The following is a 72089-nucleotide window of genomic DNA, read 5'->3' as shown; positions in this document are numbered from 1 at the left end:
CAAAAGTGGATAAGAAAGGTCAGAAACACGAAAAACAACTCTCTGCCTTTTTTGTTCCCCAAGAGAGTCAAGAGACAATGGAGCAGTCCACTATAGAACCCTTCCAATCTAGTTCCTCAGTATCCCCTACAGAGTCCAGAGATAAAGATGCAGTCACGCTCTCGCTTCTAAAGTTGTGTCTGGCAAATGTATCACACGATATGACCTGAGCGAAAAATTTCTGGATATAAAAAAGGAATTATCAACTTTAAGTGGAAGGCTGCAAAGAATAGAGGATAGAGAAGAAGCTATGAATTTCCAGTTCCAGGAGATGAAGGAAACTCAAACTAGGTTGTCTTCCAAAGTTGAACTATTGGAAGATGAACTGTGTGATTTGGAGGACAGATCTAGAAAACTGAACTTAAGGTTTAGAAATATCCCGGAAGAGGTTATAGATGGCCAACTACAGGGTTATTTAAATGATTATTTCAACTGTCTGGGAATCCCAATGGAACAATATGATACAGCGATGCCCCGCTTCCACTGGATATACCAAAGAAAGGCAGATCAGAAATATCCCAGAGATGTCATTGTAGCGTTTGCCTCATGCAGGTGGAGGATGCAGGTCCTACAGACTGCAAGGAAAACAAATATAATGGAGGATAAATTTAAAGAAATTAGAGTATTAATAGATGTCTCCATGCTTACAAGACAAAGAAGACATTTATTTTCAAATGTTTTTCCTTGCTTAAAGAAAAATAATTTAAAATGTAAATGGTCCTATCAATCAGCCTTACAGATTTGGTATAATGACAGCTGGAAGACTTTCAAATCAGCTGATTTAGTTCATGTATGGCTGAAGGATAACAATTTGTAGCCCGAGGGGTATGCTTTGATTATAACAAATCATGTTTTTTGGGTATTTTTTGTACCCAAAAAGGCAATTGGTTGTAGAATATGAGTCAGTACACAATTTCACAACCTGTTGATGGGGATTGATAAATCCCTAGGGGTGTTGTTTTATGATTATATTTATATTAAGCTCTATATGAGTCAGTACACAATCAAACAACTTCTTGATGGTGATTGATAAAGCCCTGGGGGTGTTGTTTTATGATGTATTATAATGCATTTTAAAGGGGAAAAAGGGAAAAAAAAGGGGTAAGGGGGGGGGGGGGGAATAGAGGAATAACATACATGTATGTTATATTAATAGATACATAGGGGTCATACTTTTATTTTTTGTTTCCCCTATATGACGACTTAAAACATAGAGATAGGTATACAGATTAATATTATTAGTGGATTGAGAATTTTTAGATATTTAGGGAGTATGTATATTTATATTAAGCTCTCTACCACTTAAAATGGTAGATTATAGTTAGGTATAGGCTATATGCACTTAATTTGTGCACACGCAGGGTTTTGTTTAACAAATTTGGATGCAGTCATTAGCCACTAAAATTGTTCTTATTCATTTTTTATTTTCTAAAAACATACTTGTATACTGAGTTTATATATTCTGTAATAAATTCCTTATTTTATACAATCCACTGTATCCAGCACCAGTGATTCCAGGGAAGGGGCAGTGTCACCCCACAAATTGACACTAGGCCTACATACTTAGAGCCAGTTACCAAAAGGCTCTAAACAAGGTGAGCACTTTAACCTATTATCTGAATATATGGAGATATTACAAAGGATGCTACAATTAGTTTGATAATTATGTGTCTTTTATATATGCTGTGGAGAGGAAAATACACACTTTACCTTGGAGAGAGGGGTCGTGTGGTCTACCTTTAAAGACACAGACGTGCGGAAGTTTAGAGCCTAATTTACTTGAAAAGGCTCTAAAAAATGTGAGTCTAGATATATCTGTTACTCACTAAAGTCTTCACTACAATATCTAATATACTACACAATTATCTGTATATATTTCTGTTTTCTTTTATATGTACACTACATTGGAGAATACAAAGGATAATTGTTTTTGAATCACAGGTAATCCACTGTGTTCTCACATTCAATACAGCGCTGCACTCTTAAAGATAGAAGACCCAAGGAGTGGCAACACCCATTGGGCCTGAAGTCTTTTTTCTGTGTCTTGGTGATTATCTTTGTATGGTGGGTTGTGAGGAGTACCCATAGAGTGTATACAGCAGCTACAACTTATTGTTCACAATTATTATTCAGTGCCACTTATTCCACACCTATTGTAAATATACTTACATATATGGTTGAACATATTCAGGCATAAGCTTTAGGCAATTAATAGTTGCCCTCAAAGGGTTATGTACATTATAATATGGCTGTAGTTGCTAGCTCTTCAATCCCATGAATTGAGAAGAAGTCAATACGTTATAATGGGGTATGTTTTCCCATTTCCCTTCCAAAGGTTGCCTCAATGTCTAAGACCCTCCCTGTGGGTTGCCAAATGGGTACTCACTACTTGGATTATGTATTGTGATCCAAGCAAACTGTCACGACTACTAGTGTGGTCCAGCATGCAGAAACTATGTAAACATATACATAAGACAGAAAAGGAAAATAAAAGGACAGAGCGTAAACCGGACCTTAGAATGGCCGGAATACGCTAGAGACAGAGAATTGTCAAAGGGAAAGCCGAGGTCAAGGAAGCCAGAAAATACACAATACCGTTTACACAAGCCAATTCAGGGAAACCAGAATTCATAATAACCAGGGAAAAGCCAAGATCAGGATTCCAGGAAATCAGATTCACAAGGATAAAGCACTCTCAGGAAACCAGGAACAGGAAACCACGACAGGGCAAGGTACTGGGGTGAGTCAGGGATTTAAATATCCCTCTCTATGGCGACCTCTGACCCCAAAACGTGCGTGTGCGTTGACGTCGTGAGGTCACGTGCACGTTAGTATAAACTTCAGGGCGGAGCTAGGGATGGGCGTGACTACGCGGTCAGCGCCATCTTGGATTTGGGCACGACGCCCGGAATACCTGGGGGAGCAGTTGTCAGCTCGACGATGAGCAGGTAAGCTCGTGTAATCGGCGAGGACGTGCCGGTCGGGCACGGCCATGCCTCGTGGCGCGCCGGCGACCACTACAGTACCCCCCACTCGAAGACCACTCACCGGGCGGGAAGGACCCGGCTTAAGAGGGAAGCGGTTGTGAAACGACCGGATGAGACAGGGCTCATGAACCCGGTCAGAAGGAACCCAACAACGTTCCTCAGGGCCATACCCCTTCCAGTCAACAAGATAGGACAAGACACCTCTGGAAATTTTGGAGTCCAATATAGAATGAACCTCGTATTCCTCCTGGTCACCCACTACCAATGGTGGAGGAGGAGCAGATACTCTAGTGTATCGATTGCAAGTAAGAGGCTTGAGCAAAGATACATGAAACGAGTTGGCAATCCTCATTTGGGCTGGAAGTGCAAAGGAATAGGTCACCGGATTGATACGTCGGATGACTCGAAAAGGACCTATGTACCGAGGGGCAAATTTCATGGAAGGAACCTTAAGCTTGATATGGCGTGTGGATAACCACACCTTGTCACCCGGTTGATAGACAGGATTGGCACCCCGTCTCTTGTTAGCTTGGACCTTCGCACGTATTCAAGCCTTTTGCAGAGCTGAATGAACGGAATTCCAAGTATCATGAATAGATTCCAAACGGGTGTTTAAGGCAGGAATATCTGTGTCTGTAAACTCAGAAGGGAAAACCGTGGGGTGATAACCCTGGTTTACAAAAAATGGACTATGATTAGAAGATTCATGAGTCGCATTATTCCTGGTGAACTCCATGCGTAAGAGCTCATACCAGTTAGACTGATTAGCATTGACAAAACAACGTAAATAGGATTCTAAAGCCTGATTGGCTCTCTCTGCTGCGCCATTTGTTTGAGGGTGATATGCTGAAGAGAATGAGAGCTCGATACCCAATTGTTTACAAAAGGAACGCCAAAACCTAGAAATAAATTGGGTACCTCCGTCAGATACTCCGTGCAACCAAAAGATCTCTCTCAAGAATATCTGTACGAGATCTTGAGCAGATGGTAATTTCTTAAGAGGTATAAAATGTGCCATCTTTGAGAATCTATCGATGACGATAAGGACTGTATTAAACCCGTTTGAACTGGGTAGGTCCACAATGAAATCCATGGCTAAATGGATCCATGGAGCATTAAGTATGGGCAGTGGTTGTAATAGTCCAGGAGGTGACCTAGGAGGGACTTCAGAAACAGCACATATTTGACATGCCCCCACATAATCTTTGATATCGTTCCTAAGTGTAGGCCACCAAAACTTCCTGGAGATAGCAGAGAGAGTTTTATGGACTCCAGGATGACCTGCTGTGAGATTATCATGGAATAAATCAAGTACCTTTTTTCTGAGAATGTCATCTAGATACACTAAAACGAACATGTGGAGGTACTCTCTTAGGACATCGTTAATAAAATCCTGGAATACCGCTGGAGCGTTGCATAATCCAAACAGCATAACCAGGTATTCGTAATGTCCCATTCTAGTATTTAATGCGGTCATCCACTCATGACCGTCCTTAATCCGGACTAGGTTGTACGCACTTCTGAGATCGAGCTTATTGAAGACTCGAGCTCCTTTCAACCTGTTGAATAACTCAGAAATAAGGGGAATGGGATAGGCGTTTTTTATCGTAATCCTATTCAAACCCCTATAGTTTAGAAACGAAGAAGAATCCAGCCCCGGCGGGTGAGGAGGATCTACGGATGTGACCCTTTCTGAGAGCATCCTTTATATACTCCTCTAAACAAAGGTTTTCTTGGGGGGATAGAGCATATCCTCCTCCCTTAGGAGGCATAGTACCTTGTAATAAATTTATGGCACAGTCATAGGGTCTATGTGGTGGTAACCCCTCCTTGTTGAGCACCTCCTTTAAGTCCAAATACTGCGGTGGGATTTCTGTGGTCAGGGGAGGTGCAATGGGAACATTGATGGTACCAATTGGTTGTGGCACCTGCTTTAAGCAAAAACCTCTGCATCCCTCACCCCAACTCACAATCTCTCCTTCAACCCAATCTAAACGTGGATTGTGTTTCTGGAGCCAAGGGAAACCGAGTATTATCGGATATGTAGGTGAAGATATAATTTGAAAAACCATCTCTTCAGAGTGTAGAAAACCCACTGAGACAGTGATTGGCAGAGTTTCATGTGTGATGAGAGGCTGGGTAAGAGTCCTCCCATCAATAGCCTCTACTGCTATGGATCTCTCTTTCTGTCTTAAGGGCAGGAGAAACTTTGCAGAGAATTCTTTGTCTAGGAAATTCTCCGCTGCCCCAGAGTCAATCATAGCCTCACACTGTACAGCGGTTTTCTTATAAGACAAGGTAACTCTTACAAGGAAATGGTTCTTAGTCAATTTAGGGGACATATACATCACACCTAAGGTCAGTCCCCGAACGTGCTTTAGGTGCGCAAGTTTTCCGTCCGGACTGGACATGAAAATCTTTGATGTCCCTTCTTGCCTCAATACATACACAACCCCTCATTGCATCTGTGTTGTCTCTCTGCCTCAGTGAGTTTAGCAATGCCCAATTGCATGGGTTCAGGTTCTGGAGGTGGAGCTTGGCTAATCACCACTGGGTTAGAGAAACAAGGGGCTATGGACAGGTTAGGACGTCTATTACGTTGTTTGTTTTTCTCTCTTTCTCTGAGCCTGTTATCGATATCTATAATATAAGCAATAAAGTCATTAAGGTTAACCGGAAGGTCTCTGGCTGCGGTCTCATCCTGTATATTCTCAGCTAAACCTTCTGAGAAGGCAGCCACCAAACCACTATTGGTCCAGTCAACCTCAGACGCCAATGTTCTGAACTCTATGGCGTAATCAGCTACAGAGCGACTGCCTTGCTTTATTCTCATTAGGGCTTTGGCAGCGTTCTTTTCTCTCCCTTTAGGCTCAAACATAGCCTTAAATTATGTTAGGAAGACACTGTAATCACGGGCTACGGAATTACCACTCTCCCATAGGGGGTTAGCCCAGGTTAAAGCCTTTCCTGTTAATTGGTTCATTAGATAGCCAATGTTCGATCTATCTGTAAGGAATGAACCGGGGGAGGCTTCAAAGTGGTATTCAATTTGGTTTAAAAAACCTCTAAATTCTTTAGAATCACCTTTAAAACGAGGGGGAGGTGAAAGGCTTATGTACGGTGGTTTATGTGCCACAGGAGCCACTACAGGTGGCGGAACCACAGGTGGTACAGGAGGTGCCTCCAAATAGGCAGTTCTCTGGAGCAAGGTCTGAAATGCCTGGGCAAATTGATCTAACCTGTGGTCCATATCCTCCACCCTATTCGCACAGGCAATCATATGTTTGCATAGTTCCGCAGGATCCATGGCCCTGTCGTAATGTCACCACTACTAGTGTGGTCCAGCACGCAGAAACTATGTAAACATATACATTAGACAGAAAAGGAAAATAAAAGGACAGAGCGTAAACCGGACCTTAGAATGGCCAGACTAATACGCTAGAGACAGAGAATGGTCAAAGGGAAAGCCGAGATCAAGGAAGCCAGAAAATACACAATACCGTTTACACAAGCCAAGTCAGGGTAACCAAGATCAGGATACCAGGAAATCAGATTCACAAGGATAAAGCACTCTCAGGAAACCAGGAACAGGAAACCACGACAGGGCAAGGTACTGGGGTGAGTCAGGGATTTAAATATCCCTCTCTATGCGACCTCTGACCCCAAAACGTGCGTGTGCGTTGACGTCGTGACGTCACGCGCACGTTAGTATAAACTTTGGGGGCAGAGCCAGGGATGGACGTGACCACGCGGTCAGCGCCATCTTGGATGTGGGCACGACGCCCGGAAGACCTGGGGGAGCGGTTGTCGGCTCGCCGACGAGCAGGTAAGCTCGTGTAGTTGGCGAGGCCGTGCTGGTCGGGCACGGCCGTGCCTCGCGGCGGGCCGGCGACCGCAACACAAACAATGGGTTATGAATGTTTTTATGATGTTTTCTGTTCTGTATAGTCTGTATATTTTGTGATATTGGTCTTATAATTGGAAAATGTGGTCAGAAAGCGTAAAAAAAGGCAACTAAAGCTGGCTATGGTTAGGATGGTATCGATTAATGCTCGGGGCCTTAATACTTACACTAAAAGAGGATTCTTGTATGAGACCTTAATCAGGCAAAATATTCAGTGGGCTTCATTCAGGAAACCCACTGGATTAGGGAGTCAAAATCTTTGTGGCATTATAAAAAATATCCACTATTATATTCGGCAACTGTCCAGGGAAAGAAAAAATGTGGGGTATCAATAGTTTTTGCTAAAACGACCAAATTTGATTGTTATTATAAGTACCTGGACCCGGAAGGCAGGTTTATTATATTAGTAGGACAATTAAATGGGATAGATTATACAATGGTTAATACCGACTTACCAAATAAAGACCCAATTAAGACCTTGGTTAGGGTTCTCAAATTGGTAGAGCAAGTTAAAAAGGGAAGAATTATTATTGCAGACGATTTTAACTGTATTATGGATATATTAATGGACAAGCAATTTGCTCAGCACCAACAAATAGACAAAGCTTTAAAGAAACAGGCAGCAGCTTTTAATAGAGTGATTAAAAAAACAGAATTGTATGATTGCTGGAGAGTAGCTCCTCCTAATGAAAATAACTTCACACATAGATCAATCCCTCACAATTCATCTGCCAGAATTGATATGATATTTGGGAATTTGATTTTATCTAAGGCAATATCTACAATTTATATAGTAGAAAATACATGGTCAGACCAAGATATGATAATAGTAGAAGCGCTGGACAGGCAGAATAGATATGGAGATTGGCTGAATACCTACTAAATAATAAGACAATATTGAACATGTAGAGAGATTAATGGAGCTTTTTGTTAAGGAAAACTCATTCTGAAGATATATCCAATGGTAATCAGAGGATACTGGATTAAACTTGCTAGTCAGCAGAAAATAAATATTGAGAGTAGTGATGTACCGAACTGTCCGCCGGCGAACAGTTCCCGGCGAAATTAGCGTGTTCGCGTTCGCCGCGGCGGGCGGACACATGCGCAGTTCGATCCGCCCCCTATTCGTCATCATTGGGCAAACTTTGACCCTGTGCCTCTCGGTCAGCAGACACATTACAGCCAATCAGCAGCACTCCCTCCCTTCCACACCCTCCAACCTCCCTCCCAGCATCCATTTTCGATTCATTCGGAAGATGCATGCTTAGTGAGAGGAGGGAAAGTTTAGCTGCTGCTGATTACATAGGGAAATTGATAGCTAGGCTAGGGTATTCAGTGTCCACTACAATCCTGAAGGACTCATCTGATCTCTGCTGTAAGGACAGCACCCCAAAAAGCCCTTTTTAGGGCTATAACATCAGGCTGCTTTTTTTTTTTTTTTTTTTTCCTGTGTAATGTAATTGCAGGTGCCTGCCTGCCAGCTTCTGTGTGAGGTTCACATTGGATACTGTGCCTATTTGCCCAGTGCCACCACTCATATCTGTTTTAACAATAGGTTAAGCTTTACATTTAAAATAAATATTTTTTTTCACTGTAATAGAAGAGCAGTTGCCTGCCTGCCAGCTTCTGTGTGAGGTTCACATTGGATACTGTGCCTATTTGCCCAGTGCCACAACTCATATCTGTTTTAACAATAGGTTAAGCTTTACATTTAAAATAAATATATTTTTTTCACTGTAATAGAAGAGCAGTTGCCTGCCTGCCTGCCAGCTTCTGTGTGAGGTTCACATTGGATACTGTGCCTATTTGCCCAGTGCCACCACTCATATCTATGCTAACAATAGGTTAAGCTTTACATTTAAAATAAATATTTTTTTTCACTGTAATAGAAGAGCAGTTGCCTGCCTGCCAGCTTCTGTGTGAGGTTCACATTGGATACTGTGCCTATTTGCCCAGTGCCACCATTCATATCTGTTTTAACAATTGGTTAAGCTTTAGATTTAAAAGAAATAATTTTTTTTCACTGTAATAGAAGAGCAGTTAGTTGTCTGCAAGCGTCTGTGTTTCAGGCCTACTTCAGCGTGTGCTCTGCAGACCTGTGCCAGCGTGCTTTGACAGTTGCCAATCATATCTGGTGTCTCTTTAGCGTGCTTTTACAACCAAAATGTTGTTTCCACTGTAATAGAAGAGGTGTTGCCTGCCTGCCAGCTTCTGTGTGAGGTTCACATTGGATACTGTGCCTATTTGCCCAGTGCCACCACTCATATCTGTTTTAACAATAGGTTAAGCTTTACATTTAAAATACATTTTTTTTTCACTGTAATAGAAGAGCAGTTGCCTGCCTGCCAGCTTCTGTGTGAGGTTCACATTGGATACTGTGCCTATTTGCCCAGTGCCACCACTCATATCTGTTTTAACAATAGGTTAAGCTTTACATTTAAAATAAATATTTTTTTTTCACTGTAATAGAAGAGCAGTTGCCTGCCTGCCAGCTTCTGTGTGAGGTTCACATTGGATACTGTGCCTATTTGCCCAGTGCCACCACTCATATCTGTTTTAACAATAGGTTAAGCTTTCGATTTAAAATAAATATTTTTTTTTCACTGTAATAGAAGAGCAGTTAGTTGTCTGCAAGCGTCTGTTTTTCAGGCCTACTTCAGCGTGTGCTCTGCAGACCTGTGCCAGCGTGCTTTGACAGTTGCCAATCATATCTGGTGTCTCTTTAGCGTGCTTTTACAACCAAAATTTTGTTTCCACTGTAATAGAAGAGCAGTTGCCTGCCTGCCAGCTTCTGTGTGAGGTTCACATTGGATACTGTGCCTATTTGCCCAGTGCCACCACTCATATCTGTTTTACCAATTGGTTAAGCTTTCGATTTAAAATAAATACTTTTTTTTCACTGTAATAGAAGAGCAGTTAGTTGTCTGCAAGCGTCTGTGTTTCAGGCCTACTTCAGCGTGTGCTCTGCAGACCTGTGCCAGCGTGCTTTGACAGTTGCCAATCTTATCTGGTGTCTCTTTAGCGTGCTTTTACAACCAAAATTTTGTTTCCACTGTAATAGAAGAGCAGTTGCCTGCCTGCCAGCTTCTGTGTGAGGTTCACATTGGATACTGTGCCTATTTGCCCAGTGCCACCACTCATATCTGTTTTAACAATTGGTTAAGCTTTCGATTTAAAATAAATAATTTTTTTTCACTGTAATAGAAGAGCAGTTAGTTGTCTGCAAGCGTCTGTGTTTCAGGCCTACTTCAGCGTGTGCTCTGCAGACCTGTGCCAGCGTGCTTTGACAGTTGCCAATCATATCTGGTGTCTCTTTAGCGTGCTTTTACAACCAAAATTTTGTTTCCACTGTAATAGAAGAGCAGTTGCCTGCCTTCCAGCTTCTGTGTGAGGTTCACATTGGATACTGTGCCTATTTGCCCAGTGCCACCACTCATATCTGTTTTAACAATTGGTTAAGCTTTACATTTAAAATAAATATTTTATTTTCACTGTAATAGAAGATCAGTTAGTTGTCTGCAAGCATCTTGGTGTCAGGCCTACTTCAGCGTGTGCTCTGCAGACCTGTGCCAGCGTGCTTTGACAGTTGCCACTCATATCTTGTTTCTCTATAGCGTGCTTTTACAACCAAAATTTGTTTTTCACTGTTATAGATTGAATAGCAGTTACTTGTCTTCAAGCGGGTGTCTCAGGCCTACAGTGTGTGCTCTGCAGAACTGTTCCAGTGCACATTGCCAATCATATCTGGTCTCACAGTAGCTTGCACGCATAGTACCACAAATCCCCAAAAAAATGACAGGCAGAGGCAGGCCACCCCGCAGGGGCCGTCGTGGTCGTGGTGCTGTGATTCCCTTTTGCCCTAGAATAATGCCCAGTTTTCAGAAGCCACGTACCCTGAACTTGAAAAGTTCTGAGGACTTAGTTGACTGGCTAACACAGGACACCCAATCTTGTACAGCCTCCGCTCGGAACCTTGACGCACCATCCTCCTCCAGCTTAGCTTCAGGCACCTCTCAAGATAGCACTCACCCGCCTGCCGCCACCACCAAAACTAGCACCACAGCCGCTTTACTTGGTATGTCAGAGGAGTTATTCACACACCCGTTTGAAGAAATGAGTGATGCGCAACCATTATTGCTAGAGGATGTAGATAACAGGGCTATGTCTCAGGCAGGCAGCATTAAACACATGGAGGTACGGTGTGATGATGATGATGTTGTACCCGCTGCTGCTTCCTTTTCTGAGTTGTCAGATACAAGCGAAGCGGTTGATGATGACGATGCGTCCATGGATGTCACGTGGGTGCCCGCTAGAAGAGAAGAAGAACAGGGCGAAAGTTCAGATAGGGAGACAGAGAGGAGGAGACCAGTTGGAAGCAGGGGGGGGTCGTCGCAAGGAGCTAGTGGCACAGTCAGACAGCATGCATCGGCACCCGGGGTCAGCCCGACAGCACGCCAATCAACGCATGCTGTGTCCACCACCAGAATGCCGTCATTGCAGAGCTCAGCAGTGTGGCATTTTTTTTGTGTGTCTGCCTCTGACAACAGCGATGCCATTTGCAACCTGTGCCAAAGGAAACTGAGTCGTGGGAGGTCCAACACCCACCTAGGTACAACTGCTTTGCGTAGGCACATGATCTCACATCACAAACGCCTATGGGATCAACACATGAGTACAAGCAGCACGCCTACTCTAAGCCGCCATCCTCCTCCTGGTCCAGCATCTTCAGCCACGTCAACCACTGCTGTCCTTCTTGCCCCCTCTCAACCATCCGCCACTCCGTCTCCCGCCTTGAGCAGTTCCCGCTCATCTGCCCACAGTCATGTGTCTGTCAAGGACATGTTTGAGCGTAAGAAGCCAATGTCACCAAGTCACCCCCTTGCCCAGCGTCTGACAGCTGGCTTGTCCGAACTATTAGCCCGCCAGCTTTTACCATACAATCTGGTTGAGTCTGAGGCGTTCAAAAAATTTGTAGCTATTGGGACACCGCAGTGGAAGGTACCCGGCCGGAATTTCTTTTCACAAAAGGCAATCCCCAACTTGTACTCGATTGTGCAAAAGGAAGTCATGGCATGTCTGGCACACAGTGTTGGGGCAAAGGTCCATCTGACCACTGATACCTGGTCTGCAAAGCATGGTCAGGGCAGGTATATCACCTACACTGCGCATTGGGTAAACCTGCTGACGGCTGACAAGCAAGGAATGCGTGGCATTGCAGAGGAGTTGGTGACACCGCCACGAATTGCAGGCAGTCCTGCTGCCATCTCCTCTACTCCTCCTACTCCATCCTCTTCCATAACCTCCTCGGCTGAGTCCTCTTGTGCCGCTGCTTCTTGCTCCACATCAACGGCACCCCCCCAGCTCCCCAGGTACTATTCCACATCCCGGATACGGCAGTGTCACGCCGTCTTGGGTTTGACTTGCTTGAAAGCAGAGAGTCACACCGGACAAGCACTCCTGTCTGCCCTGAACGCACAGGTGGAAAAGTGGCTGACTCCGCAGCAACTGGATATCGGCAAAGTGGTGTGTGACAACGGAAAAAATTTGATAGCGGCATTGAAGTTGGGCAAGTTGACACATGTGCCGTGCATGGCACATGTGTGTAATCTGATCGTACAACACTTTGTGCATAAGTACACAGGCTTACAGGACGTCCTGAAGCAGGCCAGGAAGGTGTGTCACTTTGCCGATATCCAGCTGCGAAACAACATGCCAGTGAGGCGCTTGATTTGCGACAGCCCTACACGTTGGAATTCAACACTTCTAATGTTCGACCGCCTGCTCCAACAAGAAAAAGCTGTTAATGAATATTTGTATGACCGGGGTGCTAGGACAGCCTCTGGGGAGCTGGGAATTTTTTTGCCACGTTACTGGACGCTCATGCGCAATGCCTGTAGGCTCATGCGTCCTTTTGAGGAGGTGACAAACCTAGTCAGTCGCAACGAAGGCACCATCAGCGACATCATACCATTTGTTTTCTTCATGGAGCGTGCCCTGCGAAGAGTGCTGGATCAGGCTGTAGATGAGCGTGAAGAGGAAGAGGAAGAGTTGTGGTCACCATCACCACCAGAAACAGCCTTATCAGCATCGCTTGCTGGACCTGCGGCAACGCTGGAAGAGGATTGTGAGGAAGAGGAGTCAGAGGAGGATTGTAGATTTGAGGAGGAGGAGGAGGAGCAAGACCAAACACAACAGGCATCCCAGGGTGCTCGTTGTCACCTATCTGGTACCCGTGGTGTTGTACGTGGCTGGGGGGAAGAACATACCTTCAATGACATCAGTGAGGAGGAGGAACGGGAAATGAGAAGCTCGGCATCCAACCTTGTGCAAATGGGGTCTTTCATGCTGTCCTGCCTGTTGAGGGACCCTCGTATAAAAAGGCTGAAGGAGAACGACCTGTACTGGGTGTCCACGCTACTAGACCCCCGGTATAAGCAGAAAGTGGCGGAAATGTTACCCAATTACAACAAGTCGGAAAGGATGCAGCATTTGCAAAATAAATTAAAAAGTATGCTTTACACAGCGTATAAGGGTGATGTCACAGCACAACGGGAATCTAACAGGGGGAGAGGTGGAAGTCATCCTCCTCCTCCTCCCACGACCACGCCGGCAAGGACAGGACGCTTTAAAGACGTGTTGTTGATGGAGGACATGCGGACCTTTTTAAGTCCTATGCATCACCACAGCCCTTCGGGATCCACCCTCAGAGAGCGACTCGACCGACAGGTAGCAGACTACCTCGCCTTAACTGCAGATATCGACACTCTGAGGAGCGATGAACCCCTTGACTACTGGGTGTGCAGGCTTGACCTGTGGCCTGAGCTATCCCAATTTGCTATAGAACTTCTGGCCTGCCCCGCTTCAAGTGTCCTGTCAGAAAGGACCTTCAGTGCAGCAGGAGGTATTGTCACTGAGAAGAGAAGTCGCCTAGGTCAAAAAAGTCTAGATTACCTTACCTTTATTAAGATGAATGAGGGATGGATCTCGAAGGGACTGATACTGGGCGATACATTCGCTTAAAAAAGGCCTGATGAGATGAGCTGCCTTGGGCTAAAAATGGTCCACTGCTGTATTTTAGCTCTGAATGACGTTTGACTTGCGTGACTTATCCGCCACCAACTAGGGTTCAAGCCGCCATGTTTTAGGGCACTTTCTGCCTGTGAAACAAACATCAATTTTTCTGTAGCAGCGGCTGCAACAATACCAAATTTTTCAGGCATGTGTACATGCCTAATTTTTAGCCCCACTGGTGCAAGTGGACTGATTACAATTACAGGGCCTCTAAAGAGTCCTGTATTGTTATTTGTCGTCACTACCTTCCCGCGTCGGGAGTGGGTCATTTGCGCCCCTGCTGCCTTCCTTGCATGTGGTAGCTGTTTGTCAGGGATTTGTCAATCCATATCTGCCAAGTGACCCTATGTAGGGGTAACAGTCCCTATTCTGCTCTGTGTCAGTGTGTATCATGGTCTCTGTGGACAGGGAACAGTCTCTATTCTGCTCTGTGTCAGTGTGTATCAGGGGTTTTGAGGACAGGTGTCAATCCATATCTGCCAAGTGACCCTATGTATATCTGCTGTCAGTACACAGGAAAAGTTTAAATATTTCTTGTTCTACGTTCTCTGCAACTCCACGCACCGACTCATCCAATACGTGAAGATCTGGGGTTTCTCTGACTCAGTAGTGTATCAAACAGAGTCTGCACTGTGGTAACACGGACATCTTCAGGACATAACTCAACTATTTGCAGATAGGCAGTCTGCAGCTTCTCTTTTTCACCTGTTCTCTTCTTTCTCTTATGCGTATTCTTGTCTATATGCAGGTGGTCTCTTGCCTTTCTTTTAACCAATTCGTTCCTTCCATATGGTTTCAAAAGATCTCTGGCATCATTACTTTCAACGCAAATAACGTCATCATAGTTAGTCTCCTCATTATTCACCGGGAAGAGAGTGTTTGCACTGACTACCCACAGCATGCTCTTGCCATTGCCTACTCCACCTTCAACGACAGGGTGCAAGTCCCAAGGAGAAGGATCATTCACTTTATTATCTGTCTTTATTTCACAAGTAGTGCCTGGAACATCCTCATGGGTCACAAGATGTAAATCGGGACTAATGTCAACCCCAGGGTCTGGAAAATCTAAAGAGTCCTGTATTGTTATTTGTCGTCACTACCTTCCCGCGTCGGGAGTGGGTCATCTGCGCCCCTGCTGCCTTCCTTGTATGTGGTAGCTGTTTGTCAGGGATTTGTCAATCCATATCTGCCAAGTGACCCTATGTAGGGGTAACAGTCCCTATTCTGCTCTGTGTCAGTGTGTATCATGGTCTCTGTGGACAGGGAACAGTCTCTATTCTGCTCTGTGTCAGTGTGTATCAGGGGTTTTGAGGACAGGTGTCAATCCATATCTGCCAAGTGACCCTATGTATATCTGCTGTCAGTACACAGGAAAAGTTTAAATATTTCTTGTTCTACGTTCTCTGCAACTCCACGCACCGACTCATCCAATACGTGAAGATCTGGGGTTTCCTTGTATGTGGTAGCTGTTTGTCAGGGATTTGTCAATCCATATCTGCCAAGTGACCCTATGTAGGGGGAACAGTCTCTATTCTGCTCTTTGTCAGTGTGTATCAGGGATCATTAGGATAGGTGTCAATCCATATCTGCCAAGTGGCCCTATGTAGGGGGAACAGTCTCTATTCTGCTCTGTGTCAGTGTGTATCAGGGATCATTAGGATAGGTGTCAATCCATATCTGCCAAGTGACCCTATGTAGGGGGAACAGTCTCTATTCTGCTCTGTGTCAGTGTGTATCAGGGGTTTTGAGGACAGGTGTCAATCCATATCTGCCAAGTGACCCTATGTAGGGGGAACAGTCTCTATTCTGCTCTGTGTCAGTGTGTATCAGGGATCATTAGGATAGGTGTCAATCCATATCTGCCAAGTGACCCTATGTAGGGGGAACAGTCTCTATTCTGCTCTGTGTCAGTGTGTATCATGGTCTCTGTGGACAGGGAACAGTCTCTATTCTGCTCTGTGTCAGTGTGTATCAGGGGTTTTGAGGACAGGTGTCAATCCATATCTGCCAAGTGACCCTATGTAGGGGGGACAGTCTCTATTCTGCTCTGTGTCAGTGTGTATCATGGTCTCTGTGGACAGTGAACAGTCTCTATTCTGCTCTGTGTCAGTGTATATCATGGTCTCTGTGGACAGGGAACAGTCTCTATTCTGCTCTGTGTCAGTGTGTATCAGGGGTTTTGACGACAGGTGTCAATCCATATCTGCCAAGTGACCCTATGTAGGGGGAACAGTCTCTATTCTGCTCTGTGTCAGTGTGTATCATGGTCTCTGTGGACAGGGAACAGTCTCTATTCTGCTCTGTGTCAGTGTGTATCAGGGGTTTTGAGGACAGGTGTCAATCCATATCTGCCAAGTGACCCTATGTAGGGGGGACAGTCTCTATTCTGCTCTGTGTCAGTGTGTATCATGGTCTCTGTGGACAGTGAACAGTCTCTATTCTGCTCTGTGTCAGTGTGTATCATGGTCTCTGTGGACAGGGAACAGTCTCTATTCTGCTCTGTGTCAGTGTGTATCAGGGGTTTTGACGACAGGTGTCAATCCATATCTGCCAAGTGACCCTATGTAGGGGGAACAGTCTCTATTCTGCTCTGTGTCAGTGTGTATCAGGGATCATTAGGATAGGTGTCAATCCATATCTGCCAAGTGACCCTATGTAGGGGGGACAGTCCCTATTCAGCTCTGTGTCAGTGTGTATCAGGGGTTTTGAGGACAGGTGTCAATCCATATCTGCCAAGTGACCCTATGTAGGGGGAACAGTCCCTATTCTGCTCTGTGTCAGTGTGTATCAGGGGCAGGGCCGTCTTTAATATGGATTGGACCCTGGGCAAACATTTGCTTGGGCCCCCTGAACCCTGTCGTCCCCTCCCTGGCATGCAATCATGCCCCCCACCCCAACGCAGAGGCGGACGTAAAGTAGAGAGGGCTCTGGTGCATGAATTATTTTGGGCAAGAGGGGGCAAAAGGTAGATCCCCATCTGTCATGCAACTCCAACAATGCTTTGACAGCTGGGGCGCTACCATTTTCCCATGCATGCAGGGTTGTATTTAGCACTGAGCAGTATTTGTGTGTTTGAGTGTAAGCATGTTTTTGTATGGAGTATGTTTGTGTGAATGTAGGGGTGTGTTTGTATGTGGAGATGGCATTTAAATGCAAGTATGCATTTATGTGTAGTGTTGGTTTATGAATACACTGGTGTGTTTATATATAATTTTGTTGTTTAAAAAAAGAGGTGTGTTTATATGTAGTGTTGAAATTTGAATGCAGGTGTGTATTTGCGTGTAGTGTTGAATGCTGAGATGTATGCACAAATACACATGCACTGTCACAAACACACACACACACTGTGATACACATACACACACAGAAACACTTGCAGATACACATATATACACAATCATACAGATGCAGCTATACAGACACATTTACACACACTGACACACACACATACAGACACACAACCTGGCACACATGCACACAGATGCACACACTGACACATACGCAGATACACTGACAACATACAGATACACAGACACACACAATGACAACATACAGACACACAGATACATAACATGACAAATGCAGATACAAACACTGACACACCTGCAGATACACACATTGGCTACATACAGATACATGCACAGGTATACACACTGGCACACACACAGATGCATACATACTGACAACATACAGATACACACTGACACACACACACACAGACACTGTGACAGACATACTGACACTGTGACAGACATACATACTGACACATACACAGACATACTGACTGGCACACCGACATACATACAGACACACAAACTGACACACACAGACATTCTGACATACACACAGACATACATACTGACACACACAGAGACATACAAACTGACACAAAGACATATACTGACTGACACATACATACTGACACACTCACAGACATACTGACACACACACAGACATATACTGACTGACACATACATACTGACACACACACAGACATACATACATACATACTGACACACACACATCCTGGCTTGGTAATTCCGTGTTTCTCATCTGATTGTCAGAAAAACAAACCATTTATAACACAGCAAAGAATGCATTAACATGGAAAGCCTCCAACTCCCCTTATATTTTACTTTATGTGAAACTGTGGCAGTGTGGGGTGACAGTGGCGGTGTGGGGTGACAGTGATATTGTGGGGTGACAGTGGCGGTGAGTTGTGACAGTGGTAGTGTGGGGTAGCGGTGTTGCATTCAACACACACAGACATATTGACACACAGACATACATACTGACACACACACATACATACTGACACACAGACAGACATACTGACACACAGACAGACATACTGAAAGACACACATAAATACTGATACACAGACAGACATACTGACACACACAGACAGACATACTGACACACACACACAGACAAACTGACACACACACACAGACATACTGACACACACACACAGACACACACAGACAGACACTCTTCAGTTTCCTACCTTTGAAAGAGGCTTCCTTCCCTGGGGTCCAGTGTGCTGGCTGGGGTAGTTGGGAGTTGGGGATCTGCTCCCCCTCCTCACTGGATGCTGGCTCAGCAGCCTCCTGCGCGGCCCGATGTCTGTGAGGTGGGAGGAAGTGATTTGCGGACGTCACTTCCTCCCATGCAGCCGTTAAGCAAGGGCCCGGTCGCGCTGTTAAAGGGCCACAGCGCCAACCGGACCCCTGCTGGAACATGCTCACTGGGTGGCCCTAAGGGTATGGGCCACCCGGTGGGCCCCCTTAGTGTGCGGGCCCCGGTGCAGCCGCAATACTAGCACCGCGGGCCCATTAGGTAGGGATATATTTAAAAAAACAACAAATTTTATTGCAGGCAGCGGGGCCCACGGGGCAGCTGCTTTGGGCCCCCCATGAGTAACTGGGCCCAGGGCAGCTGCCCCGTTTGCCCCTCCTTAAAGACAGCCCTGATCAGGGGTTTTGAAGACAGGTGTCAATCCATATCTGCCAAGTGACCCTATGTAGGGGGAACAGTCTCTATTCTGCTCTGTGTCAGTGTGTATCAGGGCTGGGCTTTGAGGACAGGTGTCAATGTTAGGTGATTTCTGCCCTTTATGGATTAAAAGCAGACTCTGCATCAACTGTGCAATTTTCCATGGGAGTTTTGCCATGGATCCCCCTCTGGCATGCCACAGTCCAGGTGTTAGTCCCCTTGAAACAACTTTTCCATCACTATTGTGGCCAGAAAGAGTCCCTGTTGTTTTTAAAATTTGCCTGCCCATTGAAGTCAATGGCGGTTCGCGCGGTTCGCCGGTTCGCGAACATTTGCGGAAGTTCGCGTTCGCCGTTCGCGAACAGAAAATTCCGGGTTCGCGACAACACTAATTGAGAGTAACCTGGTAGATCTTTATATTGAATTTTATAATTTGTCTAAGGCCAATAAAAGCAATTATTCGGAGGAAAGAGCTTTATCTATAAAGGCATGCCAGGAAAAGATAAATAAACAGATTAGCATGAGAATTGAAAGGAATCTAAAGAAACTCAACACTAGATTCTATTATAAGGGGAATAGAGTGGATGCAATGCTAACGCAGAATGCTAAGTTTGAATGTTAGTTAGTCCCAGAGTGAATATCTGTCATGGATCTCTGCATGTCCGAATCTGAAAGCCCAAACTCTTTTTCAACTCCGACTGACTCTTCTCTGACTCACTTGCTCCTCTCTGACTCCTTTTGCTTACTTCCCCCCTTAGCCTGTGATCCTGAATTTTAAAGGGCCAGACTTTCTGTTTGTCATTACATGATAAGCTGATAGAAAATTGAAGGTGTGTTTAACCTGCAGATTACAGTTTAGGTATTTGGTACATATAGGGTAGTATCATCTCACTAAACTTTCCTATCCAGGAAACAGTTAACTTTTCCTGATGACGATTTTGACGTTATTTGGCTTATCTATATGGCTGCCATAACTTAAGTTTACTTGTCAGTTCAAAGAGTTTCTTTGGGTTTTCTCCAGACAGTGTGTTGGCAATCCCTGCTGTAATTTCTAAAATGACAGTTGTAAACTCAGTCTCACCTTTCACTTACAATGGGAATCTTGTAAAATTTAGAAAATAAAATTAATTACTAAGTCTTCTCTGTCACTAATGTCTGGGTTTAGAATTATTTCAATTCCATTAACATCTAGGCAGAGCATCCATCCCCCTATTTTACTGCTTATCACTTGGTTTGTTTATATAATGCATTCCTTAGTTCAGGCTAGTTTTTAGTTACAAAAAGACAATTATGTGTCTCTTTGTTAGCCTGTAGAAAGCAAAATGGAGTCTGCTCTGTTCTGAGGGACTCTGGCAATATACACTTTTAATTTCTATCATAGCACAAAATGTCTGCCGATATAAATATCCTGACAAGAAGGCTGTCAAAATAATGCAAAACTTTATCTATCAATAACATTTGCCCTACAGCTGCTGAAGATGTGGCTGGATTATCATTGGTGGCAGTGGAAGCTGTGAAACTCTAGCCTCTAGAGTAGCACTTAGCTGACTAATGCTAGTGGAAAGGGGTGGTGGTGGTAAAAGTGACTGTGGATGATGTATGTGGCGGACCACCGCCACTAAGTACCATGCCCACTGCTTATTTGGGTGTATTGGTATTGTGTGGTCCCTCTGTGTTTCCCCATGTATTTGTATGCATTTCGTGTATTTTGCCTGTTCCCATTCGAGAGAGCTCATACGAAAGAAACCCATTCATCTCCCAAATGAGGACCACCCGGAGTTCCCATTTAGAACGCTCATTAGAACGTTCTAAAACTGCAAGGGAAATCATTAACGAATTCTCCCCTGAGTTGCCACTGGTTTGTCTAACTGAATGCCAACCAGGGGAGGCATTCGTATACTGAACGGGTCTGCCCGCACTGTCTCAGGTCCCTGTGTTGCCCTACCTGCTCCTAACAGAGCTATAATCACTTCTTCCCCTACCAGTGAGCTGCAAGGCCAGGTTCCTAGCTGCTCGAGGACATTCTCCCCGGGGCTGCCCAAGTGGAGGTAGCCCTGGAGTGAGGTGCGAGCCCCAGCGGAATCCGCAGAGGTCCTGCTGGCCACCTGCAAGTCCATTCCGACCAATAGGAGAAGGAGCACCAATTCAAACTGCGTTTGCCCCATTCTCCTTATGGGTCAGCACGTGGAGCACTGATTGGTCGTTGTGGGGCACAGGCGACCAATCGGAGAGGACTCTCCCAGAGTGTTGATTGGTGCACAGGGGTTTTGCGCCCTTTCTCCTGATTGGGCAGCGAAACCACTCTCCTCCCTGAGCGCTGATTGGCGCAAATTGGTTTTGAGCCTTTCAGCTGATTGGTTGTTTTGGTTTAGGCGTGAAGTTTGAATTTGCCTGACTAAATCAAGAAACCGCCTGGAGCTACTTTCAAGGATCTACAGAGACTTGAGCCCAGACTTTGTATGATGGATTCCTGGGCTCTGTACATCCGATAGTCCTGCTATTTCTTGGGATCCGGGGCTATCTAGTGATGTATGTTTTGTGTGTGTGACCCCTTCCCTTCCCGGGGCTCGGAGCTCCTAAGTTTTTCCCCCCTGTATGTAAAATGTTTTAAAGTGTGTAACTGTATGTGCTGTTGGTATTTCCCAGGGCGAGAGATGGCTATCTGTAGCCAAGCCACCTCCTGTCTGGGACTAAGGGAAGTGTATTGAACTGAATGGAGACCCCGGCAGTGGTCTGTGCATAAAAGCTGTGTGTTTCAATAAAGTTTGGCAGAGTTGTACCTCCAGAACTAGGTGTTGTCCAGTTCCTGGGGGAGAAAGGGTAAATCCCTGGGTCAGCTTGCCGCAGTTGGTTGAAGATGCAGCGGGGAAAGTCCTTGTAAGGACCAATAGGAGCTAGTTCCCCTATCGGTTCCCCTTTTCCAGCTAGGAAGCAGTCCCTGTAATGGAGGTAACCGGTCGGGTTGCCATTACAATGTACTTGTGGCAGTGGTAGCAGATGCACTTTGAAGTAGATTGAGGTAAACTTAGGTAAGGTGTAGAACATTCAGGAGGATACTAGGGATACTGGCACCCTACAGACACGGAGAGACACCAGGGACACTGGGAGGCATGGGGACACTGAGATACTAGGGACACTGTTTCCAATGTTTCCCAGTGTCCCAATGTTTCCCAGTGTCCCAATGTCTCTCTCAGTGTCCCTTAGTGTCTGTGTCCCCATGTCGCCCAGTGTCCCCAGGTCACTAGGACATGAGGGGACACTTCGAGACATTGGGACACTGAGACACTAGGGGACACAAACACTTGGGGACACTGGAAAACATTGGGACACTGGGAAACATCGGGACACTAAGAAGCATGGGGACACTGAGATATATGGGGATTCTGGGAGACTAGGGGACTCTGGGGTACTAGGGGATTCTGGGAGACTAGGGGACTCTGGGATACTAGGGGATTCTGGGAGACTAGGGACACTGAGACACTAGGGACACCGAGACACCAGGGGCACTGGGAGACATAGGGACACTGTAGTGCTGAGAGACTAGGGGACACTTGGAGACATGGGGCCACTGTGTCTCAGTGTCCCCAAGTCTCTCACCGGCCCCATGTCTCAGTGTCCACAGGTCTCCAAGTGCCCCCTAGTGTCCCCAAGTGACCCTATGTCTCCCAGTGTCCCTATGTCTCCCAGTGTCCCCTAGTGTCTCAGAGTCCCCATGTCACCCAGTGTTCCCTAGTGTCCCAATGTTTATCAGTGTACCCATCTCTCTCAGTGTCCCTTAGTGTCTGTGTCCCCATGTCTTCCAGTGTCCCCAAGTCACTAGGACACTTTGAGACATTGGGACACGGCGACACTAGGGGACACTGGGAGACCTGGAGACAAAAACACTTGGGGACACTGGGAGACATGGGGACACTGGAAAACATTGGGACACTATGAAACATGGGGACACTGAGATACATGAGGACACTAAGATACATGGGGATTCTGGGACACTAGGGGACTCTGGGAGACTAGGGGACTCTGGGAGTCTAGGGATACTGAGACACTAGGGACACTCGAGACACCAGGGACACTGAGACACTAGGGACACTGGCTGGGAGACATGGGGACACTGAGAGATATGGGGCCACTGTGTCCCTAGTTTCTCAGTGTCCCCAGGTCTCCCAGTACCCCCTAGTGTCTCATTGTCCCCAAGTGTCCCTATGTCTCCCTGTGTCCCTATGTCTCCCAGTGTCCCCTGGTGTCTCAGTGTACCCTAGTGTCTCAGTGTCCACATGTCTCCCAGTGTCCCCTAGTGTCCCAGTGTCCGCAGGTCTCCCAGTACCCCCTAGTGTCTCATTGCCCCCAAGTGTCCCTATGTCTCCCAGTGTCCCTATGTCTCCCAGTGTCCCCTAGTGTCTCAGTGTCCCCTAGTGTCTCAGTGTCCCCATGTCTCACCGTGCCCCCTAATGTCTCAGTGTCCCCCAGTGTCCCTATGTCTCCCAGTGTCCCTATGTCCCCCAGTACCCCTATGTCTCCCAGTGTCCCCTAGTGCCTCAGTGTCCCCATGTCTTACAGTGTCCCCTAGTGTCTGTGTCCCCCAGTGCCCCCTAGTGTCTCAGTGTCCCTCAGTGTCCCCATATCTCCCAGTGCCCCCTAGTGTCTCAGTTTCCCCAGGTCTCCCAGTACCCCTCGTTTCTCTGTTTCTCCAAGTGTCTCTATGTCTCCCAGTGTCCCCTAGTGTCTCAGTGTCCCCATGTCTCCCAGTGCCCCCTAGTGTCTCAGTGTCCCCCAGAGTCCCCATGTATCACAGTGGCCCCAAGTGTCCCTATGTCTCCCAGTGTCCCCAGGTCTCACAGTGTCCCCTAGTGTCTGCCAGTGTTTCCTAACGTCTGTGTCCCCATGTCTCACTGCAGCCTTTCCCCATCCCTCACTTACCTGAGCTGTAGGCTGTCTCTGCAGGCTCGGAGCTGCTGTCTGGACTCTCTGTGTAGAGCTGCTCTTCCCCCCCAGATCAGTGACTAGAGAGAGGCAGGGAGAGGCATGCTGTAACTTCCTATCCCTGCCTCTCTCCACACACATAGCGACCCCTATTGGCCGGCACTGGTATTGCAGAATAATCTCTGTTTATACTGAGACTGACATTTGTATTGCTGGTATTACTGCAATACCGACACTGGCTAGGCAGCCTAAAATATCTGAGAAATACCGGCCATGTGGCAACCCTAAGAGTAGTGTGTAAAAAATAAAAATTAAATCAATGGTCCTATACCATGGACATGGGCCTGGAGCTGCAGCTCCATCAGCCCCTATGTTAATCTGGCCCTGTCCACTGGCTGCCAATCAAACAACTGGTCCTGTTACTGCTTCATTGTTTAGATCAGTTGAGCTAAACTCAAGAGGCAGGCAAAAAGAAGCATAGTTAAATGCATACATGTTTACATAGGGGTATATCTCTGAAATAGATCACTCAGCTCAAAACATACAGATCATTAAATAATCAAATATTCACTAATAAATCTTAAAAAATAATTTTACATATGCAATCAGTGTTTTATTTGTGATCAAATTTCTATTGATTATATACTTTATACTACAGTTAACCCATTTATGACACTTTATTGTATATGGATATGATCTATTATGCACAGTTTTTCACACTTCAAAAAGGCCTTTACCTGCATTCAGTGGTGTAACTACCTCGGTCGCAGGGGTCGAAGCGGCATCCGGGCCTGTCAGTCCGTGGGACCCGGCCGCCATTGCGACCCCTGCCACCGTGGGCCTTCGACATACCTTTAGGGCCAGTGCACAGCAGCACCAGCCCGTGCATGGTCCCAGGCTAACAGGCAAGAGGGGAGCGACGTGCTGTGCTGCTCCCCTCCTGCCGCTGTGTGTAGCGTGGCCGAGCGGTCTGACAGGAAGTGCTTACAGAGAGAGCACTTCCTTTCAGACTCAGACGGGTACCACGGCCAACAGGTATGGGGGGGAGTGGAGGGGGGAAAGAAAAATTGAGGTACTGCAGGGTAAAGGGGAGAGAGAAAAGGAGGGAGAGCGTGCCCTAGTGTCTCATTGTCCCCATGTCGCCCAGTTTTTGGGACACCTAGTTTCTCAGTGTCCCAAAAACTGAAAAATGTATTGTCTGCAGGTGAGAGAGAAATGGAGGGGAGGAAAAGGGAGGGGGAGAGAAACATTGAGGGGAGATAAGGGGAGGTGGAGAGAAAACTTGAGGGGCGGGAATGAAGGGGAGGGGGGGTAAAAACTTGAGGGGCTGCAGGGGAGAGGGGAGAGATACATAGAGGGCTGCAGGGGAAGAGTGGGGGAGAGAAATGGAGGGGCTGCAGGGGAAGGTGGGTTGAGAGAAATGAAGAGGCTGCAGGGGAGGGGGAAAGATAAATGGAGGGGAGGTGGAGGTGAAAAATTGAGGGGCTGCAGGGGAAGACAGAGGAGGGGAGAAAGAAATGGAGGGCTACAGAGGAAGGGCGGGGGGGGAGAGACTCATGGAGTGGCTTGTGGGGGGAAAAGAGACACATGAAGGGGCTGGGGGAGCTAATGAGACACTTTGGGGGGAATGAGACACATGGGGAAAATGAGACACATGGAGGGGTAAGAGTGGAGGGGGGTGAAAGACACATGGAGGTGCCTGGGGGGAATGAGACAAAATTTGTGGCCTGGGGGGGTGAGACACATGGAGGGGCTTTGGGAGGAATGAGACAAATTAAGGGGCTCGGGAGAAATGCGGCACATGGAGGGGCTGAGTGGGAGGAAATATGACACTTGGGGGGGATGAGACACATGGAGCCTGTCTGGGGGGAGGGAATGAGACACATGGGGTAAATGAGACACATGGAGGGGCTGGGAATGAGACACATTGAGGGGCTGTGGAGGGAAAGTATCAGACACATTGTGGGGCTGGGGTGTCCCCAGGGAAATTTTCACACCGGGGCCCCATGGTCTCTAGTTACACCTCTGCCTGATATATTTAAAACAGCATCCCATTGGTTTGTATATGGAAACTGGCCAATATTAGCTATCTATTTATCTATCTATCTATCTATCTACACACTCACACTCTCTCTGCTAGAAGACTGTATTTGGCCTCGACACGAAAGTGAGTTTAAATTTTCATATTTTCATTATATAACTGTCTCAAACTGAAGACTTGTAGTTTGTATGTAATAAATAATAATGTATAACTTGGTTTCAGTATCAAGTTCTTACTATTGTTATGGGTATATGCAAATATTACAAGTTTTTAAAATTAAAAGTTGTACTTCTTAAACTGTGCATGAATTTGATAGCAATGGAAAATATTGTTTTTCATACAATGTTTACCCATATTCAGTGAATATTATGTTCGGACTTTAGGATGCCATTTTGTCCTAGGTTAATGTAACAACAAGTCAGGGAATTTCCCATGTCATGTGCACCCTTAAGTTTTCGTCTTAACATAGATAAGATGTCTAGGTCATGACATTATCAAATCATTGCCTCATAACTTTGCCAAGTTAAAGTAGGTCCTAACATGACCTAATTGAAAAATCTAAAGTATAAATATGTGTACCTATTAATATTAGAAGCACAGAGGAGAGAATTTTGAATTTAGAGACGCTGCTCTATATTAACATGACTGAGAGGTTGACTTGTTCAAGAGGGTATGTTATTCTATTTAATTGATATTGCAAGCATACACTTTAATCTTATAAACTCTGCTATAAATTAATGTAATGGATTATTATGTTTTTATATGTCTATATTTATAAGTTTATTTGATAAAATATTTTAAAAGACACAACTTTATTGCTTTTAAGACAATCCCTTTTTTATTATATTCTCAATTATTTATATGTATTAAATAGAGAAACTCTTACTAAGCATATAATAATATTGCTTACTATAGATTGTAAGATATCTGTACAGTAGCCCTGCTAAATTATATGCTTTCAAGTTCAGCCTTCCTCACATATGTTTTCGCTGTTGCTCCAAAAGAATGCAAGAAACCCAGTCTGAAGTGCTTCCAATTTTGCAACAAACTTAGAAAAAAATTCCTTCTTGTCCACAAAATGGCAGTCAGATATCTCCTTGGATCAAGCAGCTATTACCCCATTAATTAGAAATTATATCCCTGTATGTTATGTTTTTGCAAGTATTTATCCAATAAAAAACTGCAGCAAAAAAAAAAGAAAACAGCAATCTCACTCTCCACACACTTATTTTTTCTGCTGTTTTTTACCTAATAAAACCTTTTTAAAAAGAACCTGCATCCTGGGCATTTTAAAGAAGCAACAAGCAAACAGTCGGCACTTGATTCCAGCTATCACTACTTCTTATCCATTCAACGCTCTTAGTCCGAGTCAGCTTTTAAGTGGCTCAGTAATATGTGAATTTGTCAAATTATTCACTATTTAAAATGTATTTGGACGTTATTACCCTATGTTTTTTTCCTGATTTTGTGTTTACAGGATTTTAATTGAATACAAGCGTAAATTAATGTACTATTTGTGTGTGCTCTCACCGTTTTATACTATTTTATTTTCACTGGTTGTATGTGTGGTGGAGTGACCCCACAGGTGATTGTATCACTCTAATGTATTTTAACCCAATATATAGTGATGTACCGAACTGTCCGCCGGCGAACAGTTCCCGGCGAACTTAGCGTGTTCGCGTTCGCAGCGGCGGGCGGACACATGCGCAATTCGATCCGCCCCCTATTCGTCATCATTGGGCAAACTTTGACCCTGTGCCTCTCGGTCAGCAGACACATTCCAGCCAATCAGCAGCACTCCCTCCCTTCCACACCCTCCAACCTCCCTCCCAGCATCCATTTTCGATTCATTCTGAAGCTGCATGCATAGTGAGAGGAGGGAAAGTTTAGCTGCTGCTGATTAGATAGGGAAATTGATAGCTAGGCTAGGGAATTCAGTGTCCACTACAATCCTGAAGGACTCATCTGATCTCTGCTGTAAGGACAGCACCCCAAAAGCCCTTTTTAGGGCTAGAACATCAGGCTGCTTTTTTTTTTTTCCTGTGTAATGTAATTGCAGGTGCCTGCCTGCCAGCTTCTGTGTGAGGTTCACATTGGATACTGTGCCCACTTGCCCAGTGCCACCACTCATATCTGTTTTTACAATAGGTTAAGCTTTAGATTTAAAAGAAATAATTTTTTTTCACTGTAATAGAAGAGCAGTTGCCTGCCGGCCAGCTTCTGTGTCAGGTTGGATGCCTTGCCCATTTGCACAGTCAGTGCCACCACTCATATCTGTTTTTACAATAGGTTAAGCTTTAGATTTAAAAGAAATAATTTTTTTTCACTGTAATAGAAGAGCAGTTGCCTGCCTGCCAGCTTCTGTGTCAGGTTGGATGCCTTGCCCATTTGCACAGTCAGTGCCACCACTCATATCTGTTTTTACAATAGGTTAAGCTTTAGATTTAAAAGAAATAATTTGTTTTCACTGTAATAGAAGAGCAGTTGCCTGCCTGCCAGCTTCTGTGTGAGGTTCACATTGGATACTGTGCCCTCTTGCCCAGTGCCACCACTCATATCTGTTTTTACAATAGCTTAAGCTTTAGATTTAAAATAAATAATTATTTTTCACTGTAATAGAAGAGCAGTTAGTTGTCTGCAAGCGTCTGGGTGTCAGGCCTACTTCAGCGTGTGCTCTGCAGACCTGTGCCAGCGTGCTTTGACAGTTGCCAATCATATCTGGTGTCTCTTTAGCGTGCTTTTACAAAGAAAAAAGGTTTCCAGTGTAAGCTAATAGCAGCCAGTCAGTGTCCTTCAAGCGGCTCTGTCAGGCCTTCCTTCAGCGTGTGCCCTGCACAACACTGCCAGCCTGCTTTGACAGTTGCCAATTATATCTGGTGTCTCTTTAGCGTGCTTTTACAAAGAAAAAATGTTTCCAGTGTAAGCTAATAGCAGCCAGTCAGTGTCCTTCAAGCGGCTCTGTCAGGCCTTCCTTCAGCGTGTGCCCTGCACAACCCTGCCAGCGTACTTTGACAGTTGCCACTCATATCTGGTGTCTCTATAGCGTGCTTTTAAAACCAAAATGTTGTTTCCACTGTAATAGAAGAGCAGTTGCCTGCCTGCCAGCTTCTGTGTGAGGTTCACAGTGGATACTGTGCCCTCTTGCCCAGTGCCACCACTCATATCTGTTTTTACAATAGCTTAAGCTTTAGATTTAAAATAAATAATTTTTTTCACTGTAATAGAAGAGCAGTTAGTTGTCTGCAAGCGTCTGGGTGTCAGGCCTACTTCAGCGTGTGCTCTGCAGACCTGTGCCAGCGTGCTTTGACAGTTGGCAATCATATCTGGTGTCTCTTTAGCGTTCTTTTAAAACACACGCTGCACTCAAACACACACGCTGCACTCATACACACACGCTGCACTCATACACACACGCTGCACACATACACACGCTGCACTCATACACACACGCTGCACTCATACACACACGCTGCACTCATACACTCACACTGCATTCATACACACACACTGCACTCATACACATGCTGCACTCATACACACGCTGCACTCATACACACACGCTGCATTCATACACACACGCTGCACTCATACACTCACACTGCATTCATACACTCACACTGCATTCATACACACACACTGCATTCATACACACACACTGCATTCATTATACACACACTGTAAATAAATATTCAATTAATATATTTTTTTTAGGATCTAATTTTATTTAGAAATTTACCAGTAGCTGCTGCATTTCTCACCCTAGTCTTATACTCGAGTCAATACGTTTTCCCAGTTTTTTTGGGTGAAATTAGGGGCCTCGGCTTATATTCGGGTCGGCTTATACTCGAGTATATACGGTAAGCTAATAGCAGCCAGTCAGTGTCCTTCAAGCGGCTCTGTCAGTCCTTCCTTCAGCGTGTGCTCTCCAGAACTGTTCCAGTGCACATTGCCAATCATATCTGGTGTCTCTATAGCGTGCTTTTAAAACCAAAATTTGTTTTTCACTGTTATAGATTGAATAGCAGTTACTTGTCTTCAAGCGGGTGTGTCAGGCCTACAGTGTGTGCTCTGCAGAACTGTTACAGTTCACATTGCCAATCATATCTGGTCTCACAGTAGCTTGCACGCATAGTACCACTAATACCCCAAAAAATGACAGGCAGAGGCAGGCCACCCCGCAGGGGCCGTCGTGGTTGTGGTGCTGTGATTCCCTTTTGCCCTAGAATAATGCCCAGTTTTCATAAGCCACGTACCCTGAACTTGAAAAGTTCTGAGGACATAGTTGACTGGCTAACACAGGACACCCAATCTTGTACAGCCTCCGCTCGGAACCTTGACGCACCATCCTCCTCCAGCTTAGCTTAAGGCAGCTCTCAAGATACCACTCACCCGCCTGCCGCCACCACCAAAACTAGCACCACAGCCGCTTTACTTGGTATGTCAGACCGGTTTGAAGAAATGAGTGATGCGCAACCATTATTGCTAGAGGATGTAGATAACAGGGATATGTCTCAGGCAGGCAGCATTAAACACATGGAGGTACGGTGTGATGATGATGATGTTGTACCCGCTGCTGCTTCCTTTTCGGAGTTGTCAGATACAAGCGAAGCGGTTGATGATGACGATGCGTCCATGGATGTCACGTGGGTGCCCGCTCGGCAAGAAGAAGAACAGGGTGAAAGTTAAGATGGGGAGACAGAGAGGAGGAGGAGACGAGTTGGAAGCAGGGGGGGGTCGTCGCAAGGAGCTAGTGGCACAGTCAGACAGCATGCATCGGCACCCGGGGTCAGCCCGACAGCACGCCAATTACCGCATGCTGTGTCCACCACCAGCAGAGCTCAGCAGTGTGGCATTTTTTTGTGTGTCTGCCTCTGACAACAGCGATGCCATTTGCAACCTGTGCCAAAGGAAACTGAGTCGTGGGAGGTCCAACACCCACCTAGGTACAACTGCTTTGCGTAGGCACATGATCTCACATCACAAACGCCTATGGGATCAACACATGAGTACAAGCAGCACGCCTACTCTAAGCCGCCATCCTCCTCCTGGTCCAGCATCTTCAGCCACGTCAACCACTGCTGTCCTTCTTGCCCCCTCTCAACCATCCGCCACTCCGTCTCCCGCCTTGAGCAGTTCCCGCTCATCTGCCCACAGTCATGTGTCTGTCAAGGACATGTTTGAGCGTAAGAAGCCAATGTCACCAAGTCACCCCCTTGCCCAGCGTCTGACAGCTGGCTTGTCTGAACTATTAGCCCGCCAGCTTTTACCATACAATCTGGTTGAGTCTGAGGCGTTCAAAAAATTTGTAGCTATTGGGACACCGCAGTGGAAGGTACCCGGCCGGAATTTCATTTCACAAAAGACAATCCCCAACTTGTACTTGATTGTGCAAAAGGAAGTCATGCATGTCTGACACACAATGTTGGGGCAAGGGTCCATCTGACCACTGATACCTGGTCTGCAAAGCATGGTCAGGGCAGGTATATCACCTACACTGCGCATTGGGTAAACATGCTGACGGCTGACAAGCAAGGAATGCGTGGCATTGCAGAGGAGTTGGTGACACCGCCACGAATTGCAGGCAGTCCTGCTGCCACCTCCTCTACTCCTCCTACTCCATCCTCTTCCATAACCTCCTCAGCTGAGTCCTCTTGTGCTGCTGCGTCTTGCTCCACATCAACGGCACCCCCCCAGCTCCCCAGGTACTATTCCACATCCCGGATACGGCAGTGTCACGCCGTCTTGGGTTTGAATTGCTTGAAAGCAGAGAGTCACACCGGACAAGCACTCCTGTCCGCCCTGAACGCACAGGTGGAAAAGTGGCTGACTCCACAGCAACTGGATATCGGCAAAGTGGTGTGTGACAATGGAAAAAATTTGATAGCGGCATTGAAGTTGGGCAAGTTGACACATGTGCCGTGCATGGCACATGTGTGTAATCTGATCGTACAACGCTTTGTGCATAAGTACACAGGCTTACAGGACGTCCTGAAGCAGGCCAGGAAGGTGTGTGGCCATTTCAGGCATTCCTACACGGCCATGGCTCACTTTGCCGATATCCAGCGGCGAAATAACATGCCAGTGAGGCGCTTGATTTGCGACAGCCCTACACGTTGGAATTCAGCACTCCTAATGTTCGACCGCCTGCTCCAACAAGAAAAAGCTGTTAATGAATATTTGTATGACCGGGGTGCTAGGACAGCCTCTGGGGAGCTGGGAATTTTTTTGCCACGTTACTGGACGCTCATGCGCAATGCCTGTAGGCTCATGCGTCCTTTTGAGGAGGTGACAAACCTAGTCAGTCGCAACGAAGGCACCATCAGCGACATCATACCATTTGTTTTCTTCCTGGAGCGTGCCCTGCGAAGAGTGCTGGATCAGGCGGTAGATGAGCGTGAAGAGGAAGAGGAAGAGTTGTGGTCACCATCACCACCAGAAACAGCCTTATCAGCATCGCTTGCTGGACCTGCGGCAACGCTGGAAGAGGATTGTGAGGAAGAGGAGTCAGAGGAGGATTGTAGCTTTGAGGAGGAGGAGGAGGAGCAAGACCAAACACAACAGGCATCCCAGGGTGCTCGTTGTCACCTATCTGGTACCCGTGGTGTTGTACGGGGCTGGGGGGAAGAACATACCTTCAATGACATCAGTGAGGAGGAGGAACGGGAAATGAGTAGCTCGGCAACCAACCTTGTGCAAATGGGGTCTTTCATGCTGTCCTGCCTGTTGAGGGACCCTCGTATAAAAAGGCCTGTACTGGGTGTCCACGCTACTAGACCCCCGGTATAAGCAGAAAGTGGCGGAAATGTTACCCAATTACAACAAGTCGGAAAGGATGCAGCATTTGCAAAATAAATTTAAAAGTATGCTTTACACAGCGTATAAGGGTGATGTCACAGCACAACGGGAATCTAACAGGGGGAGAGGTGGAAGTCATCCTCCTCCTTCTCCCACGACCACGCCGGCAAGGACAGGACGCTTTAAAGACGTATTGTTGATGGAGGACATGCGGACCTTTTTAAGTCCTATGCATCGCCACAGCCCTTCGGGATCCACCCTCAGAGAGCGACTCGACCGACAGGTAGCAGACTACCTCGCCTTAACTGCAGATATCGACACTCTGAGGAGCGATGAACCCCTTGACTACTGCGTGTGCAGGCTTGACCTGTGGCCTGAGCTATCCCAATTTGCGATAGAACTTCTGGCCTGCCCCGCTTCAAGTGTCCTGTCAGAAAGGACCTTCAGTGCAGCAGGAGGTATTGTCACTGAGAAGAGAAGTCGTCTAGGTCAAAAAAGTCTAGATTACCTCACCTTTATTAAGATGAATGAGGGATGGATCCCGAAGGGACTGACACTGGGCGATACATTCGATTAAAAAAGGCCTGATGAGATGAGCTGCCTTGGGCTAAAATGGTCCACACGCTGCTGTATTTTAGCTCTGAATGACGTTTGACTTGCGTGACTTATCCGCCACCAACTAGGGTTCAAGCCGCCATGTTTTAGGGCACTTTCTGCCTGTGAAACAAACATCAATTTTTCTGGCCGCTGCTACAGCAGCGGCTGCAACAATACCAAATTTTTCAGGCATGTGTACATGCCTAATTTTTAGGCCCACTGGTGCAGCACTGTGGTTTCAAAAACCAAACCAAAAAAAAATCCTCCAAGATGGCACCAATATACCAGTGGTCTAAGCATCTTCCCACCTTGGCCTAAAAAGGGGAGGTTATTCAACAATTAAAAATCTCTGCCATTTACACGTCCACTGATAGGAGACGCGGAAGGTATTAAACTGATATGAACAATACTAAACTCATCACTCCTATCTGGTGGCACATTAGCTTGCCCGCGCAGTGCCCCAAATTTCAAGTAAGAGGACCGACCAAGCATCTTCTTCCATCTCCCTGTTACAGAAATCACTGCCATATCCATAGAAATTGTACATAATATCCAGGATAGTTTTACAGGGCCAAATCATGTCGCCTGTTGAAAGAGGTGACCTTGCTCGGGTCCCAGGTGTGCGGTTCCTAAAATGGCTGCCATATACATGTCCACTGATAGGAGACGCGGAAGGTATTAAACTGATATGAACAATACTCCACTCCTATCAGTAGGTCCGTCCCATTGTGATTTATGCCCCCCACCCACCGCGCAGGGATGGGGGCCGGGGGGGAGGAAAGTAGGCTCCCCCATTGTGATTTATGGCCCCCACCCACCGCGCAGGGGTGGGGGCCGAGGGGGGGAGGACAGTAGGTCCCCCCATTGTGATTTATGCCCCCCACCCACCGCACAGGGGTTGGGGAGGACAGTAGCTCCCCCCAGTGTGTATCATGGGCTTTGAGGACAGGTGTCAATCCATACCTGCCAAGTTACCCTATGTAGGTGTAACAGTCCCTATTCTGCTCTGTGTCAGTGTGTATCATGGTCTCTGTGGACGGGGAACAGTCTCTATTCTGCTCTGTGTCAGTGTGTATCATGGTCTCTGTGGACGGGGAACAATCTCTATTCTGCTCTGTGTCAGTGTGTATCATGGTCTCTGTGGACAGGGAACAGTCTCTATTCTGCTCTTTGTCAGTGTGTATCAGGGGCTTTGAGGACAGGTGTCAATCCATACCTGCCAAGTGACCCTATGTAGGGGGAACAGTCTCTATTCTGCTCTGTGTCAGTGTGTATCATGGTCTCTGTGGACGGGGAACAGTCTCTATTCTGCTCTGTGTCAGTGTGTATCATGGTCTCTGTGGACAGGGAACAGTCTCTATTCTGCTCTGTGTCAGTGTGTATCAGGGGTTTTGAGGACAGGTGTCAATCCATATCTGCCAAGTGACCCTATGTAGGAGGAACATTCCCTATTCTGCTCTGTGTCAGTGTGTATCAGGGGTTTTGAGGACAGGTGTCAATCCATATCTGCCAAGTGACCCTATGTAGGGGGAACAGTCCCTATTCTGCTCTGTGTCAGTGTGTATCAGGGGTTTTGAGGACAGGTGTCAATCCATATCTGCCAAGTGACCCTATGTAGGGGGAACAGTCTCTATTCTGCTCTGTGTCAGTGTGTATCAGGGATCATTAGGATAGGTGTCAATCCATATCTGCCAAGTGACCCTATGTAGGGGGAACAGTCCCTATTCTGCTCTGTGTCAGTGTGTATCAGGGATTTGACTATCTTTATTCAGATTGAAAAATTACAATTCCAGGAAAAATTTAACAAACATTTACAAGAACATGTTATGCACATCATAGAAACAATGTGAACCTCTTTAAAGCCACAAACTTAAGACAAAAAATACGTACACACAATGTGTAAGGGTTTGAAAGAATATTCTGAATCCTTACATGTTTACTTTATCGTTTGTTTGATTTTTGTGAACCATATATAAACTACAAGCAGCGTGAAAACTATAAAAACTCAAGTGGCCATGCTGATCAAATTAAATAGTATGCTTTACACAGCGTATTAGGGTGATGTCACAGCACAACGGGAATCTAACAGGGGAAGAGGTGAAAGTCATCCTCCCCCTCCCACGACCCTGCCATATCTGCCAAGTGACCCTATGTAGGGGTAACAGTCTCTATTCTGCTCTGTGTCAGTGTGTATCATGGTCTCTGAGGACGGGGAACAGTCTCTATTCTGCTCTGTGTCAGTGTGTATCAGGGGCTTTGAGGACATATTAGGTGATTTCTGCCCTTTATGGATTAAAAGCAGACTCTGCATCAACTGTGTAATTTTCCATGGGAGTTTTGACATGGATCCCCCTCCGGCATGCCACAGTCCAGGTGTTAGACCCCTTGAAACAACTTTTCCAACACTTCTGTGGCCAGAAAGAGTCTATGTTGGTTTTAAAATTCGCCTGCCCATTGAAGTCAATGGCGGTTCGCGCGGTTCGCGCGGTTCGCCGGTTTTCGAACATTTGCGGAAGTTCGCGTTCGCCGTTCGCGAACCGAAAATTTCGGGTTCGCGACAACACTACCAATATACGCACTTTGCTTTTTAATTGTTACTATATTAACACCTGCTTACTCCTAATATCTTACTGGAAAACCAGCTGTAAAAATAGTGTTTGTTTTTTTTACAAGGTCTCGAGATAGTGTTTTATTTTAGAGAGGGCTAAAATTTCAAGATTAAGAAATAAGAGCTGATTGGTAGCCTGAGACCATATAAACTCCATGAAGCACTGGTAGGGATCTTCCAAAGGACCTGAAGCATCATGGCTATACTTTGGCTCTTGTCTTGCATTGCCCTTATTGGGAGCACCTATGGTGAGTTTTAACTTGCATACTAATGTTTATAAGCTTAATATCAATTACACTCCTGTTACTAAATAATTGATTCTACAGTTGCTTGCTTTTTATTTGATCTACCTGTATCTTACATTTCAGGCTGTGGTGTGCCAGCCATTAAGCCTGTTATTTCAGGATATGCCAGGATTGTAAATGGTGAGAATGCAGTTTCTGGATCCTGGCCATGGCAGGTGTCTCTGCAGGTACAAACACACATTATTAACCCCTTAAGGACTGAGCAATTTTGTACAAGTTGTGATCAAATCAAAACGTAAACAAAACCTTGAATTTGCGCTATATGTCTGTTCAGGCGTAATTCCCCTCTTTCATATTATGTGTACCCACACTTATCAATTTGTTCAGGAGAAACAGGGCTTTCATGTTACATCAAATATTTGTATAGTAAGCATAATTTAATATGAATAAAATATAAAAAAAATGTGAGAAAATAAGAAATGTTGTTATTTTTTATAGTTCTGCATGGCAGTTTAACTGTGAATGCCACAATACTGTTAGCTGCAATAAAGTACACATATTTGTATTCAGCGATGTCTCATGGGTAAAACAGTACCCCCAATGTACAGGTTTATGGTGTTTTGGAATGTTACAGAGTCAAATATAGAACATTAATTTTTTTAGTTTATACACATTGAAATTTGCCAGACTGGTTATGTTGCCTTTGAGACCAAATGGTAGCCCAGGAATGAAAATTACCCCCGTGATGGCATAGCATTTGCAAAAGTAGACAACCCAAGGTTTTACAAATGGGGTATGTCTAGTCTTTTCTAGTCGCCACTTAGCCACAAACACTGGCCAAAGTTAGCATTTGTATTTGTTTGTGTGTGAAAAATACAAAAAACTAAATTAAACGCTAATTTTGGCCAGTGTTTGTAACTTATATTATTTATAATATATTATAATTATAAATATAATTGTTATATCTTTCAATATCTAGCTTAAAAAAACAAAACAAAAAAACCTCCCTGACCTTTCGAGGCAGAGAGCTACTAGAGGCACTTCTGCCTTAATACCTTTGATTTTTGCAGTTCACACACAACACTATCACACACCGAATAGTGACCCTGAATGTGTCCAAATCAAAATTAATAAACAGATCAAACATTAGTTGATCCAGTACAAACATGTTAAAGTCAAAGGCTAACACTGGCCAAATAAACAAGGTTTAAGTTCATGTGGGCTGCAAAAAAACAAAAACTTCAGTTTTCATAGCAGCATAGGTTTATTTAGAAAAGTACAGTATGCAAAAGTTGCATAACTGACACTGGATGTTACGACATGGCCGTAGATTGAAAGTAAACAAAAAAGCAAATTTATTTTGAGGAGATGAGCATTTGCATATAATCAAGGTTCCAGTCAAACTACTTTGACAGATTAATGAAAGTTTGGTAATGGGACTGGCAATGGTGAATGTATGCTGTTGCACAGCTGTAATAAAAATAAATGACGTTATCTTGTTGATTTTGAAGTTCTATGAGTGTGTTCTTCACTTTGGCTGAGATCATCAAACTTGACGATCTCAGACAATCCAATGCCTTCCCTTAGGAAAGCATTGGGAGGCTATTGTACATGTGTGGCAAAAAGCTTAGCATCTCCATGGGGAGCATTCAGCGCCTCCATGCAGACCCAATCTAATACACTGCCCCTTCCTGTCACGGTAATATACCCCAACACGCAAGAATAGTCCAGATAGTCTAGAGGCAAGAAAACAAGATACGTCTTACCGGACCTTAGAATGGCCGGACTAGACGAGGACAAGAAAAGACAGAGTCCAGAACAAGCCGAGGTCAAGGGGACAAAGAGACAGTGTAAACTAGAACAAGCCAAGGACTGATACACAGGAGAGCAAACTGGCAAACAAGGCAAGCAGGGATAAAGAGAAAACAAAGTCAGGAACAAAGCCAAGGTCTAGCACCAAAAAAACAACTGAACGATACAAGCACTAAAGGGAACTGAACCAAAAACCATGATAGGGCAAGGTACTAAGGAAAAGGTGAGTATAAATACCCTAGATTTCAATTTGATTGGCCCCTGTCATGTCCACGCCCCCAAAACGTGAGTGTATGGGGAATGTGGCATGATAGGGGCCAATGGGAGACCGTTTCATATTTCGGCTCCCACTGTCCCTTTAAGAGTGCACCTGAGACACGCGGCGCGCTCTTAGAGTCAGGCAGGACACGTGATCGCTTCTCGCGGTCACTCCCCGCCTTTCTGATTTCGCCGTCGGATGAGCCGCGCTTGGCTCGTGCAGAAGCAGGAACGCGCGCGGCGAGAACAGAGGACCCCGGACGGCCCCTGGAGAGGGTAAGTACCACTACACTTCCCCCATTCTAATGCACTAACCACAAATCCAATACATTGCCCCTAAATCCAGTACACGGCCTCCAAATCCAATACACTGCCCACAAATCTAATACACTGCCCTACTCCCTACCTAATTTTAATACACTGCCTCCTACCTCCCCCAAATGAATACACTGGCACCTCCGTCCCCCAAATTAATTCATTGCCCTCCCCCTAATTTAACACACTGCCCCCTTCCCACCACTCTAATACACTGTCTCCCCCTCCTACCACTCTATTACACTGCCCCCTTCCTCCACCAATTTAATAAACTGACTCCCTACATTCCCCAATTTATTATACTACCCCTTCCCTCCCCCAAATTAATATACTGCTTCCTTCCTCTCTCAATGCCCGCCAATTTAATACACTGACCCCCTCTTTTCCCCAAATTAAAAGTGTCCATTCCCTCAAATTAGTACACTGCCCCCTTCCTCCCCCAATTTATTACACTGGCACCTCCCTCCCCCAATTTAATTCATTGCCCTCCTACCAATTTAACACACTGCCCCCTTCCACCACTCTAATACACTGTGTCCCCCTCCCACCACTCTATTACACTGCACCCTTCCTCCACCAATTTAATAAACTGACTCCCTACATTCCCCAATTTATTATACTACCCCTTCCCTCCCCCAAATTAATATACTGCTTCCTTCCTCTCTCAATGCCCGCCAATTTAATACACTGACCCCCTCTTTTCCCCAAATTAAAAGTGTCCATTCCCTCAAATTAGTACACCGCCCCCTTCCTCCCCCAATTTATTACACTGGCACCTCCCTCCCCCAATTTAATTCATTGCCCTCCTACCAATTTAACACACTGCCCCCTTCCCACCACTCTAATACACTGTCTCCTCCTCCCACCACTCTATTACACTGCACCCTTCCTCCACCAATTTAATAAACTGACACCCTACATTCCCCAATTTATTATACTACCCCTTCCCTCCCCCAAATTAATACACTACTTCCTTCCTCTCTCAAATTAATACACTGCCCCTCAATTTAATACACTGACCCCCTCTTTTCCCCAAATTAATACAGTGTCCCCTCCCTCAAATGAATACACCGCCATCTTCCTCCCCCAATTTAATACACTGGCCTCCTCCCTCCCCTAAATTAATACACTCCCCCTCTCTCCCTGCATCCCTCCCTCAATTTATTACACTGCCTCTTATTTCCCCCAAATTAATACCAGGTACCCTCCTCTAATTTAACACACTACACAGGAAGGTCCCCTAAGCCCTTCTTCCTCTACCTTAAGATGCCCATCCTCCAGTTCCAGCCCTGCTCTTCTCTGCTCAAGCAGGCCAGACACTGCTCTGGCACTGCGAGCAGGAGGGAAGGGGGAGTGGCTGGCCTGCTCTGCAGACAGACAGACACTCTGCACTCTTTTGGCTGTGGAACATGTGATCGGCCGTTGGAGAGAAGACAAGAATCAGACAGGAAATATTTTCCCTGTCTTGCGACTGGTCGCAGCCACAACACAAAGCGGCCCCAAGACAGGTGGGACGCAAATATATTCATTATGGGCCAAAAGTTTGACATACTTGATCCAGCAGTACCCTAGGTACTAGCGTACTACTTTCTTTCAAACTTAAATTTTGTTTCATTAACAATTGATCTGTGTCCTCTGTATTTTCAGCATTGATCAATGCAAGTATTTTCACCTAAACAAATGATATTTAATTTGTATAAAAAGAATTCAGTTCAGATGTATTAAAGTAAATCAGAGCATTATTTCTTGCTGATAAAATATTGGTCATTCTCAATGCAGTGTATATTTGATAAGGTTTAAAATAGTTGGGTGCTCTAATTTGTTGGTAGTGCAGAGCTTACAAGTCCGAGCTCCAGATATCCCTGGACGTGGGGCTCATTGTGGAGATGATAATATTTTTTTTTTGTTTTACTAAGGGAATGATATGCTAGAAAGAAAGAAGGGGTTAATAAAGATGTTTAGGTATTAGCTTAATTTCTAATGCTTTACTTACTTGGTCAGAAAAAAACAAGAATAAGTTACATTTTTGTAGAGGTAAGATGAATGTATGGGAGCTGTGACAACAGAATACTTTTGCAGCACTTGTAAAAAGGCACAAAAAAAAGAAGTAGAACTTGATAGTATATCAACAATTACAAAAGGAAATATGATAAAGAGATGCACTTACACTTTATTGAGATATAGTTCTGCTCCAAATCAAGCGCTTGAGGGGTACAATGCAGCTTATGGAAGTAAAGTGTTTCTCTCATTGTACTGCTCAAGTGTATGATTTGAGGCCGAGGTATAGCTCCATACAGTGTAAGTACATCTCTTTATTCCATTACCTCTTGTGACTGTTAGTATACTATGCTATAAAGTTCTACTTTTGTCCTATTCTCATTGTTCCATTTTAGCATACGTTAAGGACATCTAAAGGCGCAACCTCCCCATGAAAATATTCTTTTATTTACTGGAGAAGAAAGACCCTGCATCTGGTTATTGTGCTGCCTATCTTGATTACAACAGTATACCTCCAGCATTTGACTACTTGTTCTTTATTTTACAAGAAAATATAAGACTAAATGTGAAATTGATTCTAAGTAATAGTCATAAAAACTGTAATATCCCAAATCTACTGCACATGGTTAAAAATAAAATACATCTGATAAAAACAAGTTTGAAGAAAATGTTTTCTTTAACTCACGACACTCATGTTTTTTAACCTATGTCTGAAGTAAAAAATGAATAAATTGTTTAAGAAATAATTAAATGCCATTGTATTTGTTTTTACAAACAGCAATCCAATGGATTCCATTTCTGTGGTGGCTCTCTGATCAATTCTCTGTGGGTTGTTACAGCTGCTCACTGCAGTGTCACGTGAGTAAAATGTATTCCTTTTTATATTTATGTATTCAGATTAATGCATGCATTCTATTGGGTTAAAAATTTACAATTGTATTGTTGCAATCATTATTATAGAATTACATGTTACTCACCAAAAAACAAAATTAAAAATTAAAAAGGAATTTTGTTGAAATTCCATTGCTTTTAAAAGATATCATAAGATGAAATACCCACCTTGACAAAATTTGACAAAAGTAGAAGCTACTGCTGTCAAGTTTTGTCACGTCCCACAGCTGTCACTAACTCATTGTGAGTTATGCCTATGGAGCCTGCTGGTTCTTGCGGTATTCTCCACAAACATATTGTATTTTTGCACTTGCGTGAGAGTACTAGACTGATGTGGGCTCCTGGAGGATGAAAAGGATGAAGTAAGTTTAAAAATGGTGGTGCTTGTAGGAGACAACATCAGATAAATACAACTCACCACTGCTGCACCAAAAGTGGTAATTTTACCAATGGGGTCTTTGCAAAATATGCAAAGACCCTGGAAAGTGAAAGGGCCAATTTAAAGAAATGTATACAATGGTCATGTTATGGCTAATGTGAGGATGATGTGTATGAAAATTGCCGTTCTCATCTTCTAACGAAAGAACTATATAAATTGAAATATGTCATTGTTTTCTTTCTCGATTAAGACATTTGTTAAAATAATTTGTTAATAGGAATTATTTAATTTGAAATGGCATATTTGTTTTTTTATGTAGCACAGCTCACCGTGTTGTTCTGGGTGTATTTGACCGTTCTTCCACCTCTGAGGCCACTCAGACCAAGACAATTGCCAGGGTAAGTTGTCAGTATGTCACAATAATTAGAAAGCATACTAACTTGTAAAAACAGTTGATTATTCTAGATTTATTTTCCAGAAGGATTTTCTAACGGTGTTGATTCATCTGGAAAGCGTATTAAATTAATGCCTATATATGTTGTTTTCTAACCTTGGAATACAAAACGCATTTGTAACGGACCGTTTCGCCCACAAGAGGATAAAAACCGTTTAGGCGATAATCCCCTTCCAGATAGACAAGCAGCTACTGCAAGCACTAATCTCCCGAACTGGAAACACACGAACCCTGGAATAGCTGAACAGGAAAAGCATACAACCCACTTACACTCCTGGCAGTCAGCATACAATCCAATTCCCCCAATAACGAGACGACACTTCGTTTTGAGGGTCAAGCAGAATCTGAGGTGCTGGCACACCCAGCCTGGTTTTTATTGCAGTTGTTACAAATACAGGTCCGCCCACAGGGAGGTATAAAACAACCCCTCACACATCAGTTACATCCCACATATTCCCTCCCCTTATCCTGAGAGGAAACTCAATTATACATACAGTTAAAACATACTTTCTACCCAACTTTCATAACTCTAAAACCATACATCACATTCACATAAAAATACATATCCACAATCAATCAATTCAGGGGAACAGCATATTAAAAAATGGCATGAATCAGACCAGGGGTTCAAAAGTTAGTAAAGTATCTTTTAAAACCCCTGCCAGCATGGCTTTCCGGCTCAGACCGGTTTTACAGAGCCCTCTCTCCTGGAGACAATGGAGAAGTAATCCAATTACCTCCCAGGACAGAGACAGACTCCATTGAGCACATGGGGACACAAAGACAGTAAAACACTTTAAAATACATAAAGTCACCTTTTACACATAACACACAGACATTTCACATATCCCCAGATAGCGGGGATTTGAGCGCACAAAACTACCGAATAGCGCGCAGATCCTATTCACACAGTTCAATTGCCATGGAGCCGAAGTCTTTAACTACACGAATGGGCTCCATGGCATAGCTATCTGGGTTAACACATTCACATAAAGTCGGGTCCATAGTCCAAAGGCAAGAGGCGGGCAAGCAGCCCCCTCCAAGGACACGTGGCGAGGTCGGTTTCGCCACAGAATTCATAAGATACAAAATGATCTTAATTTATTCATAGATGATTTGCATATGACAGGCTCCTGTTTGGCATATATGTTAAAAATTAAATTAAATAGTGCTTTTCTTTTAAAAAAATCACCTTAATATCTACTGAGTACCAAAATATGTATTTTTCTTTTGCATCAGGTTTTCAGACACCCCAGCTACAGCTCCATTACCATCAACAATGACATCACCCTGATAAAACTCTCCAGTGCTGTTACTCTGAACAATCGTGTGTCTCCCGTCTGTCTTGCAGTTACCAATGATGTTTTCAATGGTGGCGAGAGATGTGTCACCACTGGTTGGGGATATGTTGATGCTTCATGTAAGAAGTTCTCATTCAATAATAGTACTATGATTTCTGTTTTCCCCACATCAAGCTGTAATGGCAAACCTAAAGTTTACAGTCTGCAGTGACAATATTAAAGTTGCATACTTGTGGTCTGAATCCAGAATCCAGTAAATGTCGATAATAAGCCTAAGAAAACAGTTTATCAGTATCTCAGTTCATCAGTATGTCAAACTGTAATACTTGAGTCTGTTTGGGGACATTAGTCTTGAGATGTTTTCCTTTGACTGCTCTAGATATCATTTATATTTGTAATGTGTATTTGACAAGACTTCCCTATGCAAAATCCCCCCTGACCTTTACACTTATCTCAAGCATATTTTTATTTTGTTTTTCTCATCAGCACGTCTTACTCCAAACAAACTGCAGCAGGTGTCTCTTCCTCTTCTGACCACTTCTGACTGCCAGAGATACTGGGGAAGCAATATCCTGAGCACCATGATCTGTGCTGGAGCATCTGGAGCCTCCTCCTGCATGGTATGATGTTCTGTACATGTTTATAAAAATACTAAAAACCACTTTGTGCACATATCACAGGTTAGTCTAGGAAAAGGCAAAGTGTTTTAACACAGTGTAAAGATTAAAAGTGTTAATGTAAAACCAAAGCAAGGATCGTGGAGGTTAAGCATCAGATGTGAAAATAGGAAATAGCCTAGTAAAGGTTCTTGGATTTTAATGGTTGCAACTTAATTGTGAGTTTATTACATTTACTATTTAGTTAATAACCAGGGCCGTCTTTAAATTTGATTGGACCCTGGGCAAGCATTTACTTGGGCCCCCCTGACTACATATAGATACACACAAATGCACTACTTGACACACATGCAGATACACACTGACCGCATATAGATACACACAAGAACATACAGATACACACAGACACACACACACACAAACACTGACATACATGCAGATACAAAGGTACACACACTGACTACATATAGATACACTGACACACATACAGACACACAAATACACACAAATACACTACCTGACACACATGCAGATACACACTGACCGCATAGATACACACAAGAACATACAGATACACACAGACACACACACACACAAACACTGACATACATGCAGATACAAAGGTACACACACTGACTACATATAGATACACTGACACACATACAGACACACAAATACACACAAATACACTACCTGACACACATGCAGATACACACTTACCGCATATAGATACACACAAGAACATACAGATACACACAGACACACACACACACAAACACTGACATACATGCAGATACAAAGGTACACACACTGACTACATATAGATACACCGACACACACACTGACACACATACAGACACACAGATACACAACCTGACACATGCAGATATACAGATACAAACACTGACACATACAGATATACAGATACAGAGACACATTCTGACAGACGTACTGACACAGACAGCCATACTGAAACACACATACACAAAGACATACTGAACCACACAGACACTGACGTACTCACACACACAGACATACAGATACACTGACAGACATACTGGCACATATACACACAGACAGATGGACATACTGAAACACACAGACACTGACAGACATATTGACAAACACAGACATACAGAACCACACTGACACTGACAGACTCACACATAGACATTCTGTCACACATACACACATACTGGAACACACAGACACTGACAGACATACACACATACAGACATTTTGACACTCACAGGCAGCCATACTGAAACACACATACATACTGAACCACAGAGACACTGACAGACACACGCACACACAGACATACTGACACACTGACAGACATTCTGGCACACATACACATAGACAGACAGACATACTGAAACACACATACACACAGACACTGAGAGACAAAAACACATACAGACATTTTGACACTCACAGACAGCCATACTGAAACACACATACACACATACATACTGAACCACACAGACACTGACAGTTTTTTGGGGTGGATAATCAATTCTGAAAATATTGCCTATTTCAAAATCTAAACATATTGCGTTCTACCATTAATTCTGACAAAGTTACGCATCAGAATTAAAAATCATCAAAACTTATAACTGTGTTTAATGTTTATCATTGTCCAAATGAGTTTTTTGGTGGCTTTTTGATAACACACGCACACACAGACATACTGACACACTGACAGACATTCTGGCACACATACACACAGACAGACAGATATACTGAAACACACATACACACAGACACTGACAGACTCACACACACACAGACATACTGGCACACCAGCAGACATACACACATACATATATACCGACACACTAATTTTTACACTCATGCAAAATTTGCTAACCACCCTCCAGTTTCTTACCTTTTCCTGGAGGGTGGCTTCCCTGGGGTCCAGTGGGCTGGCTGGGGTGGCTGGGAGTTGAGATCTCGCTCTCTCCCGGCCTGGCCCCCTCCGGAACAGCTGATCCTCCTTCCTCCGCGCGGCTCCTTTTTCTGTGGGAGGAAGTGACGCGCGGCTGTCACTTCCTCCCAGCCGGCTGCCGAAAAGCAAGGGCCCGGTCGCGCTGTTAAAGCGCCACAGCGCCCGACCGGGCCCCTGCTGACACAGGCCCACCGGGTGGCCCTAAGTGCATGGGCCACCCGGTGAGCCCCCATAGTTTGCGGGCAGAGGGCAAACGGAGCAGCTGTCTTGGGCCCCCCAGCAGGGACAGGGCCCGGGGCAGCTGCCCCGTTTGCCCCGCGTTAAAGACGGCCCTGTTAATAACCAGTAGAATCTCTCAGTTGTTCTTCATAAACAATTATTAATGGTATTAAAAATGTATGTTATAATGTAAGTGTTTGTAAAATATAAAATAAAAACACATTTGTGCACATTTCCCAGGTTAGTTTAGGAAAAGGCAAAGTGCTTTAACACAGTATAGAGGTTAAAGTGTTTATGCAAAATCAAAGAAAGGATCATGGAGGTTATGCATTAGATGTGAAAATATGTATTTAGGAGTTAGCCTAGTTAGTTATTGGATTTTAATATTGTCAAATTTATTATGAGTTTATTACATTTACTATTTAAGGAATAACCACTAGAATCTCTAGATAAACAACTTGTAATTGTGTTAAAATGTATGCTGTAATGTAAGTGCTCTTAGAAAAGCTCACCTATATCTATAAAAAACATGTAATAGTATTCTTTATGAGTTGTCAAGAGTTGTGTTATCCAATGCATTATATCTCATTCTCAGGGTGATTCTGGTGGACCTCTTGTATGCCAGAGGAATGGTGCTTGGACTTTGGCTGGTATTGTGTCCTGGGGAAGTTCAACCTGCTCTACATCAAGCCCAGCAGTCTATTCCCGTGTTACTGCTCTTAGATCCTGGTTGGATCAGACTGTTGCTGCTAATTAAGTGTATCATAAGCATATTTACAGCATAAAAATAAACTTTAGTATGCGTCACACTTATTTCTTTAAACTTTTATTTGATTGATACAAGGTAATATACTTATGAATTGTATCTTCCTGATGTCTAAATTGTCTTCCTGCTTAATATACAAGATAAGAATTACAGTTCCATACAAAACATATTACATTATATATATAAAACAGACAACCAGGGCAGATATCTTATTGTCCTCTGTTTGTTGAATAATGTACAGTACACACTCGTAAACATATATGCGCCTAACGAGAAGCAGAGGAATTTTTTAGTCAGTGTACTCACAAAGGTGGCAGCTGCACAGAGAGGCACCACGGTAATTTGCGGTGATATAAATAACGTCCTAGACCCAACCCTAGATACTTCAATGCCTTCCACTGCGGGACGACAGAAATCCCTCAAACCGACCTGCAAAGCCCTAACACAACTTCTGACAAAATTTAATCTGTATGACTATGGGCGGACACTTCACCTCTTATACAGGGACTACTCATACTACTCCAAACCTCACAAGATGTACTCCAGAATAGATATGCTACTCCTACCGAGCCCTTCTCTTAATCTGCTCCAAACATGCCACATGGGCGACATTGTCTGGTCGGACCACGCGCCAGCAATACTGATGTTTAGAGACGATTTTACCTTTAGGGGCTGTAACCCGTTGAGACTGAATGTCTCCATCTTACAAGATGAAAAATTTAGCTCAGAAATAGAGTCTGAACTCACACACTATTTCTCCACCAATGAGACACCGGAGACACATGGAGAGCCCATAAGGCTGTTGTGCGTGGGTTGTTTATACTCCTTCCTTAAAAAGACCTCACAGACCAAATCCTTGAACCTGATGAGGAAATTGAGAGCTGCATCTGCCTCCTATTTGCTCAACCCAAATTTGTTAGACGCTGCACTTATCACCCAAATCCAATCTGAACTCAATGACATAAATATAGCCAACACAACCCGTACACTTCAAAAACTGAAAGCTAGGGAGTACTGTATGGGTAACAAAGCCAGCTCACTTCTGTCTAACCGACTCACTTCTGTCAAACCAAAATATCACATCTCCTCACACAAGATGGAAAGAAGGTGATCAAACCCCGAGAGATTAGCGACCTTTTTGCTGAATTTCATGGCAAACTCTACAACTTAAAAAACGACCCTAGGGTAGACCAACCCACTGAGGAGGAAATAGCCAACTTCCTGAATAGTGTCAAACTGCATATGCTCTCATCCTCACAACAAGAGTCTCTGGCAGGACCCATCTCCCAAAATGGAAGTAATCACAGTTATACAGAACCTTTAAACAAAGCCCCAGGCCAAGATGGACTCCCCAAATTATATTTTAAAAGGTTTTCCTCCATCCTCGCTCCCCGATTGGTGTCACTTTTGACCTCCACCGCTGAGCTAGAAACCATGCCGCAAGGCATGCTCGCGGCCAATGTGGCCACTTTACCTAAACATGGCAAACCACCGGTCCACTGCGCCAACTTTAGGCCCATTTCCTTACTAAACTCGGACGTGAAAATCCTGGCTAAAGTCTATGCCAACAGACTGAAGACAATTTTACCGACTATTGTACACTCTGATCAAGTCGGTTTTGTACATGGCAGGTAGGAAGCTGACGTCACGCGCATAGCCCTCGCATTGTTACATACCATGCACAGACACTCTCCCAATAGTCTCCTACTATCTTTGGTTGCTGAGAAAGCTTTTGACTGTCTGCACTGGCTGTTTCTGCAGGAGGTCCTGACTAAATTTGGCTTTCCTTCACACTTTATATCGATAGTTAAATCACTGTATAGTAGCCCTGAAGCCCGGGTTTTCACATCCGGATTCCAATCAACGCCCTTCCCCATTGCCAATGGCACTTGACAGGGGTGCCCCCTCTCACCCTTCTTATACATTATAGCCTTAGAACCCTTAGCCGAAACCATCTGCTCGTTGAAGGAGGTCACAGGTGTCCAGGTTGGGGGAAAAAAAAAACGCAAATTGAATTTGGTCTTTCAGTCAAATTTACTAATACTAAGTAAAAATGACTTAGTATTAGTACAATCTGACCCTACTTGCTATACTGCGAGTAGGGGCATGTCTATTAAACAGTGAGCAGCTATTGTCCTCCCCCCGGCCCCCAATCCTGAGCGGTGGGTGGGGGCCCTAAAATACTTATTGTCCTCCCCTCCTGCCCCCAACCCTGAGCGGTGGGTGGGGGCCCTAAAAATAAAATAAAAGGGGGGCACCTATTGTCCTCACCCCCGGCCCCCAACCCTGGGTGTGGGCCCTAAAATACTTGAAAGGGGGGGACCTATTGTCCTCCTGCTGGCCCCCACCCCTGGGCGGTTGGTGGGGGCCCTAAATTACTTATAAATTACTTATTAAACCTATTGTCCTCCCCCCTGACCCTCACTCTGAGCAGCGGGTTGGGGCCCTAAATAAAAATACTAACCCCCAGGTGACTAGGTGTCCCTAATCCCCTAGTCACCCACTCCCCCAAAAAATATTTAAATCCCTACCTACCCCCCTCACCCTACAAATAGTGAGGGGGGGAACAATAACTAAGTACCTGTAAAAAAAAAAAAAATAATTAAACTTACCATTTGAGGTCTTCTTTTTTCTAAAATATTCTTTTCAGCACCAGAAAAGGCCAAATAAAAAAACATAATTTCCATCGCACTTGAAAAAAATAATAAAAAAACCCGAACGCTGTGTAATTTGACTTATAGGGGTGGGAATGGGGACCCCTAGTCGCCCGGGGGGGGTAGCATTTTTATTAAGGGCCCCCACCCACCGCTCAGGGGTGGGGGCCAGGGGGAGGACAATAGGTTTGTTTGTTTTTTGTTTTAACAGTGAGCAGCCACAGGCTGCTTACTGTTTAATAGACATGCCCCTACTCGCGGAATAGCGAGTAGGGGCATATTATTTACTAATAATAAGTAATTTTTACTTAGTATTAGTAAATTTAGCTGAAAGACCAATTTAGGTCTTTCAGCCGTTTGGTAGATAGCTCCCTAATATCGTGGGAATTAGGGAGTTATCTACTTACTCATCTACATCAATTGACTGTAATTGAAGTAACTTACATTTTATATGAATGTGTTACTTGATTGTTGTCAGTGTTGCAAATGCTTATAGCTAAATCCTGGCTACGTTTGTATACTTTTTATTTAACCCCTTAAGGACACACGACATGTGTGACATGTCATGATTCCCTTTTATTCCAGAAGTTTGGTCCTTAAGGGGTTAAACTGGGATACAGTGTAACATTCTTCATTCTTGGACTTCGGCACATCGGAACTTCAGCACTTCGGCAATTCGGACATTCGGAAGTCTCCGAATTGGCATTCGGAACAAAACTAATTGCACATGTCTATAATTGTCTAGTTAGTATTACAAGTGTTTAGCTAGAACATGTTTAATAACAAGAGAAAATATAACAAATATTAATAAACATTAAACATCTTTTGGTGCACGCTGAATGATTGTCATTTGGTCATTATATGTTAGGACATAACTCTCCCTAAATACCTCATGTTAATAATCTAAAACTATAGCTATAGGAAAACTATCCGCCTCTTTAAGAGGCGAGTTATGGAACACGTACATCCAGTCAGAAATTTCAGAGATACCCCGGTTTCTAGACACATCAGAAATTATCATCATGGGGGCACGGGAGAGATCAAGTTTGCAGGGATTGAAAAGGTGCAGTTGGGTCGTAGAGGAGGAGATTTGGATCGTACCCTTCTGAAAAGAGAATGCTATTGGATTTATAAATTTAACACACTGGCCCCCAATGGGCTTAATGAGGGGTTTACGTTTACTCCCGTCATTGACAGATAAGTTACACAGTGAGCAATATTTATTAACATCATAAGTAATGCGATATTACTTAATTTGTATATATATATTAATTTTTGTAAATACTTTCATTGTTTTTTGATTAATATGGATTTCAGTGGCTCTATTCCTCTCATTATATGTGAAATATATGCTGTCACTTTAATATTTATGTATTATAATACCATGTCATATTGCTCAAACTACGAGTGATCAGCAATGAATGGATTCTGTACAGAAAGTTACATTACCACCTTTATTGTGTTGGTATTAGCATGCCTCCTTAATGCTTGTCTTTACATTAAATAAGGATAGGAGACATATAGAAATTGATAAAAGCCTTCTTCCTCATTATAAGGTCCTTGTACAAATTTCATAAAATACTTCAACCCCTTATATCCATACCGGGGTTGTAACCCTGCTATATACTCTGACATGTCACATAGATATTGAGGACTTCAATGATCCTATCCACAATGTGTTATACACTTGGATATATTCTTTTTAATGGACGGCATACCAGGGGTTCATTTGCATGCCCTGTCAATCATCCGGTGACACACACAAGGGGGCGGTACCTGTTCAAACGCCGGTTTCGGTGCGAACGGGCTTGACACACCCACATAATTCTTGCCGGCTCGGTACACTTATAAAAGAGCCGGGCAAGGGATAGACCACTGCTTTGCCTCTGACGAAGGCGCATTTAGAAGCGCCGCAACGCGCGTTAGGTAGTTCAGAATAGGAGTTGCAGCCAGTGATATATGATCTAGATAGCGATTATTAGTCCAAGTATTTTTGGGGGTGAAGAGGAGGGAAGGGGGTTTCTTCCATTTGTGGTACATGGGATAGTTTTCTCTATTTTGTATAAGTGGTTATTTTGGTTAAACTATCCAGCTTTATTATCCCATATCATAGAGATTACTGCTACAAGTGTTACCTAGTTTTGTTGCTCTAGATATTCACATATATTTTGCATCCACACTGTTTGCCACTGTATACATTAGGATTCCCATTTATAGGAGGTTCAAGAGTGACTCAGGGGATCTTTATTTTCTTTCCTTCCCCCTTCTCCTCCTCCCTTTGTATGTGGAAGGTGCCTTTAGGAGGTTCTTTAACCCATGTAGGCATATCATATTTACCTTCCCTATCTAGTTACAAGTTTTCATGCTATATCTATACCTTAATCACTCAGCGGTTTTAGTGGGCTACATATTATATATATCCGCTGTCCACATCCACAGTGATAGTGTCTGCACTCCTTATTTCCATTTTTATTTTTATTTTCTTTTCTTATTTGCATTATTTTATTTTAAGATTATTAAAGGTTAAGTTTTAGCATTACATCAAGGTTGGGGTTTCCTATTTTGGTTGACCCTGTGTAGGGATGAGGAGTATCCTCTTCTCTCCATAGGTCTTCCTTTTTGTTCTTTTTAAAACTATAGCTGTACAAAATAAAAGGGTTAGTTTTGAATGCTTGCAAATATATGTGGGCTTTCATTAACTCTATTGTTAGTGTAACTAGGTAATGCTTATTGTTAGTGTAACTAGGTTACACCAGGACAAATGACTGGTAGCCATCTTGATGCTCTTTGAAGCACAGTCGGGAGCCATCTTGGCGCTCCTAAAAGTTTAACACAGAGTTATTGTGAAACCCTTTAAATTGCACAAACTAATTCATCCAAAACCATGAACCACAACACCAGCGTCTGTCAGAACACTGGAGAAGAGCACGGATGGAGGAAATGAGAGCGAGTGCATTATGTCAGGCATGTGGACGAGCCACGCTGGAACGTGAAGAAAGAGCGAAGTAGATGAGCAGCATACACGTCTGATGCAGGAACCCATGAACATTCCTCAGCACCATAACCCTTCCAGTGCACCAAATATTGTAGTACTCCACGGGAAAGCCATGAGTCAACAATAAAATGGACTTCATATTCATCCTGACAGTCTATCCAAACAGGGGCAGGACAATTTGTGGATTGTGTTTAGCAATTGAAGATTATGCTAGCTTTAGTGTTCTAATAATCTTAATTTTAGTAGTGACAGGAGGTGAGTATTTTGAATAATCTCTCTTTACTAACTCCACACAGCAGCAAAGAAACAAAGAAAAATGAACCAATCACAAGAGAGTAGGATGTACATAAGGCATAGTGGCCTCATCATTTCCTCTTTCAGAAAGCGAGATTAAACGGAAGTAAACCTATAACATGCAAAACAATAACTCTTAAGTCCAACATCAGAAGGAGCAAACTTCCGCCGTGAATTCTACACAAACAAAGAAAATGTGTTCAGGGACAAATCAAATCCAAAGGATAAAAATTCCAGAGAGTTTCACATGAACAACCAAATGTCTTCAGAGACTAATCATACTGAAAAGAGAATGTGTGACAGGTTTAGACACAAAGTCATGAACATGTAAATCCACATACCGTATACATCATCCCATAGAAGAATATTGTAAACTACAATCTAATAACTGAAGAACTATAATGTAAACACTCCAATGAGAATTCCAGATGAATGTAAATACAATCATCAATGTAAGCACAAAACATTGAGAGCCAAACCTACCTTAGACCCATGATACATGAAAAGAAAAAGAACAGAAAGGGTGGGTAGCGAAGCAGGGAGGGAAAATACTCGCCTCCTGTCATTACTAAAATTATGATTATTAGTACACTAAACCTAGCATAATCTTCAATTTTACAATATGACAGGAGGCTTCGTATTTTGCATTTTTAATGCTGAGAAAGAAATAGAAAATTAATGAAGAATCCGAAAGTGCGACAGGATACCTAGCATGTCGGGTCTATGGGAGTAACCTCCCCGTCAAACGCCCGATCATCCGGTACCTGGCGGAAAGCCACCGATCCATCAGTAGGTGCTCCAGTCCCGTAGAAAAAAATGGAGAACGACCTCCACGTCCCATGAGCCAGAGGTGGATGTCACTGGGTAACTGGTACATACGGTTTAGGATCCTTGTCCATCGGGAGTCCCCAGACTGGGACACGGGCCATAGAGCTGTCCAAACCACCCCATAATGGATTAAGGTACAGTTCCAAACATCAATCAGACCGGGAATGTCCAAAAGATAGCATCGTTACGTCCCTGGGGCCCAAGAGACTCCTAAGAGGTCCCTAGCAGCCTGTGATAGTTCGCCAGCCTGCCAAGAACCCTAGCAAGAGTCCCAGTCACCAGGGTCAGCCAACCCTCCAGGAAGAGAAGATGCGGGTTTCCTTCAGATCTGTGAGAATAGTAGGATATGAATGTAGGAGGAGGAGATCCTCACCAGTCAGTCCTGTAAGGTCCGAGTAACAAGGTTGACTCCGTCACAGCGGGATGGCAAAGGTGGTGTTGTTCGCTGAACAATGAGATGGAGAAGTTTCACAATCATCACAAGGGAGGAAAAAGCATACGTCCCCCGGGGAGGCCCAGGTGGCCGGAGTGCGATCATTATTGTGCACCCTCGTCCAATGTGCGAATTGAAGAATACCTAATTCTCGCAGTCCCTCTGATATGTGTCTCCCCCGGGAGGTAGGCTGACCTCGGGGGTTCTGCGAGGAAGACTGGAATCAAAGATGCCTTTCATGATGTCTGATAGAAGACAGGGGTTAGTTCCGTCCAGGACGGAACTAGTCAGGCATACCAACCAGGCAGTGGATAGTGAAGTACTGCACAAATAATGCTAGATCTGCAACGTGAAGGGAGAATTCCTGAATTGTGAGCCTGTTTCTGTGGGTGTGGTCTCGCAGGTTGGCCTCGCAGCCCCTTGCCCCACAAGCTGGCATCCGACTACCAAGTGAAGTCCGGTTGATCGTAGGGGTCTTTCTTGAGTGAACCTGACCAGGCCTCACTGCCAGTCCTGGTAATGTAGTGAGTCTGGGAATATGGCCCAGATGGAGGAAGGCAGTATCCCACGATCCGGGTAAGTGTATGTAGGGTTACGGCGTTGCAGTGAAGGACCGTGTGAAAATTCCTCGAGGATAGAGGAGACCTATGTCGTCGATGTGAAAGGTTCCTTATTAGGTTTGAATGCCTTCCGCCTAGATATGATGGAAACTCCTGTGAGCGGAGTAGAAAGTAAGAGGCATTAACCTGAGAAGAAGAAATCTAGCATATCTGCGTGTTCTGTGTTCTCTGTCCGATCTTCCGGAGCACCCAAGGTTGACTCTCGCTCCTACCGGGTAATAGAGATAGCGATAGCGGGTTATGTGGTCAGATGTCACAAAGTGGTTGGTGACAAAGCACCGCTGTCAGCCGGTCCCGAAGAACACCCCTTAGGGATTACCACATAATACCTTTCTCCTGGAGGTGTGGGACTTTATGAGGGCCGCAGGACCATAAGCATGTGCTATAAGTTCCCTCAGGAAAAGTGTGCCTTTTGCCTGGGATCCAAATGATTTGGTGCCCAGATCCACCAACCATCCGTCAATACGGAGGAGTGCTACTATGCGCTTCACATAGCAGAGGCGAACACTGGGGTTTTTGACGAACAGACACATCTCTGAGTCCATTCACGAACATCCGGAGCCCATTCCCGGACTGTGTTGGCGTATTCCAGTATTTTACCCATGATAGGGTCCAGCAGTTAGTCTTGGGTGTCTTTGATACCTCTCCTGGTTCCATTGCGGAGTCGCGATCGCTCAGAGCCCTGAAGGACATCATCCGCTGGTCAAACGCAGCCGTCTGTGCCACTCCATCCGAGAGGGGAGGGCATGGGTCGTCTGACCCCAAGCATTTACGGACATCGTATCTAGAGGCTGCAAAGCCACAGGTGCAAAAAGTAGTCAGGCGACCAGTCTCTCGAACGTGGGTGAAGGATGTGTAGGTTACACAGCCATTGACCAGTAAGCGTGCAAGGCATGGTTATCTTAGTTACCTGGGGATCCCCCAGAGAGAAATAGGCAGGTAATTTTTATCATGATATGGGATACCCCTGTAGAAGGCACAAACCAGTAGGCAGTCTAAGGATGCAGGGCAAACAGATCAGTCTACCATAGTAGTAGGTAGTGTTCACAGAAACCACAGCAGGGTTGTACTCTGAACAGTAGCCCAATAAAATAGACTGGGGCTCACCCAGTAAATAGAGGCTGCCTCCTCTCAGCAGAACACATATAATAGGGCCTCACCCTAGGAGCACTTGGTATAAACCCTTAAGTGCTGACCACAGCCCTGATAGAGAGCGTCCATCAGTTCTCCCACAATTAAGTCACTGGCAAGGGAGCTATGCCTTGAGGCAACAGCATGCCTCCATTCAGCATTCCAGTGCAGCGCACATATAGTAGGGGCTTCACCCCGGGAGCACAGGGTATGAACCCTTAAGTGCTGACCATCAGCCTGATAGAGAGCCTCCCTCAGCTCTTCCAATAATTAATGCACTATCATGGGAGATTTCCTGTTAAGCTGGAAGTGTTGAAAAGTCTGTCCAGCGGTTAACAGAGGCTGTCCCAATATGTCTTCCCAGCAGTATAGTGTGGCGTACCTATAGTAGGGGTCTCACCCCAGGTGCACAGCATCTGAACCCTTATGTGCTTGCCACCGCCCCGGTAGAGCGCATCAATCAGTTCTCAAATAATTACATTTGTTGTCGAGGGAGAAATTCCTGTAAGCAGTGAGGGCTGAAAATCCTGTCCAGCAGTTGACAGAGTCTGTAACAGCATGCCTCCCTGCAGCAGTGCAGTGTACATCTAATAGGGGCCTCAACCCGGGTGCACAGGGTATGAACCCTTAAGTGCTGGCCATCAGCCTGATAGAGAGCTTCCCTCAGCTCTTCCAATAATTTATGCACTGTCATGGGAGATATTCCTTTAGGCAGTATGTCCTGGAGATCATACCCAGCAGTATAGAGTAGCGTATACACAGCGGGGTGCACGGGGTATGAATCTTTCAAGTGTGGGGAATGGCCGTATATAGAGGGCACGACCTAGCCAGGGGTAACCCCAGCTGTACAGCAGTACAGGATATTGTAACGGACCATTTCGCTCACAAGGGGATAAAAAACGTTTAGGCGATAATCCCCTTCCAGATAGACCAGCAGCTACTGCAATCGCCAATCTTCCGAACTGCAAACTACACAAATTCACCAACTCCCGAACAAGAGACACACGAACACTGGAAGCAGCCGAACAGGAAAAGCCATACGAACAGCTTACACTCCTGGCAATCGCCATACAATCAAATCCCCCTCAAGAATGAGATGACACTTCACTTTGAGGGTTAAGCAGGAACATGGGGGATAACTGCTCGGCTTTTATGCAGGTTTCCCACCTGGTGGACACTCCCCTAGGGGACCAGATGGGAAACTGGGAAACATATTGGCCACGGACCAATCACAGACATACAACTTTAAACAATCCCACAATGCATCCCAATCCCTACCCTCTGGCCTGGAGATAATTGGGGAAGTAATCCAATTATCTCCAAGGACAGAGGCAAAACTCCATTACCCACATGGCAGACAAAAAGACACAAAATTACCTATTGAGGCATTTAGTACATAAAACATACACATTCTACATATCCCCAGATAGCTTAGATCTGAGCGCACATTACTACCGAATGGCACTCAGATCACATACATACAGTTTAAATGCCATGGAGCCAAAGTCTTTCACATAGTCTTTCGTTACACGAATGGCCTCCATGGCTTAGCTATCTGGGTTAACATATTCACATATCCCAAAGTACCGACTGAACCGGTCGACACCAAGGGCACGAATAGGAACCAGGGGGCGGACGGCTCAGCGGTGTTCGCGCAAGTAAGTGTCCGTTTTCAGTTCCACAGTGTTAGTGCTGAAAACCACTGGCCATTCGGGACTTAAAATGGCCGCTTCCACGTGTTCAGCAAACGAACAAAGGCCACCCAGCGTTCATCAATTTAGCTGCGGTTAACCGCAGCTTCTGGGCGGTCAATTGGCGGCACACTCCAGCTCCTCGGTGGGCCCCCGTTCGGTAGTTGGAATCTACCGAACACCCCGGCAGAAAGGCACGAATAAGCCTTTCTGCAGGGAAAATAAACGATTTAACCTGCAGGGCCATAGTCTAAAGGGAGCAGGCGAGCAACCAGGCTCCTTCAGTGAACAGTGGCGAGGTTGGTTTCGCCACAGATATGAACTCTAGAGTGTGCATGTCACCATCCTGATAGAGAGCACTAATTCGTGTTCTAACAGTAATCTGAGGTAAGTGGGAGGTACCCCTTAACTGAAGTAATTCCACATAAGGTGTAGCACAGTCCTGATATAGAGCACAGAACTGTGCTCTAACGGTTAATCTGAGGTTAAGGGTGATATCCCTTTAAACCTCAAACACAACTGAATCAATACAACATTAACATGTAATAATAGAACAGATTAGAATACTACACCTGTACCTGTATTCGAACTTCTAAAAGCTCCTTGAGACCCTAGGAGAAGAGAAATAAGGAGGGGAGAGGGCCAAGCCCCCAGAATAAGGTAAAAGTGAACTAATAATAAAGAAAGACCCCCAGATGCCCATAACATAGAAGTACAGCTAAATAAATAGCAAAACCTATTAAAGTACAATTAGAAAACAGTCCCCAAAAAGGCAATAGAAATATAAATTATTGGAGAAGAGTAATACTCTGTCCTTTATGCAGTATGTCCTGGAAATCCTGTTTAGCAGTTCACAGAGGCTGTAACAGAATGTCTCCATTCAGCAGCACAGTGCAGTAAAAATACAGTAGGGGGCTTACCCCTTGAGTGCAGGCCACAGTCCTGACAGAGAGCACTAATTAGTGGCGTACATACCAGGGTCACGGGGTCGTGGCTGCAAACGGGCCCGGCCCACCAGGGGGCCCAGCCGCCCCTGCGACCCAGTATGTACCCACTGTGGCCAGCCTCTTTTCCTGGGGGGCCCAGGAGCCGGCCACTTCAGGGCCCCCCGAGGCTGGCCCTGCTGTCACCCCACGGCCGGTCCTGCAGGCGCGCGAGGGCGCACTCTCCCCTGAGTGCTTCCTCTTCAGCTCCCTCGCACACCGCATACTGATACCGGAGCCGGAAGATGAGATTATGCCTAACTGCCTAAGAGTGTTTTGATTGGCTTTGTAACTTTGTGTCCTGTGTACCACAAGGTCCACGTGGGTGGTAACCTTGTGGGAAAACTTGTATAAAAAGAGACAATAAACCCTCAGTTCATGCTGTTCCTGTCTGACCCTCAACATGTACTCTTGTCTTGTGATTGGAGGGGAACTGCTATACTCACACTGGGGATTGCTATACTTTGTATACTCCCTTGAGCTCTTATCACTTAGCTCTTTTAAGAGCTGTTCCTGATACGCTCTCCTGGAGGAGAGTTTTTTTCCCCACACAGTCCTGGAGAACAGAAGCTGATCCAGGGTGGAGGAAAGACAGCGAGACTCCAGGCATGGATCCCACCAGACTTGTCTGCAGAATAGACATTTATACCGGCCTCACCAAGCCATTGTTATACTCAAGTGCACTTATTCTGTGTTTTTGTTTTTTATATGTTCCAATATTTTGGGGGCTACCCCAATTAAAAAGCAAAAAAAAAACAAATAAAAAACAGTGTTGGCTACCTTCTCCTCCTCCACCGCCGCTTCCACCTACACCGCCACGGTCACCGCCTCCTCAACCTCCTACTCCACATCCACCTCCTCCTCCTAGTTCAAGATTATTATTTTTTATTTTTATGTATTTTATGTTATTTTAAGTTATTTCCCTATCCACATTTGTTTGCAGGGCACTTGTCCTACTCTTACCCCCATTTTACTTCCTTCTGCAGCCCTCTAGCCCTTTCCAGGACTTTTTTAGAGCCGTTTCAGTGCCCAAAAGTTTGGGTCCCCATTGACTTCATTGGGGTTCAGGATCGGGGTCAAGTTCGAGTCCCAAACTCGAACGTTTTGCAGAAGTTCGTCCGAACCTGGCGAACCCGAACATCCAGGTGTCCACTCAACTTTGTATATGAGTGCATATATAAACATAGATAATAATGCTGGTACACAGGGATGTATCTTAACAAAAGGAAGAAAACAAATAATAGTGCAATATAAAAGGAGAAATACATTCAGGGAATAAGCCAATTCCAAGGGAACACTCACACTTCAAAGAGCTCTGCTGTATAAAGAGTGGATGGAATAATCTCCATTTATGGATGTATGGTGTAGGCAGTAGAAGTCAGCTATCTCAATGTCGCATGATGGTAGAATATATGGCAGAAAGGACAAAGAACTAAATAGTGCAATATGTAGGAATATAAATAAAATGGAAAAGAAAAGGTTCTTCTTACAGAGACTAGAGTAATTACCTGCTCTGGTGGTATGGAGAGTTGGTGGAATAATTTCCACATAGCATATACAGAAAAAGCTGCAAGCCAGTTGATATATTAAAATAAACTATCCAGGGACTGGATCAAATAAAAAAAAAGTATTTTATTTAAACAATAATATTAAATGTATTCCGATATTGACATTGGCTTTTATTTGACTTTATTATATTTCTAGTATCCTGAACCGGCTTGTTATTCCATTTATCAATTTTTCTTTTTAAATAATCCTTAGTTCGTTTTTTTTTTTCACAAACATAAATATACAAACACATGTAAATACAAAAGACATACATAAATAACATTAAACATACACATGAGAAGACTATTGGATGTGCTCTCTGAGCAGCAACAGATGCAGAAGGGCCATTTGAGGGTATCTTTCTATTTTAATCTTATCAATATCAATTAAAAATGTATAAGCCGAATCCCACAGTTTTTTTAATTTTCGGTCAGCCACACCATATATATATGTAACTGTCAATTGCATCCTCACATCTCCAGCAAGGTTTAAAGATGCTGGGATCAATTCTAGCTAATCTTATGGGTACAAGATACCAACTATAGCTTACCTTATAAAAAATCTCTCTCATCAATTAATTATGAATAGGTTTATTTTCCTTAATTAGTGCCCCACCCCATCCTCTAGGATTGATTTTAATGTTAAGTTCCTTTTCCCATTTTGAGATTTTCACAGAAATTTTTTACATTATTAAATCGTAACATTTAGACAACAGCTTATCTTTAGCCATTGGGTCAAATATCTGTTTCATAAGATTATATTTTCTATTTGGCCCTTCAAGCATATGTTTTTATATCTAAGATATAATCCTTAAAGCGGCACTGTCATGCCGAACTTACCTTTCTTTAATCGATTCATCTTCTCTCCCTTTGTCAGGATCTGTTCATTTCTTCCTGTCTGCTCTAGTTTTCTTCAAAACATAAGACAAAGTAGGGACTACTTTGTCTTATGGAGGTTTCCAACGCCTGACCAGCTATGACCAGCGGAGGAGCAAAGTGTGCTTAGTTTCCAGTGATCAAAGCAATTTCCGTACAATTCTCCCCTTTGATCCGTGATCTTGCGACGCTTCCTGTCAGAATTCCTGAACGTCCTGTCACTTAGACAGAACGCTGGCGAAACTACCGAATTTTGTCCTAACAGAATGAGAACAGTTTCTCCATTCGTGTTAGGACACAATTTGGAACTTTGTTTGGATCGGAATTTCATTTGAATGACTGAAACTCCGATCCTATTCGTGCCGCGGCTCCATCTTGTAGCCACTTAGTAGATAGCAAAAAAAGAGAAAGGGTGGTAGAATCAATAAGGAGTCTTTGGGCTAAGAAGGTAGGGCATGAACGCAGGAGTAAATAACTAAGAAAAAAAGAAACATAGTTTCTAGCCCAAGTATGTTAATAAAATGTAACTTTTATTGTAGCAGTAAGTAAGATTGGTTATAGTGTGGCCAGGAGGTGGCAGTATAACCGCACTAGAATAAATGAAAAAAATTGAACTATATGTTGCTGAGTGATCACACAATATATACAGTGCTAAACATAAAAGAAAACAGGAAGAAAAAAAATCGAAAATATTCATATATACATATGGCGGTAGCTCTAGAGCCGAGTTGCAACAGTATGAATAAGAGGTCTCACTATGAAAATATGTTATACGTATTATCCAGGGGGAGTCCTTAGCTAAACAGTGCTCAATCTCTATGTATGGCTACTAGAGGTATGTACAAAAGAGTCCTATAAAGGACTGAGTAGTATAATTAAACCAATAAAGCACTCATATGTTATAGCAAGGTGGAGGAAATAGTGGTAGGAAGTTGGGAAGCTGATAAGCCAAAAGTCCTTCGAGGGCACCTGTGTTTACCTAAGGTAAATAGAATCTAGCTGTCACTATTAAACAGTATGTAAGTGCTTTAAAAGGATGAATTAAGCTACTTGGTATAATAAGCTGTTCTGTGCCTTCAAGGGCACCTGTGCTAGAAAGAGTTAACTTGCTGTAGCTAGTAGAGCAGTATATGCCAGTCTGTGTGCTCGGGTTTGCCTGTGTCTGAAGGATACAATTGCCGGAGGTCTGTTGCACATGCAGGTTGCACAGAGAGATTAATCAGTGAGTCTGCTATTTGGTATTCAGGTTAGCCACAAGTACTGAATGGAGCATTTGTTTTAAAGTTATACTTGTCTGGATACATTGTAGCTTCTTGGTTTTTTAGATCCAGAGTCTTGAGTGGTTCATATGTATATGATTAATGTTAGTTGTTTGTCATAGTTGTAGTATAATAATTGAATAGAAAAAGGCAAAAAATATTTCATCATTTAATTGATGCCCGGAGTGACAGTTTTGTCAATAAAGTTGTCCTATAGCGTTGATAGGTAATGTAGTATACCCAAAGTGGGGATAAAAAAACTACAAAATTTCAATAGGAAATCTGAGCTGTTATTAGGTGGATTGTACACAAGACATAATAATGATAGAGAGTAAAGAGGAGTAAATGAGAGTAATCTGCCCTGTAAATATTATGAAACATGTCTTAATTGTTTAGCATATGTTGATAATAGGTATTTTGTAAGTTATTCTAGAGTGGTTAGTATTGATATGGATTATTTTAAGCAAACAAATATGTTTGAATGACTATCTGTTCCTGTCCAAATCTGAGATGATTAAATTGCGTATACGCAGAAGTAAATTCACACTGACACACGGAGTTCAGGTTAAAAGAACTTCGAGAAAATTTAATGGCATCTGGTTAAAAAGCGGGCTCGCAGACACTTATAAGAGCAATATTACATCATCATAGAATATCAAGATTACAACAAATAAACATCATTAATTGGGTTATGTGTTAAGTGGCTATGTCAATACCCACCCATCAATATTATTAATTGGCTTAAGTGTTAAGTGGCCGGCTACATGTCCTCCCACCGAGAGGTGGCGTCAACTTGGACACGGGAGTGGACACGATGGCTCAGGCGCCATCTTGCTAGCACGAGGCTTTACTCGATGGGAGGGGGGCTTTAGGTGCCATTTTGAGTAGTTAGTGATGTTAGATTCGAGGTCAGGTTCAAGGCTTTTTAGTGAATGGACATTTCATTAGTACAGTTCTCATGATCTAACTATGGCATACATTGTTACATATTACAGGAACTTGACAATTCCGGTGTTACTCATATCCTTCTAGAAAATACATTCTCTTTCTAATATTCTAAATGCTGTTAGGAAAATCTGTCATATAATGAAGTTAATGGAGTTAATGGGGAAATTTAATAAAGGTTTTAATAATTCTATAACAGTCCCCCCTATGAAATGTTAGGCACTAAAAAGATAAACTTTATTTGTTAATACCAGAAGACGTGTTAGCCCAAAGGCACAGAAACCCCATGACCGCTAGCTAGGTGTTATTGCAAAGTGCAATTCTGTCCCTTCCTGTCCCTAATAGGCTGCAGCTCATCCGTCAATACAGTCAGGAACTTTCTTCACTCCGCTGGTATCCCGCAGTGGCTTGCCCACCACATCTCCGCACGGCAGTCTATCCATAGAGACGGACGCTGTCCCTAAGCTGGTTCCCTACCTAAAACTCTTGCACTTTATCAGTAAAAGGGATAGTTTGCAGCAGTATACAGGGTGAAGTGAAATCTTGGTCATCAACTGTCAGATGTGCAAAAGTTGGTGCCGCTTGGTCTGCAGTCTTCTGTAGGAATTTTCTCAGACAGGGGAGGACACAACAAACGAGAAGAGCGAGAATAAAAAGAAAAATTAGTAATGCCATACCAATGTGAATTAAAGCTTTTTGCCACCCTGTCATCCAACCAAACCACCTTTCCCAGGGATCTTTCACCCCAGAATTCCTTTTTAACTCTTCAGAGAGCTTATTTAATTTCTCTATGGCCATGGTGACTTTACCATTAGGACCTGTGTTTTCTGGGATGTAGGTACAACAGGTCATGGTGTTGGGCAATATTTTACATACCAGGCCCCCAAATATGGAGACTTACGTACCCCTAAGCCACAGATTCAAGAAAATGACATTAAAAAAAACCCCATAAGAACAGAAAGAAGGGCAAGATCGGATGAATATTTAACTGCTCAAAGTAAAATACATAAAAATACAAGAAGGTTATCGTACATACCTATTTCCAATAGGTTTGAAACCCTAGCAAAAACTCCTCAGGAAGAGGATTTTTGGAACCAGAGGAACAGAGTAAAACACAAATCTCAATATCAACAAAAATCACCACAAAAAAGAAGGAGGAGCATAGAGGAAGGGGAGCTAGAGGAGGAGTGGATTTTCAGAGGAGGAAAAAGAGACAAGCGGAACCATTAGATAAGAAAGCAACGGAGATACAAGCAGGAATTTTTAATTTAACTCCACACGTTCTTAAATCCCCTCAAATCAAACTACTACAGAAGGGCCTTAAATTTGCACCAACTAAAAGCTTAAACAAATTCAACACATATGTTGATCTCAATAGATTCAAAAGAACGTTATGTTTAAAAAAATTCTTTCAAAAGAATCCCATCATGACTAATTTTGAAAATTCTCAAGACAATTACAAACATACTAATCTAAAAGAAAAATCTAAATTTTACCCTAAGAATTTGATATCAAGCGAAATGGTAACTTTTGAAAAAATGGTATTAAAGGATCTCAACAAAATTAAGAAACCCAATAAATATCAGCAGAATCTCCTGTGTATCTCTAACTCATCCCCATATAATGTATAGTCTGTTGTTGGTCTCCTTATTCCAAAATGTATGACTTTGTATTTTTTTTGTAATGAATCTCATCTGCCACTTGCCTGTCCAGACTCCTAATTTATCCAAATACATCTGTAAAGAAGTTTTTTTGTCATTTACAAATACAGACCAATGACTTTCAATGCCCACTTCAAGATCATTTATAAACACTACAGATTAAAGAGAAGTGGACCCAGGACAGAAAGAACATCAAGGTACTTCACTTACCACTTTAATCCAATATCAAAATGGTCCATTTACAGCTACTCTCCACACCAATCTATAAGCCTATGCTTTATCCAAGAACATTATTTTTCATTTAAAAATATGATTTCAGTTTGTAAAGTAATTACTTGTTTGGACCTGTTTTAAATGCCTTAGCAAAATCCTAGTAGATCACATCCAAAGCAATACTCTATTCACTTCTTCATAAAACACAATTAAATTAGCTTGATGTGTCATGTTTTTTTTTTTTGTGTGAAACCATGTTAATTCCTACTAATGTTATTATTGTTCACGCTTCTGAATATTCTTTAACAGACCATGAATTAATTTCCCAACCACAGATGTGCTCACAGATCTACAGTTTCCGGTTCACATTTATCCTTGGATCAAGCAGTTATTACCCTACATGGAAAGATTATATCCTTGAATATTCTGTTTTTGAAAATTTCGGGTTCGCGACAACACTACTCTGGATTGTCCAATCTTAAAATAAACCTTACAAGATCAATAACGGAAATTTTAGGGAAAGATTTTTCTTTCGCTTCATATAATTTTTTGTTCTATTTTGACCTTCCCTGTCAGAAACCCCTTGTTTACTTAATAACCCATATTATGTTGGCTGCAAAAATTTGCATAGCTAGGAATTGGAAAAAAAACAAGGTCATCAAAATTGGTATGAAGTAATAAACCAAATAAATTATCAATGGTCTGTGGAGAAGGGAATTTATTTAACCCCTTAAGGACCAAACTTCTGGAATAAAAGGGAATCATGACATGTCACACATGTCATGTGTCCTTAAGGGGTTAAAGAACAACCAAATGAGCCTATTTATGGAAATATGGAATAAATGGCAAGTCTCTCCCTTTGCCCGTAATGCTGGGGTTTTCTAAATGACTAATATCTGGGAAGATAAAATTTAGAATAATGTGGAACATTATATCATGTAACTGTATAGTACAAACCCCTCCTTAACACCCCCCCCCCCCCCTGCGTGGGAATGAATGTAGCAAGAAGTATGAAAGACTGATTGTATTTATTTAGATAGAAAATAATTTAAAAAATTGTATAAATTGCATTACTGTTATATATTTATTAACAAGGGAAATTTAATTGTATGTTTTATATTAAGTTTGTTACAATAATGCTTAATAAAGAAAAAAAAAATGAGTACACCCCAAGTGGAAATGTCTAAAGTGTGCCAAAAGTGTCAATATTTTGTTTGGCCACCATTATTTTCTAACACTGCCTTAACCCTCATGGGCATGGAGTTTACCAAAGCTTCACAGGTTGCCACTGGGGCCCTCTTCCACTCCTCCATGAAGACATCACGGAGCTGGTGGATGTTAGAGACCTTGCGCTCCCCCAACTTCCATTTGAGGATGCCCCACAGATGCTTAATAGGGTTTAGGTCTGAATACATGCTTGGCCAGTCCATTACCTTTAACTTCAGTTTCTTTAGCAAGGCAGTGGTCATCTTGGAGGTGTGTTTGGGGTCATTATCATGTTGGGATACTGCCCTGTGGCCCAGTCTCCGAAGGGAGGGGATCATGCTCTGCTTCAGTATGTCACAGTACATGATGGCATTCATGGTTCCCTCAATGAACTGTAGCTCTTTAGTGCAGGTCCAGACCATGACACTCCCACCACCATGCTTGACTGTAGGCAAGACACACTTGTCTTTGTACTCCCCACCTGGTTGCCACCACACATGCTTGACACTATCTGAACCGAATATGTTTATCTTGGTCTCATCAGACCACAGGACATGGTTCCAGCAATCCATGTCCTTAGTCTTCAGCAAGCTGTTTGCAGGCTTTCTTATGAATCATCTTTAGAAGAGGCTTCCTTCTGGGATGACAGCCATGCAGACCAATTTGATTCAGTGAGCAGCATATGGTCTGAGCACTGACAGGCTGACCCGCCACCCCAACCTCTCCAGCAACCTCTACAGCAATGCTGGCAGCACTCATACGTATATTTCACAAAGACAACCTCTGGATATGATGCTGAGCACATGCACTTAACTTCTTTGGTCGACCATGGCAAGGCCTGTTCTGAGTGGAAGTCCTGTGAAACCGCTGTATGGTCTTGCCTACGGTGCTGCAGCTTAGTTTAATTGTCTTGGCAATTTTCTTATAGCTTAGGCCATCTTTATGCAGAGCAACAATTCTTTATTTCAGATCCTCATAGAGTTATTTGCCATGAGGTGCCATGTTGAACTTCCAGTGACCAGTATGAGAGAGTGTGAGAGCGAGATCAAATTTAACACACCTGTTCCCTATTCACACCTGATACCTTGTAACACTAACGAATCACATGACACCAGGGAGGGAAAATGGCTAATTGGGCCCAATTTGGACATTTCCACTTAGGGGTGTACTCACTTTTGTTTCCAACGGTTTAGACATTAATAGCTGTGTGTTGAGTTATTTTGAGGGGGCAGCAAATTTACACTGTTATACAGGCTGTGCACTTACTACTTTACATTGTAACAGAGTGTCATTATTTCAGTGTTGTCACATGAAAAGATATAATAAAATATTTACAAAAATGTGAGTGGTGTACTCACTTTTGTGAGATACTGACACTTCTTAAAATAATTTCACTCTTTTGTTTACTTTAAAGCCCTACGAGCATGAGGACGTCCAGTGTCAGGCAACTTTTTTTATACTGTATTTTTCAAAACACACCTACGTTTCTACGAAAACTGATGTTTTAGTTTTTTTTGCGGCATTATTTTTAAAACTTATTTATTTGGCCCGTGTTGTCCTTTGAGTTTGACTTGCTTGATCGAGACTATTCTCTGTTTCTATGTTTATTTCCCCATACAGGTAATTGGAGTTTCGTTCTGGTGACTAACTACAGCATTCTCTACACTGAAGACTGCTCTTTTAGGTCTTCTCAACTAAACACTGCGTTCTGTCAGTGTGTTTCACATTTTATCACTGCTCCACATATGTATAATACACAGAGAAATGTCATTAATATATAATGTATATGTAGTGAGTGCATGTTGTCCCGGTCTTGTTGCTAACTATACCACAATAACATACTCAAAATGAAGAGCACACCCACATGACTTCAAAATAACCAGGATCACTTCATTTTTCACCATTTAAATCCCACTACCAAATGTTCTTTAATATGTCAAGGTAGTATGACAGAAACATGGTATATATGAAAATGAAGTAGCAGAATGGCATTGCACATTGTTGCCTAGTTTGATATCTATAATTGTTCTAAAGTCCTTTTAATAGAAATGTATCTCTAACTCATTCCCATATAATGTATAGTCTGTTGTTGGGCTCCTTATTCCAAAATGTATGACTTCGTATTTTTTTTGTAATGAATCTCATCTGCCACTTGCCTGCCCAGACTCCTAATTTATCCAAATACATCTGTAAAGAAGTTTTTTTGTCATTTACAAATACAGACCAATGACTTTCAATGCCCACTTCAAGATCATTTATAAACACTACAGATTAAAGAGAAGTGGACCCAGGACAGAAAGAACCTCAAGGTACTTCACTTACCACTTTAATCAAATTTCAAAATGGTCCATTTACAGCTACACTCCACACCAATCTTTAAGCCTATGCTTTATCCAAGAACATTATTTTTCATTTAAAAATATGATTTCAGTTTGTAAAGTAATCACTTGTTTGGACCGGTTTTAAATGCCTTAGCAAAATCCTAGTAGATCACATCCAAAGCAAAACTCTATTCACTTCTTCATAAAACACAATTAAATTAGCTTGATGTGTCATGTTTTTTTTTGTGTGAAACCATGTTAATTCCTACTAATGTTATTATTGTTCACGCTTCTGAATATTCTTTAACAGACCATGAATTAATTTCCCAACCACAGATGTGCTCACAGATCTACAGTTTCCGGTTCACATTTATCCTTGGATCAAGCAGTTATTACCCTACATGGAAAGATGATATCCTTGAATATTCTGTGTTACGGACCGTTTCAGCAGAAAAGGGTAAAAATCCGTTTAGGCGATAATCCCCTTTTCACAAAAAGGCACAGCTACTGTAAAAGCACCAAAACTCACGAATTCGGATATAGGTGAATACATCAAACTCCCGAACTGCATACAAGGGAATAAGGTAGCACTCCAAACTCCCGAACTGGAACCTCACGAATTGCTGCTAGCAGACGAACAGGAAAAGCTCCCAAGCGGCTTACACTCCTGGCAGTCAGTCCCTATCAGCATACAGTGAATCCCCCCAAGAACGAGACAAGGCTCCGTGTTGAGGGTCAAGCAGTGGTCTGTTTATTCAGGGCTACCTGCCCCTGTATTTATGCAGGTCTCCCACCTGGTGGACACTCCCCTAGGGGACCAGATGGAAGACTGAAACAGCAGACAGACATGTATCATTTTCGTACATACAGCCACAATACTTTCCCACCATGCATCTTGGTTTCCTCCTCTCTGCCTTGGAGATAATTAATGAAGTAATTCAATTATCTCCTAGGACAAAGGCCAGACTCCATTATGCACATGGTGACACAGAAACAGACTATCACTTTAAAATACATACAGACACATTTTATACACAAAACACAGACATGTAACATATCCCCAGATAGCTCAGGTCTGGGTGCACATTATTAGGAGAATGGCACCCAGACCACACAAATACATTTTAATTGCCATGGAGCCAAAGTCTTTAATTATACGAACAGGCTCCATGGCAGGCTATCTGGGTTACTACAGTTCACATAAAACAAACTACCGAATTTCCCTGCATTCACCAAATCCATACGAATGAGAACCAGGGGCTGGAGGTTCAGCGGTGCCTGCACGTAAAAGTGTCCGATATTGGTGCATGAAAGCCGCGCAGAAAAGCGCTGGCTGCCCGGGGAGCTCCTAGCGGCCGCAAAGTGTAACAGCGGCCACACAGTTAACAAGCAATTAAGCTGCGGTTAACCGCAGCTTCAGGGAGGTAAATTGGCAGCACACTCCAGCTTCTGGGTGGCCAATTAACAACGCCGGCCGGCTTCCCACGGCTCTGGGGATGTTGGTGAACGGCTGTTTGTTCGGTAGATGGAATCTACCAAACTGCTGTGCAGAAAGGGAGAAGTAAATCCTTCTGCACAGTAAAATTAACCCTTTAGCTGCCGGTCCATAGTCCAGAGGCAGCAGGCGGGCAACCAGGCTCCTCCAATACAATGTGGCGAGATTGGTTTCGTCACATTCTGTTTTTGCAAGTATGCATCTAGTAGCTGTTTGAACATCTGTATGGACTCTGATAAAACCACTTCTTCAGGCAGAGAATTCCACATCCTTATTGTTCTTGTGTCCTATGTAAAGGTTTGTGAATAGATTTTCACACAATGGTTTGTATCGGCCCCAATATATATTTGTATAATGTTATCATATCCCCTCTCAGGTGACATTTTTCTAAACTAAATAGATTTGCATTTGTTAACCTTTCTTCATAGCTGATATGTTCCATTCCTTTTATTAATTTTGTAGCCTTTGTAATCTTGATATAGGACGACCATTTATACTTGTGAAATATGTATACTACCTTGTAAAAATAAAACAAAATAAATCAAGAAAAAATGTATGACATACTGACATTTATTTGTATGATCATGGAAACATATTTACAATACACTTAATTAGCAGCAACAGTCTGATCCAACCAGCTTTTTTTAAATTACAGCACTCGAGACCTTGTGACAAAATAAGCACTTTTTGAAAGATGGTGTTCCAGTAACATACTAGGAGTAAACAATGTTAACATAGTATTAGCTTGATACAAAACCAAGTAATACAGTAATACAGTGTTATTCATTAAATAGTAGGAATAAAAGCTTCACTCGAATGACTGAGAAACCAAGTTGAACTAAAACTATGTATTTTTTTTTTAATACAAGTATTCCAGCCCTAGTCCAGCTTTTATTTGCAGTAATTGTTAATTACTATTTCAATTTATTTTTATATTACATATTCTGCAGAGCTTTACACTTTTACAATAGACATGTTAAACAGTCAATAACCAGCGATAAATATATATGAGTATATTTATGTAACTATCAAGTGGTTTCACTTTTAGGTGGGATCAGTGATCTTGACTCTTTTATATATGCATACAAAATATCAAGTTATATTTGTCTTGGAAGACTTTCATTTTCAAACCAATAGGATCTTTTTTTTTTTTATTCCTATATTAATGCCCACAAATAGTTTGCATTTGAGAAGTATTTTTTTTTAATGGATACATTTATGGTTAGATAAAACTACAAATGATAGGCTATTGGTCACCAGTAAAAGAATGAATGCATACAAGTTTCATTTTACATTTTAGTGAATATATGATCATATAATGAATCATCTGTATGTTATGATCTAAGTGCCTTCAGAACACCCATTCATGAATCACAATACTGAACCTTAAACTGTTATAGGCACCCAGATCACTTCATCTCATTAAAGTGGCCTGAATGCACTCTCCCTGTCTCCCATAGTCCTGCAATGTAAAACATTGAAATATAACTATTAAAGTTGAAAGAAACTGATGATAAAATGACTGTACTCAAACTATACCATATGGTATAAACCATGGCGATTACTTTCACAAATAACATGCGTTTATGAGGTACTTTGAACTATCAATCTGCTACAATCAATTTGGGGGAGGGTGGTTGATCCTTATGGTATATATCAGCGTCACGGTACCCCATTCACTCCCATCTCCTTCTAGTCACACTTAGTGATGTCGCGAACACGCAATTCAGGAAGTGTAATTTGCCACTCATATCTGGTGTCTGTATAGCGTGCT

The 72089-nt window shown here is 43.5% G+C and overlaps 1 protein-coding gene across 1 annotated transcript; it reads left to right on the top strand.

The window, feature by feature from the left end:
• Positions 1-36109: 36109 nt before the first annotated feature.
• Positions 36110-47210, top strand: LOC134578843 (chymotrypsinogen A-like). The gene is made up of 7 exons (XM_063437902.1): positions 36110-36205; positions 36326-36429; positions 41364-41443; positions 42175-42253; positions 43549-43729; positions 44097-44230; positions 46993-47210. The coding sequence occupies exons 1-7, from the start codon at positions 36154-36156 to the stop codon at positions 47152-47154; spliced, it is 792 nt and encodes a 263-aa protein (XP_063293972.1). The 5' UTR covers positions 36110-36153; the 3' UTR covers positions 47155-47210.
• The last annotated feature ends 24879 nt before the right edge of the window (positions 47211-72089 follow it).

Source organism: Pelobates fuscus, chromosome 12, assembly GCF_036172605.1.
Source record: "Pelobates fuscus isolate aPelFus1 chromosome 12, aPelFus1.pri, whole genome shotgun sequence".
In the NCBI taxonomy this organism is placed as follows: Eukaryota; Metazoa; Chordata; class Amphibia; order Anura; family Pelobatidae; genus Pelobates; species Pelobates fuscus.
Note: the sequence above shows the minus strand (reverse complement) of the source record. Positions and strands in the feature narration are given on the sequence as shown.

What these genes read in the sequence shown, in the direction of transcription:
- LOC134578843 (XM_063437902.1), top strand. Translation starts at nt 36,154, where the DNA reads ATGGCTATACTTTGGCTCTTGTCTTGCATTGCCCTTATTGGGAGCACC. An exon ending in CATGGCAGGTGTCTCTGCAG is followed by an intron (nt 36,430 to 41,363) that starts GTACAAACACAC and finishes TTTTACAAACAG; the next exon opens with CAATCCAATGGATTCCATTT. An exon ending in GCTGCTCACTGCAGTGTCAC is followed by an intron (nt 41,444 to 42,174) that starts GTGAGTAAAATG and finishes TTTTTTATGTAG; the next exon opens with CACAGCTCACCGTGTTGTTC.